General features: G+C 37.6%; 3 protein-coding genes and 1 pseudogene across 3 annotated transcripts; all 4 read right to left on the reverse strand.

Annotated features, from left to right (window-relative positions):
* Nucleotides 1-16350: 16350 nt before the first annotated feature.
* Nucleotides 16351-20512, reverse strand: LOC115918371 (glycogen-binding subunit 76A-like). The gene has a single exon (XM_030975554.1). The coding sequence runs from the start codon at nt 20152-20154 to the stop codon at nt 19078-19080; it is 1077 nt and encodes a 358-aa protein (XP_030831414.1). The 5' UTR covers nt 20155-20512; the 3' UTR covers nt 16351-19077.
* An 18641-nt stretch (nt 20513-39153) lies between these two features.
* LOC115920318 (glycogen-binding subunit 76A-like) lies at nt 39154-41122 on the reverse strand. Its single transcript, XM_030975878.1, has 2 exons — nt 41006-41122; nt 39154-40871 (listed from the first exon to the last, which is right to left on the reverse strand). Exon 2 carries the CDS (start codon nt 40712-40714, stop codon nt 39407-39409), a length of 1308 nt encoding a protein of 435 aa, XP_030831738.1. The 5' UTR covers nt 40715-40871; nt 41006-41122; the 3' UTR covers nt 39154-39406.
* A 6800-nt stretch (nt 41123-47922) lies between these two features.
* LOC115918361 (neurotrypsin-like) lies at nt 47923-50683 on the reverse strand. Its single transcript, XM_030975126.1, has 3 exons — nt 50492-50683; nt 49407-49781; nt 47923-48355 (listed from the first exon to the last, which is right to left on the reverse strand). The coding sequence occupies exons 1-3, from the start codon at nt 50676-50678 to the stop codon at nt 48081-48083; spliced, it is 837 nt and encodes a 278-aa protein (XP_030830986.1). The 5' UTR covers nt 50679-50683; the 3' UTR covers nt 47923-48080.
* Nucleotides 50684-54029: 3346 nt separating this feature from the next.
* LOC115920399 lies at nt 54030-56620 on the reverse strand (annotated as a pseudogene).
* Between the last annotated feature and the right edge of the window lie 15469 nt (nt 56621-72089).

Here is a 72089-nt window from a genome sequence, read left to right on the forward strand (position 1 = left end):
AACATCCTTGCCCTTCTCTGTTTGAGGATGTGTCCATACCAAGTTATATTACTCGATAAGATTTGGGGGTTGAAAGACTTGTACTCAAGCTGCTTTTGCTCACTGCCCTTGCCCTTGTTTGTATAAGGAGGTCTCCATGGCAAAATTTACCCGATTATTTTTATTTCAATACTTGATAAGATTAATAATTATATTTTTTGATCAGATTTGAAAGTACGACAGTTTATTGAGTATATTTTGCTCGGCGGACAGATGGAACTCGCCCTTCGAATATCCCATATTTTTTAATGTAACATTTTGGTTTAGATTTCCTTTATGTTTAATTTCTTACCCATAATCATTTGAATATAGATTCATAACGGTTTCATCAAAATCCCTTCATTCTTTTTTCCCCTTTCTTTCTTACTTTCTTTCTTTCTTTCTTTCTTTCTTTCTTCCCTCCTTACTGGTAGTTCTGTCTGTTCCTTGTTTTTTTTGTCTTGACCATGTTTTGCATAATATGTTCCACTTGTGGCAGCAGGGGCGTATATCAATGTCGCCGTTATGCCGCTGGCGTTGCACTGGTAATCTGTTATTCTGTCTGATTTGTTGTTATTCTTTGTCATGAACGGAAATTTCGGCTTAAAACAAAACAATGAATATAATTAACGTTGACGTCACGAATTGAATTGCGATGCTACGTTGTGCCTCTGAGGATACATGCTTCTTTGCTCTGGATACATGCATCCAGCTTTTGCTTTTTTAAAATTCGAAAAAAAAACTGAATTTGACAAAATGGAAAATAAATAAAACTTGAAAAATGAAACTTGGCTCAATGGATTTTGAATCAAAATTTGAGGAGCACCTTTCTGCCCCTCTAGCAAATGTCAATGACTTTTGTCAAATGATTCTCTATACGTCTTTCATTATGACGTCAGTGACTCTCCCGAAAGCCCGAATGTTATTTACGATAAATGAATGATCACATGCCGTGACAGAGCGTAATAAAAAGGAATTACTGACATGTTTTTTACATTTATCTTGCATCTTGTGATTTATTTATTGCTTTTTTTTCATGGACGTCTATTGTTAGTTCCAAATAATTCGTGTAAGGTGGGCAGGGGCATGCTTCTTTAAAAAAAAAGGTCTAGTCTCTGTCTGTATAATTTTTTTTCTTTGTGTGTTTTATTAAAGCAAACCATGAGAATCACATATTTACAAGATTTGATAAAGTGAAGAAAAAAAATTAAAAAATACAAATACGAAAATAAATATAAAAATAGCGAAATCTTTCTTTGATAGGTAAAGTTTGTGTGATTAGTACTGCCCAATTGATATACTTTTTCTCTTGTCTGTATTTGTATATGGGTGCGCGCGTGTGCGGAGTGTCATTTAATCTGCTTTCAATTCTTACTTAACATTTTTTATTTGAGAAAAAAATGGAAATCACCGAAATATGATCATATCGGTGATTAATTTCCAGTGTCTAAAAAATTATGCTCGTCATAAATATTTTCAAGTGCAAGGTTTTTTCGTTTACCTTCGACAAACTGAAATTTTCAAGAGCATTTTTGAAAACGAGTTAAGATAATAAGGGTTTCTGTTTTCAAATATCTAACAAAGAAAGAACACTTTCACAATCCAATTGTTTATACAGTGCACGATTAGGTCTATTCAATTCAAATAGGAAATGAAAAATGGAAAATATTGGACCTTGGTCACTCGGACGAGCCCAACACCAGACTGAAAACAAAGTAAACAAACCTTTAGTTAATAAATTATTACTCCGAAAGAGCAAATTTTGTCTTTTTTGGTAAGTTTGAAGTCGGTTCGGCGGAGCCCTCCATCTATAAGGTATAACGGAAGCACTGAAACGCTATAGGGTGACACAAATCTGACGACTATTGACTAGCTACATGGTGTATCTGGCAAGAAATAAACGATTTACGTTGAACCAACCAAAACCCTTCTTTGTTCGATGGGTACCTGACTATATAAGTGTGTTTCGTCTCGTGTCAATATTGTCGAATGAGGAAAGGACATCTTGAGGTTCAGCGAAAGGAAGACTGTTTACCTATTCTCCGCTCCTCGGTTTGTTATTGGTACTTACTGCAGAGTATTTGGTTTGGACTATTGACTTCTTTACAGAGTAGTCTCATTTTCTTAAAGAAAACATCTGTTATTTCCAGGTGATTTCCCCCTTCTTCATATACGTCTTTTTTCCACCCTTTTTTAATGTTTTACATTCTCCGTTTTTTCTATTCCTCTCTGACAATTTTTTTAAGACAGTGAAGAAGATCAATTTGCACCGAATTTAGACGTCTGTTATGGACTCTATACTTAAAAATGAGACGTACAGTTGTGCTGAAGGTCTTTAATTATTACGGTTTCATTTATATTTTTCTCACTTAAAACTTTTGAAAATGGAAAAGGCATCTTCCTTGAAATATTACAACCTCTCTTACCTGATTTCGTTGTTATATAAACGTGTTACTTTATCATTGTCATGATTGTTTTACCTAATTGGGAAACAGCAGAACAGAGATACTTGCTCTACAATCAACTTTTTTGTTCTTGTTCTACATTCATTTGTCTTCTTTCTCTCAGCTAATGCAAAACAAAGATTTATGCCGTGATTGGAGAATAGTTCTTGGGTAAGTGATTTGGTAGGAAATGTGATTGAATAGGTTTCAGCACCTCCTGTGAAGTATATTAGATCAAAAGTAAAGACGTGACATGAGCATTAAATGTCGATTATTTGTCGATTATCTGGAAGGTGATATTTGCACAGCGTCTCTGTTTACTTACACAAGTGTCTTAAAAATAAAATGTGTAGCTTTACGAGTCATTTTGTTATCATTAAGAGTACGTGCTGTCTGAAAGCCTATTATAGTATTACTTAGCTTTTGAAGTTCTTAAATCATGTTACTAAAGTCGATGAAACATACAGCGACATTTCATGTGTTATGGTGTAGTGGCGTAGGCAAAGAAGGCACGTGCCCCCCCCCCCCCTCCCCCCCCCCCATCGTTCCAGTGCCGCCTAAAAGGGTGTACTCATTTCGAGCGACGCATCATGATGAGAAACTAACAAACTAAGTTCTGTGTTCAAGTTTCAACAATGATCTCAAGTATTAGGTGGCACTTAGTTCGAACTTGCTTAATAATTGACATCGTGTATACCCGATATGTCTGTTATTGTTTGGTATATCAGGTGTGACGAGCCAGCCAAGAACATATACGTTTTTAGGTGACTCATCATAATGGTGCACATTTGAAGCTTTATCCAAGCCACTGGTTTAAAGGTAATACAAAGTTTTGGGAAATTTTGAAAATTGGGTGGATAGTAAATCTTTACAATTTTTATATATTTGGATGCCCCTGTGGATGTATTATAAGCACTAAAAAAATTAGTCCCTAAAACACTTCTGTTTTCGAGAAAAACTGAATATAAAAATTCTTAAATTTTGATAAATTTCAAAAGCGCCTACGGCAGTACAATGGTAGCTGCGACCATGAAAATCTCAGAATATGTAGTTGTGATATATAATTTCCAAATGGGAATAGCTAATCGGTCGATTTTAGTCAAGAACCATTGTTTCATAACTAAATTAATATCTTGACCTTGAGAGGGAGCTATACAACATAAAGAGTTTATTATTTATAATTTCATAACTTTAGACTCAATTTCAACCGGGACAACGATCAATTAATATTGAAGGAACGCATATGCTTCCAATATGTTAATTTGAACAAAATTCATGACCCCATACCAAAACTTTGTAATACCTTTAACTAACGTGTATACAGAAGAGAATAACACTTAAGTGGGACATCGCTGGTGAAATGTGAAAGTGAGTTAAAACATTGTCACATGTCACAACTAATAAATCATTGTAGCAGAAATACGTATTACAAACACCTGTGTGGCGTTACGTAGTTCTGTACAGTGTATGCCTGTTTTTCCTTCTTCTTCTTCTTCTTTGACTACTCGAGTGTCGAATGTGACTACTCGCACTACAGTGTGACAAAGAGAGAGAGAGAGAGAGAGAGAGAGAGAAAAGAACAAAATAACGTAAAGAGAAGAAAAGAGGGAGATAGAGGGACGTATAACGGTAGACAACCCTTGAAGACATGTAGCATTCGATGAGGATGGCTTAGGTAGGCTGGGTATACAGTCACGTCATGATATTACCGGATCAAAATTCACGAATAACATCAATGGCGTCATAAGCATGACAACTGGGACTCGTTGCTAAGTTCTGCCGGGAGGCCAACAATTCTGAAGCAATTTGTGATTCAAACCTAGGGTGGGAATTCTTGCTCCAAATTCCACTTAAGATTCAGAGTTGAGCAACAAATCAATTCTACGAGGGCTAAGGATCTCGTTAACGCACAGAACCCCCTCGATGCCCGTTTATTTTATTTGTATAATCAGGAAACTATAAACGTAAATCATTGTAATTCTTCTGCATAGATTATGACTTTTGTTTTGTTAACGGAGTAAAGTGACTTTGGTAAAGATATGGGGGAAAACTGTTGGAGATAATAGCCAACATGCACGCATTTAGATGGTCGGCCTATGGCTTATAATGTGATAATGTTAGTTTGCCTGCTGATTGTACATGTATTAAGTTAAAGTGTCATGTTGTTTTGTACATAAATATAATCATAAAAATAAAACCCTATCTTTCATTAATAATTGTGGATCAAAATTTGACTTACAGGATTAATTAGAAATGGCTCTTCATCATCCTTTTCGCCCCTTTACACCGCAAATTGTATGGTTATGTTGTATAATTTGCGCCATCAGCGGCAGAGAATGTCTCACTATTGCTTTGATCAGCTATCTAGGCCATTTCCTGATTTAAATGTCCATGCCGGTGTTCATGCAGCTTGTAAGTTCATGGCAAGCAGTGAGTGTCCTATATAATCCTAGAAAGAAGACTATAAACGCGAAACGTGGCCTACGTGACTAAAATGGATACTCTTTTCTTTGTTGTTTACTCATTATAACGCTTTCACAAAAGAAACCGTTCAAATCTTTGTCCAGCACAATCAAAAAGTCATAATAGAAAATCGGTGTTCGATCTCCCACAGGCCTTTAATTGACCTATATTGACCTAGATTATATGAATGAATCTCGTATAAGTATACAAGTCTTTGAATGCACATTATTATGACTAGACGCATTTCTCCAACCATATACTGACAAACGCTGCTGAAAGTTAACGCCATTGAAGAACAGTGAAGAACAGTAGCGCAGCTATAGGGGGCACGGGGGCACATAACCCCCTCGCTTTCCCAATCGGATTGGTGAGTGGCTTTTAAGAAAAGAAGTTTAAAAAACTAGAAAAAAGAGAAAGGAAAGAGAGGGATAGGAGGATAACAGGAAAGGAGGATGCCCCTCTCCCTACCCCAACCCCTTAAAGACAATCCTTGATCCCCTCTACTACCCTCCTCAGTATTCAAGTGAAATCGAAAGCATGAATATCCTTCACTGGAGAGAAATATTTTTAATATCAACCAGGAGAAGTTATGAGGTATGGGTCCCCAAATTATATGAGTGCTTGGCAAACTGCCAAGTTTTTTTGGCCAAGTGCTAGACATGATACATGCACTTGTAAACATAGACAGACGACCGGCACGTTACGTCACGTGACGAGACGAGCTATAAGCATACCTCCCGGATTGGAGGAGATATAACTGGGTCTGACCTGATTCATGTGAACCCATTAAAATGAATGCAATAAAAGAATGCATTAAAATAATGTATTCTTTTTAGAAAGAGATGGATTTTAAAAACTAATCTTAGTTACTGTAAGAATAGTGTAGTGGGCTAAATCTATTTCCTGGTTGTAATTAGGCCTTTAAAACAAATGTTGTATTGCCCTTTAGGTGCCAAAACATGAGTCGGTCGGTCGGAAATAATTTTATAATTTTTTAAAACTTATTTTTCTTCTCCTCTAAAGCTTTAATTTATATTTTATTATTCATTTAAAAAAAAAATCTTAAAAAAACGGTTTAAATTTTGTGTTGTGTGTAAAAGCCGACCGTAGATTCTAAGTATTTTGGGTCGGTTGCAAAGGGCAATACAGCATTTTTTTTTTGGCCTTAGGGAGTGGTTGGGTGAAGCCAAATTAGAATGACCAAGGACCATTTACATTTTTGTTTTCAAATAGAAATCATTCTTTCCATGCATTTAAAGATGAAAACATGTAATGGCTAAGAAACATTGTGGAATGGAGGGATCTCCTGAACATTTCTTTCATTTTTTTTTTGTTCCGATCGTGTAATTAAGCTCTTTAGAATTATCCAATTCAAATGATATGTACTGCATATAGAAATTTATGCCGGAAAGAAACAAGAATGACGGGCTCTCATAGCAGACAAATAGTTGAAGCCATAGCTACCATGTATAGCCATGAAGTAGTTATTCTCATTGACGTTTGGCTACCCTAATGGTTCAGAAAGCGTTTTAAACCTAAATGCTCTTGACAAGAATGAGTAAGTTTGAAGCATTAGCAATGACAAGCGAATGTTTTCATTTAGATAGAGAATTTCGTATTCCCTAATGCTGTTATAGAATACGTTTTTTTGGCTAATATTTTATTGAATACGGGCCAAGGTTTCTAGGATATCATAAAAAATAAGAAGAGGGCATGAAATTGTCTACAATATTATATAATGTTGATCCCAGACATGTGCCCACAACACGGGAGGCACGGGGCACATGCCCCCCTCCCCAACCAAGAAGAGAAAAACAAAAAGAAAGAAAATATCGAGAAGGGGAGGAGAAGTGAAAGGGAGAAGGGGTAAAGGATGAGAAAATAAGACAACTGGGACCCGTTTTACAAAGCCTTTTCAAATGACAAATGACAAAAATCAGTAACAAATCTGGATTTCACTAGCTTACAAAAAAAACTGTCATTTGACACTGATGACAAGTTTTGTGAAATGGGGCCCTGGGTCACCTCTCGCATCCTTCCCCTAATCAGTAAAATTGCAGTTAATTTTAAGAGTATGACAGATTCCACCCCCCCCCCCCTCATCGTACAACTACCCTCTCAATGGGTCGACTCACGCTATGCCACTGAACCCGGATCTAGTTCTATCCACTTGGAATACGATCTATGTAGTCGGGCCTATATGATCAAGTTTTGACTAAGCATACGTGTGTTATCCTTCCCCTTCCATGTCGGGTGTTAATGAGCTTGAGTAAGCGAGGCATTTAAGATTGACATTTAGAATGCAACCAAGGCGAAAACAGGTTAATCAATGTGGCTTTCGTTTCTGTCTGAGAATGCGATTGGCACAGCATGGTAGTGCACGATGGTGTGACGACTTATTATATCTTGAAAGTCATTAGCCGCCCCCCCCCCCCCCCCCAAAAAAAAAAAAAAAAAAAAAAAAAATCTCCATGGGCATTTTTTTTCTTCTTCTCAACACTTTAAATAATCCCTTGGATTTCCCAACAAATAAGACGGTGCCATTTTACACTTGCCAGAAGAGCAGAAATACCCAATCAATAAATTAAAAATAATCCTCTTTTCATCCTCATCCCATTCCCAATCTCTCATTTTTCTCTTTCTTTCGTGAAGTTTACGAATCTTTTCTCTCTTTATTCATTTATTGTTGTCTTATTCCCGGTTAACCCAGCGCAACTTTTTCCCCTCTCAACCCCCTCTTCCTTGTCAATTGTCCTCATACTCCCTCTTCTCCTTGTCGCCTAGCTCCTCTTACATCCTTTCTCTTTCCACTACTTTCTCTTTCTGTCTACCCACTATATAATTGCCCCGCACCGAGGACTATGCATTAAAATGGCGAGGCAATATGTTATATCAACACAGATTGCGATAAGGCACGTTTGACTTTTATTTACCGAAATGTAACGACTTTTGGAAAGGTGAATTGCCTCCTCAAGCTGAGATGCATTTCATTGACCATGGCAGTGACGTCTGGTCTTCACAGCACCAAACGAATAATAAAGGAATCAGGATGAAAAAGAATCAAAGGTGCATTAAAAAAAATCAGAATACAAGACGATTGCAAAGAATCATGCAATCAAGATTGTAAATAAAAAGTAATACCAGCTGATTGGGTGATATTTAGCCATGCAAGTTCTGCTATGATCTTATATTTGATGGATCGATTAAAAAAAATAGCTATAAACTCCCGGGGGGGGGGGGGGTTATTTTTTATTTTTAGTGACTTTAAATCATAAGTTGCAACCGTGCTGACCCAACAACGAATTTCGAGATCGCGTTATCTCCGTAATTCTTTGACGATACATTTTCTAGTAGCACCAATTTGAAGTAAAAATACTTTGCCGTTCAATTGTTCATAATTGAACTAAATTAGTATGTGAAGTATATGAGAAATCATGGATCGAATATCACATTTCATTTTTTTAATTTTCGCGAACGTTGGCCACCCCATCATTCACATAAGGATATTGACATTTCCGTTCAGTTGATTTTTCGAAAGACTTTACGATCATAGTAAACAGTATACTGCATCAGTGTTGATACAGCCTTCGAGAGGCACTGGTGTCTGGTGTCATGGGAAGGGTGGGGAGAGGGGCGTACCAGACTTACACGTTGGAAGACATACGAGAATGACAAGGATATCAAGTGTTTAGGGCTTGAAAGGCCATTTTTCACGCTGCCCCCATCTCACTTTTGTCTGTCTTTACCATTCTCCCTCCTCCTTTTTTTTCTTTATTTTTCGCCATTATGACTTGCGGGCCACGAATCAACTCCCTCTTTGTAGCCACGCCAAATACCCTATACAGGATCCTACACAGATTCTAATTCGACAACTAAACAATAAGCAGCTGTAATCAGGGCCTATAATATTTCAGCAAACGACGCAACCAACTTTCATCTCTTCACCATTCGCAGCTCTAAAAACGTAATGTCATCTCAGTTTGTAAAAAACGTTTATAATATTGAGATAAAAACATGTATATATAAATGTGTATCTTTACCCATTTAATCTTCTACATTTGTTATTCCTTTGGCATGTTAGGTCCATGGGCCAGACAGTTTCCCAAACTGGTGTCTACTTGATTATTGCAGATAGAAAGACTATATCGAGGGGTCAGTGACACAAAGACGTAACTCCATTTTGGCCATTTTGAGAAAAAGTGGTTTATGTGTCACTGAGCACTTGGGCCTTGAGGAGTTAAGTCTATGTTTTCATTGACTTCAATGTGGTGTTGGGTGGAGTTAAGTCTTTGTGTTTCCTGGAAAGCCCACATTTTTCTAAACATTTTGATACCAAATACTCATTATGGAGTTACGCCTTTGTGTCACTGAACCCTCGATATGTTACATGATAGTTGTCTGTCTGGTCACGTACTGCGTGGGGTACATTTTCATCAAGTCAAAGGCCGAACTGGTGGGGGTCGGTTGAGGTATTTCAGTTGGTCATAAGAGCTTGCTGTGATTTAAGGCGTGTTTTTCTGACGGTTGGTGGAGTTATTGTGCAATAAATGGCTAGCAAACTTTAACATGTGTTAGTAATTATTAAGCTGATTCAGATATGGCGCGGTAAACCAATAAAAAAAACTTGTAAATGAATATAAGCGTATTCACTTAGCTTTTTGTTATAAGATATAGAGATGTGACGCGTATTACACTTGCAACATAATTTTATTTTAATTCACCGCCGCAGCTTAAAGGTACTATTCCCTTTTGCAGCCAACCTCTAATGCTGTAGAACTTTGCAGGAATTATGAATATGTCATGTATGTCCTATCTGTGAAATTTAAACGTTAGCAGTGTCCTCATATTCAAATTATGCAAGGAAAACCGTTTACTTGCTAGACTTCACTGTCAGACACTATTGAGCGACTGACTGGCTTTTTTCCTTCTTTGGTAATAACATACATGAAAAGAGTTGTAAAGGGTACATGAGTATTTGTCTACATCAATAACCCACTTCTTGTGATGGCCAAGATTAAACTGGTTGAATCTTTGCGCAGCATAAAACGTATGACCATTCGGTACAATTGTCTGAAAATCAAGACTATTACTTTTGGGCTCTATAGCCCTAAAGTCGATTTGACAACTAATAGTCATTATTTTCCCACTTGAAGACCCCACCTTTTTTACGGAAGTTCTAAATTAGTATTATCTTTCAAATGCAGTTGGAATTTAACTTTTTCATTTTTTTGGCCTGCAAATGGGACATAGTCCCTTTAAGAAAATGAGAATAATTGTAACTCATTGAGACTCTGGAATCCCAACGGATCCTCGGCCCTTTCAAGGCTGTTTTTGTGGGGGGGGGGGGATCTAAAGCAAAATTGATTTCACGACTCGCCCTGAGGCGTTTAAATGGTCTTTAAGCGCACTTTTTAAATGGTTATTTTCTTTTAAATATAGGGAATGCCGTGGTTATTTCGCCCCCCCCCCTGCCTCATGCTCTTACCGGATGCAGAGAAATATAACCATAATATCAGAGGCAAATCAAGGGATACACAACCGGTCCGTGCCCCCGAAATCAACTAGGCATATACTTTTATTAACACAATTGCCCCATAACTGAATGTTTTTTTTTTGGTTTTCTACCCCCCCCCCCCCCTCCACTCCCCACTTTAACAAAATCTTGGACCCGTCCTTCCGTCGTACAATCATATATTGGGAGGTACCGCTGGCATGTGAATGCATTGTCGCCTTACATCACACCAAGAGCCATCTCGTTCACATCATCTCCTATTATATATAGAGGATTAAAATTCAAATGCAGAGATGGTTAGTATACACTACTGGCTGGCTGTCATATATTCTAAAGGCGAAAATGTTTTCACCATTTCTAAATAATGTAACTAACTGATATATTTTGTTGTGGCTAATCTAATACATAAACTCTATTTCATATTGGGTCTTTGTAATAGATAAGAAAACAAAATTAAGAAAATCACCATTTAAAAAAAAAAGAGCATAATGTAAAGAACAATGAACCCAGGGGTCTGTACTCTATTAAAGACAATTTTGTGTAATGTAACCACATCTAACGCACACGTATTTGTGAAGTGCCTCGAAACGAAATATTTCATTCATCTGTTACCGATTGTATTTCAATAGTCAGAATGCGAATTGCATATACATTAGTTATTGCCGGGTAGGAAAAACATTATGGCTTGCCCTACCTAACAACACGAAATATATATGCATTTTGCACTTAACAAAGACTTGGGCATTAGATTTTTTTATGGCCTATTTGTAGTAAAACCCAGCCCTAGGACCTAGGTCTAAAATCACGTTCAACAAATCGAAGATCGTTTAACAATGTTAAATCTGAGATGCGCGGCCCTACGTGATATCAGTGTCTGTGAAATGGTGTAATATTGAGGCCCTAAAAAATTGCGCCTCAAAATGATCAAGAAGTGCCTCAAAAAGTAAAAATCTGTGAGTGACCGGTTTTACCATACTCGTTTTCCCCTATAGACTGTTGGTATGAAAACCGTTTGGCAAACGGTTTTCAAAATTTGTAATTCCAATCATAAATATCTTGATAACCAGACAGGCGACCGGCCTGAGATTCATGGGGTTCCTTACTGACCTAAAGGTTTATAATTATCATTGCAGCATGAGCTAAATCCGGGATTATGTTTCAGAATCTGAGACAAAGTTACCGGATCCCTTTTTTAAACCTCTGACCAACATTCTTTGTTAAACCCGATGTTGGTCAAAAGCCTAATCCCAGCGTCGGGTTTAAATCTTAGCAGCTTACATGCTTTAGAATATTAGTACTTATACATTCCAGAGTTCAATACAGTTCGTTATACGTCTTATAAGTATTTGTAAAGGCAATAAGGGAAAGTCCACACATTTTCTATTGTGCAAAATATGACCACTATTTACTTTCGTTCTCGTGAATTCAGTATAATTGCGCAGTCATCTTTATACAATGTTTATTAGCAAGTTTTACACAGGAAATATTCCTAATGTCAGTGACTTCGCAGTTTCACTTCACTGCTATGCAACTATTGGATTTAGTTACATATATGACATAAACAACTATGAAGAAAAAAAAAAATCGTCTTAAAGTCATTTTTAGATATGTATTGTGCGATATGTGTAAATGAGGTAGTGGAAAGCATCCAACATTATACAAATGGACACAATCGCGACAAAAAGTACTGGACACAGATTTTGATTTATGGGACTACACAATTATAATTATGGCATGAATATTTGGTCCAAAGCTTTTAGTCATTTTATAAGTAATATTTGTAATATGAGCAATTTGATCAAGAGTAGATATTTCCATTTAATATTGCTGTTATATTCTTCTACATAGGAATGTTTTTAAAAAAATAAGAAAATTCACCACTATCTCTTAACCTTTAGCCTATTGAGTATCTTTAAAATTAGCTGATATGGAGCAGGCTATTTAAAGACGTAAGAACGTTAATGCTCAATAATAATATACCCTCGGGCCTCCACCTTTCATAACAGGCGCCATTTTCCCGTAGCGCACACGCCTGGCAAAGAACAACTCGTGTACACATAACGAATTATGATATATCGTACGGCAGACCAAAGACCACCTATACAGTATACACGTATACGTGAATATGAGGAAATATAATATATTCAAATTGCATTGGAAAAGAAGAGAGTCGTTTCTATATATAAACATGACTGACTTTGAAAGTGACCAGAGGAGATCAAGCAGTTATTAAATTGGCCTTCTTCAAAATGAAAGATTAATCAAAACGCCATTTAAAAGAAAAAATGTGTATTTGGATTGATAACCGAAATGCTATAATCAGCTAACTAAACCAGTATTTGCTCAGTCATAAGTCCACTTTTTTCGTAATGGAAAGGGTTCCATCTTTTGGTTGATGCGGTTTTATGTATACTTACTCTCGCACACCAAGGGACGTATCGTTACAGGGGAAATCCACCCTGACAATACACATGGTTTGTAACAATACAAAAATTGAAGCATAATAAAAAAAAATAAAAAAAAAAGTGAAAGTTTATAAACAAAAATCCCATGACAAGGTTGATTCTAAGAGTCATGAATGGTTCAAGTTGTGATTCATCCAGCGCAATCTGGGAAGTTATTTTGAATATTTCATGGTTATTGTTTGCACTTACGTATAGTACAACTGAACAGGAAATTATTTAAAAAAAATATTTAAAAAAAAAAAATAATAATACAAACAATAAAACAAGCGAATTGGATATTTACTCCTCACAAATTAAGATATGTTAGTGTAATAGTAACTAATTAATATCAAGACAATCCATTGTATGTTTACCACACCTACCAATCTTCAATGCATTTTGCAACCAGTATGCAAACTATAGATAGATAGATAGATAGATAATGGTTTTATTGAGAATAAAAGAACAACAATGCATCGCGGCCTACAAGGCCGAATTGGGCAATGTTTTACAAATGTAAAATACAGTATATAAAAACATTCATATCAAATAACCTCAAATTAATGAACTAAACTTGAATGAGTAGATTGTTAAAAAAAATAAAAATAACTTTAAAAAGCTTATTTCTCATTATTTGATCTCCCTAACTCATTTTATATATAAAGGAGATAAAGAGAAGTGAAGAAGAACATGATGGTGGTGTAGGGTAAAGAAAGCAAAGAAAAGAGGATGATAACTTCTAAACGGCACGCTACTTTAAAGTTATTCAATCACAACTTCACAAGTATGTTTTTTGTGGTAACACCAAGTACAAAACAGTCATTGAACCGGTAAGTTACATTGATTTCTCTTTTCACTTTTATTCATAGAAAATAACGCCACATTGTCAAAATATTTCGCCGAGTCATGAAGACAAAAGTTTTTTTCCCCCACTTAAAGGGAAAGTCCACCCCCAAAATAAGTTTGTTTCGATAGAGGCAGAATAATAAGAAAATCAGGTGAGTGAAAGTTTGAGCAAATTCTGAATGAAAATAAGCAAGTTATGAATTATTGAAGTTGTGATCAATCAAATACAAATTGGCAACTCCGTGACTTATTATACGAGCTCTCCTTCATTTGCTTTGTGCATAATATTCCATAAAATCATGTTTTCTTCGTTATTGATGACGGAATATATATTTGTTCCTTGCAGGGGGAGTATAGAAACATATTTGCAATTATTATATTTAGGGTGCATGTATGGTTGAAATTTTTCTTGAGGGAAAATGAAAATTTTAGATTTTTTTAGTACTGAGCAAATGGAAGTTTAGCTCGCATGATACGTCATAGAGTTGCCAATTTGTGTTTGATTGATCACAACTTCAAAAATCCTAACTTCCTTATTTTTAATCGGAATTTGCTCAAACTTTCACTGACTTGTTTCTCTCATTTTTCTACTCCTATTAAAACTAATTTAATTTCAGGGTGGACTTCCCCTTTAATAGTCGAATGATGTCAGCATTTTTAGGAAGAAATTTTATTACAGCTACCATTGTTTACATTGTATTGTATTGCATTATGTCGGCAGGCGGACTTGCGTTATTTCAAGGTTATTGTCACATTTTAGGAAAATCAGCTACCCCTACAATGTTCATTATCATATATTTGTCTTTGAAAGTACTTCATATTACAATATAATGCTGAACAGACTTCATATAAGTATACAATCATGCTATTTACTATAATCCATGAGATTAAAGTGAATATCATCATTCAGGATGAAAAACTAGACTTTTCAGTTTTCACTGCATTATTTTACATTGTGAGATGGCTGTGAATGACGTGTGGAAACTTCCCTGAAAACCGAACAACGTTTAGTATTGAAAATGTGAAAATATTTAACTAACGCGGTAATACGATAAATTTGAAAGAACTAAAGTTATCTTCCAATTTCAACGAAATCTAAACAGTGCCCATATGTTCTTGCTTTCCATGACATTTTTGGGGGGAAGATTTAAAACAGTAACTTGTTAGCAAGTCAACTATAGTACCTTTAACGAGCTGATAAAAGTTCTTTACTTATTTTGTTTTCTTCAATTAAGGACATAGCTTAATCCGGTTTTACAGTAACACACACACACACACACAATACCACAAGACATGGTTCAAAACAAAATCTTAGTTGGTGCATTTCCTTCTATTCGACTGAAGTGCAATATTAGTAACACTTCAGTAACAACGATAAATCTCCCAGATACTTCACATCATGCATGTAACCCTTCATGCATTCACCTACAAGAGAATTGCTTTTTTCTGGTTAATAAGTAACAATAACATCATCACAACAAAGATTGATTGCCTGGTAACCATAATCTCTAAAAGCACAGGATTTGAAAATCCACTCTTACACTAAAGGGGAGCCATAGTAATGAGGGATCACGTCATTATGGAGTGGAAATCCACACATAAAACGAGTGGAATCCACTCTCATTCGAGCATTTTAAACCACTTCTTAAGAGTGGATTTCACTGTAATTTGGAGGAGGGGAGATCGCACAGTAGTAGAGCAATGGGCACGTAACCGGCAGGTTCCGGGTTTGAAACCAAGTCGATGCGCTAGTATAGTGGCTTTTTAGTAAGGAACGAATTTATCCCATGACTCCAGGAAGAGTGCACTTCACTCCTCTGCATAGAGTACATCGTGAGTATACAAAAGGAATCTACACATAACACATGTATATTCAAGCCCATTATCATCTTTGATACCAAGTTATCTTGCTGAAATGGTTTGAGCATGAATGCTGCCTTTTTTAATTATAAGCTGCTCACCATAATACTTTCATGTGTGGGTGAGCATTGACCATTCAAACAAATGCATATTACATGTATACATTATAAACATGTAAATACCAAACACGTCCAAATCGCCTTTACCCAAGTTTGAGAAAAGTGGTGTTCAGGAGAAAGGTACTTTCACTAATTTAAGTTTGGATGAATTCATGCAAATTGAGAACTACTCAGATAAATTAATGTTGACCATTCATTTCATTCAAAACTTAGGAAGATGCAAATATGAATCAGTCAAATATATGCCTCTTCAAAAGTGTCTATGGCCAGATTTTATTGACCAAGCTGTCAAAATAAGAATATGGGTGCATGTGTATCTTTTTGTTTGGCTTAATACCTATGAAGCTAAAACGGATTATAAAGATATCTAGGGTTGAACATGGGTTTCCTTTTTGCGATTCACACTTTACAATAATTATACTTTTTTATTCTATACACGAAATGCATGGAATAGACACCAACACGAGTGGCACCAAATTAGCACAACTTGAAAAACAAAAGGTGTAATATCATTGTATGCATGAAGGTTAGAGCTCATTCGAATAAGTACAGTTTAAAAATATCAATAAATACACTCACACAAATTCTCATTTAGAATTAGGATATCAAAATAGTCATTTCGTAGACAGGTCCGTACAAAGAAATTGATTCTTATCGTTTTGTTTTCTTTATTCGAAATACATTCCTTTTCATATCAATTCAAACTCTTCAAATTGAAATAATATAATAAAATATTCATAGTTTCTACAACTTCTATATTTGAGTAGGTTGCTTTCCTATGTTATCATCAACATTGGTTATAAATTACATTATTTCAAATGTTGTGTCATACTGTACAGTGCACGCGAAAAACTATGAGGTCATTAGAAAGTGCCAATGACCGATTACGTGCGATACAAATTAGATGCCTGGTCACATGTCCCCTCTCAACCAATCGTTTTATTAGAATCTACTTCATCATTGTATGTAGAAAAATAGCACTTTCACTATAATTATATCTACAAATATTCTGCCGAGTTTAGACACTATTTTGCGTTTTTTATAACTCCAAAATCTCAGTGTCATAAATATATATGTTTTTATATGGATTTGAGCATGTATGATTCATATCAAAACTAACTTTGAGTGAATAGAAACAACTTCAATACATATTTGCCAATCTTCAAGTCAATTACCTCATAAATCTCTATAAAATATTACAATAAATAAAATCTGTTAGTACTATGAAGCGGGCAAAGGTGATTGAAATGTGAAATTGGAATAATAAATTCTCTCAGTGCACTGGATATATTGACTAGAACACAGCAGCAATAACTTCTACAAACAATAATATTAAGTGAGTATCTAGTCATCTTTAAAAATATTAGAACGCAAAATAATGCTACTCAAAGTTATAAATAAATTTGAAATGTATAGAACAAAATATATATATAAATCACTTTAATCTCTATTTCAACTGATACATGGTTTAACAATATACTGAATGATCAACTAACAATATCTTGCACTGGGAAAATGAAAGCATGTGCATGTAGGCCTAATGTTAATACATCTAATTAGGGTGCAACGTATACATCGAAACAAGGGTACGTTTTTATAGAAATGAAAATATAATAATGAAATAGCTATGGCCAGCGAAAATATAATAATGAAATAGCTATGGCCAGCGAAAATATCGGGCTTTAAAATCACACTAAAGCTGCAGCTTTCTCAACAATATCTAATATTTTGTTTTAGCGATTTAACAAGACAGTAACTTGTCTTCAAACCAAACTAATTATGGAATACATGACAGGCATAAATGTGTCTTTTGGGGGATGGGCAAAAGTAAACAAAATTACAAAACGTTCTCTAAACATCTTTGGATTTTTTTTTTACCGGTATATAATAATACCCAACATACACGTATCCTCATCCTGACTTGCAACTATGAATTATTTCAGAAAGACGGAATAAATATTTCTAAGAAGATGCAAGGCATATACTACTCAAATATGCATAGCTCATTCTATACACGAACATGGCGTCATTGTCACAATTGTAAAACTACCTCAGAGGGCTATCATATCAAGTTCTTTACAAATGTTTGCATCAAAACTCATTGGTTCTCCTCCACATAATGGTAGGTCTTATTCATCACAGAATTCTTTGAAAGAGTTTAGGGAACAAATCGCCCTAAGCCACAACGTGTTTTTGTTATAATTTTTCTTTTTTTTAATTTTTTTTTTCAAGCTGATAGTTTCAGCTGTCCTTTGCTACTTCTTAACATGCTACACACATGACATTACGAGGAAAATTCCTGCTGCCATGTGTTTTGAGATGCTAATAGAGCGACTTCAAATACTAGTACTTAGTACTTATCAATGATTTGTTATCTAGGATTATTCAATTGAGTAGATATAGAAAATCGGCCGATATTTTGACTTCGCACTCTTGCCCCTAGATAAGTAAGATAATGTTGAGTACATGTATATGTAAAACACACCGAATACAACACTGATCATCGATAAACACCTTTACACTAACTGCTGTATATAAATGGTATGCAGCTATGAAAAAAAGATCTGACATGTAGTATGATAATATTGCAGGCTATCATTTACAATTCCATTTTCCAATATTCATCACAGCAAAATATTAAATAGCACCCTCAGTATTTCATAACATTTCTTATAACTCTAGTAAACGTGTATTGTATGCAAGTTTGACAAGAAAGAGAAAACTTTAGAAAGGAGCTAAATCACGAAGTTCGCATAGCAAAAAACAGTACAGATAGCTTAATGCTCAATTGCCACAATCATGAGCAAAGATGTTTAGTTTTGCATAGCAGATATGAAGTTAATATAATACATGATGTACACATTATGTTAGTTAGCCACTTTCACCAGCAAACGCCAAAATAGACCCCACGTTTTATCTATTCTGAATACATACGACAATTAAGTGTAAATTCAGATGTTCTACACAAGTCAAGCCACTTAATTTGAATTTCTTAATAATCTAAACTATGATCTGTAGAGTTATGCTTTGTAGACTAAGATTTAGAGCAATCGTCATGCAAAAGACCAGCTAGCTGGCATAGTTACAGTTCTCGTTTACTGATATGTAGAGGAAGAACTCACTCTGAATGCAATACTTGAGCATTATTTCACTTTATAAACAAAATCAAAACCTACATGTACGTTGAAAAGCAGTTTATTCATTTTCGGAATTGGGGTCTTTGTACGAGTACGACTCCCTAATAATATGAGCTCTGACCGTTTCACCCAAGTCCATCTAAATGACCTGTACCTGCTCGACCAATGCCATTACCATGGCTTGATTGGCATAAGGATGAAGCCTTCTATCAGTGATAGTATCACCCGCAAATATCATAGTTTCTTGACTTCCTCACACACAAGAGAGTAGTTCTGTCCGCCATTGCTATCCCAAAATATTTGTCCCGCTACCTTGTAATAGATAGCGAAACTGAGTATTGCTCCTGGGGCCATACTCCTAGGTCCAGAAAGTCCAAAAGAGAACCGATCCGTAGGCCCATCAAAAGAACCCTGGACGTACATGGCCATAGTGTCAATGTAAGAACTCCAATTGTCTGACGATTGGCGAATTCGCACTTCTTTGTTGAAGCCTAAGTTTTTCACCTTGATGGTACCGATGAGGGTGAATTCGTGGACAACCACGTTTTCAAGGCAAACATTCAAGGAATTGAGGCGAGTCATGAAATCTGGCTTCCCACCGGGTTGTTGGAAGCACAACGACAGAACCTTGGCACATATTGTTTGTTTCTCCTCGTCCACATGGACATGCAGGTCAGGTGGTGACTCTGTTCGCAGTATGGTCTTGACAGTCTCCAAGTCCAACCCTAGCGCGTCCGCAAAGTGAACCGACTTCCGGGAAGGCGTACCTGGGGGCGTTCGAGGTCGTTTAGGGTCACGCATTGAGGATTTCAGCGGTGACCGTACTCCGTCGGGATCAGGACTGGTGGGCGACGTCGGTGACGCTGGTGATAAAAATCCATCTGGGGTAACAGTCACATTGAAAGCACTGAAAGCGGCATCATCAAGATCAACGCTATCGGCGCCGAGTTTGAAGTTGCCATGGCCATGGGGAACAGTATCAGTATGATTTGTTAATACTGCGTCTACATCCTCATCAACGTATTTCGAGTCTACTGTATCAGAACACGCAGCCCCTTCATTTCCGTCTGCTTGAGAATTCCCTCTGTGATTTGAAGTAGGTGATTGTTCTGTAACTGCACTTTTTAAATCTTGTTCCTCGAGGCCTTCACTACTAGTACTACATGTAAATGTACTGCAATACGTTTGCCTGCATTCACTGGGGCAGCTACCGGCATTACTACTCACTGTTTCCGACACGTTGATTGGGTCCAAATGCTGTCCCTTCTCTGCGAGCGTTTTGCTGGATTTCTTTGGAGATCCTGTCGACATTTTGTTGCGTATGTATTCCAAAATCAAAGCTAATCATATCCCAGTGTACACATCACGTAGCCTGCAAAGCAATAGTAATCCGGGTATAATACGAACTTTCACAGTGCAGTGAACGACGATATCGGCAGACATAATAAACAGAGCGGCATCAGTTCCCATGCAATGTGCACTGCACTATACAGCTCAATGTATTTAGATTCTGGCCGGTGTACGTGCGGCGCCGGTAATTTTAATATACACACATCGTACGTAGTGCGCGTGTGTGCTGTACACGGTGACAGTTCTTCTTGTCGTCTCTCGTGAGCTCGGGAAGGTTCTTGTAATATAATGCACAATGACGTAGAACATTGTTCGCATAACTGTGTCGATTTGCATAGTATCGGGGTGAGTGCCCAGAACAGACTACTACGTCACAGGGGAATCCTCAGATAGACAACTGATGTTATTAACTTCTACGACTTTTTCCTTTTTTTCTTCCTTTATCTGTTTTACTATTTTTGTTTTAAGACGGGGACAGTGCTTGGTGGTTGATATAGCAGGGATTGCACCTACCCCCACTTTTAGCAAAATGAGTATCGCATTCGCAGTTACTTTTCTTTAGATCTAAGTTCGAATTTATGATATCTTCTTCCTAAGAATTGAATCTGTTTAAGTAATTGTATGTATGAATGAAAGTTATCCACGGAAACGATGCAAAGTTGGGTACAGTTTTCTTTAAACTAGGAAATCTTTGTGCAAGCCAGAAAAATGCTATTCAGCTCATCAACGGCAGTGTTTTGTTACAAATATGAATTGAGGTTCAATAGGCTTATATTTAGTTTCAGTTTCAGTTTGTTTCATATTTCACATATATTTAGGATTTCACAAAGTGAATGGTACAGATAAACATGGATTGTATTAACAGAGACAAAACAGAAAGTGAGTCCCTCATATCAACAATGTTCGAATTCTGTTATTTTAAATAAAAGACTGAACTAACAAAAAAGAGGAAGAGTAAATACAGAGGGGCCTACGGTAAAAGCTATGCTTGTGAGTAGGGTAGTTCATTTTATAATAGTCTTTAATTAATAAAAAGAGAAAACGAGCAATTAATGTCAATTAATCACAGGAATATATTTCGTATTCAGAAAAGGGCAATGTTAGAGCATGGACCTACGAAGTAGTAGGTCCATGGTTAGAGTAACTTTCATTATGATAATGTAACAAATGTTTTACATCATTTGAATAACTTGCATTTACACCTGTAAAGATGACTGTGCATTACTTGAACGCTTCGACAAAGACTACACAACAATACAAAACAAACTTCATGGTCAAATCCCATAAAAAGATATTACAAGGCAATTTTCATTGTCCTATTTGTTGTTGATAGGCTACGGTTGATCGGCCTGTATTTCAGCCAGTCATTAGTTATGACAGTTGTCCCAAGTAGTGTTAAAATAAAAAACCGCTGAGTCACAGCTCATCGCACCCCCCCCCCACCTCCCTACAACTGAAACTTAAAAAAAAAAAGATCATGACGACATCCGTCCATTAAAATGTTTATCCCGATAATATTAATTGCGATTTTTCAGCATATCCCTTACTTTAGGGTTCAATGTGTCAGTCACGTAGCCAAGGGGGGCAAAAAATTTCCAAGATCGGTTGAACTTTTTTAGACCCCCCTTTTTTTTTTTTTACCTCGATCGATACATGTATGTGCCCCCCCCCCCCCAAACATCAAACTCTGGCAATGTGTCCAGAGTGAAATTGTACATGTATGAATGAATCCTACTATCCACACATCTAAATAACGACTGAAAGGTAAAGACTATCTTTGCTCATCCGTGTCTGCCCATCAGCGGGTGGAAAAAAAGCATGACATTGAGCGTGTCTTTCAGGGAGTGCGGAGGTACCTCAGTGTAACTGTATTGCATGGTCCAGTTATAGGCCCACTGCACTACTTATAGCAACTTCCGCCCTCTATATAGCAAACAATGTCTAATCGGTGACCATTGGTCCACCATGATCCTCTTTTTCTTATGTTAATTGAGAGCTTATTTGATCAGTAAGATAACCACCTGTCAGTGACCATGCAGGGAGGTCTAATCCCTCCTGGCCAAACTAGTGCGATGGGGCTTTAATAGAGGTAAACAAGAACATAGCTCTTCTACAACCATGGACTTACCTCTGATGAAGGGAATTACTGGGAAAATAAGGAGAAAGGAAGAGAGAATGAGATGAAAATAAATAGGAAGATATACAAAATTTAAAAAATTAAACAAATGATTCAACATCAAAGTATAGGAATCTGTATCCCCAAATGCCCAGGCATCATGGTAGTTATGGTTGATGGGTTCTGTACTTCTGGTCAGTAATGTTGCCCACCATCGACAGGTGAAAAGGGGGAGAGTGAAAAATAAAGGGGTGTGTTGGAAAGACAGCATAATCAAAGAACATGATACCTCTGTTGTAATTGTCCATATTTTGAGCCATTTAAATGTTTATAAATGTTTATGTCCAATGTTATGTTTGTTTGAAATGACCACCACCTCTTTTCATATGTCTTGTTTATTCTGTTGTTAATTTTGTTATTAACCTAATTATGACCCAATCACCCCTTTTATTTTTGAATGTTTATATGTGCAAAAATATATTTTGTAAAAAAGTTAAGAAGAGCATCCAAACTTTGTTTTACCCATTGTTGTTTTGTTGTACTTCTCTAATTGTTACCCAAATTTTGACCCAACGACATTCTTGAACGTTTTGTTATGCTTATATTAGTTTGTGAAAATTGTTTTTTATATGTCAGTGTCATTTTTTATTTATGAAGTGTATTTCACGGTCTTGCTGGAAATCAGCAAAATATAGACACACCTTATGACAAATTACCAGAAGTCACTCACATTCACTGAAAATTCGCAACATACATTATGCATACCTGGGACCATATGTTAATGTGCTCGGGACCTCCGGCTTAAATTTTGTTTTCTCATTTGGCTGTCCTGTTCCATTGGAAGACGCTATTCATGCAAAGATACAAGTTCGTAGTTAGCAGTACGACACGAAATGACGGCATGATTCCACATATATTTAAACTCAAACATAAGGAGGTGCCATTGTGTGCTTGGTTTTGGAAACTCACGCCCAAAGTGCCCCAAAGTGATGGAAATGCCTTCATGAATAATTTCCCCCCTTTTGAGAATAACACACCAGTGTATCATGTAATGCATGCTGGTGTATACCTTTCATAAAAACGTTTTACAAATTAAGTACGAATGAAATTTGTCTGCTCATGCGTAGACTGCATATATGAACTAGCTTATTCGTATCCTGGAGCACATTTCATTTTTGATTCTTTTTAATTTTTGCCCCGTCATCGACATATTTAACTAAAATGGGGTTTAATCCAATTTTTGTTGCAATCATAATATAAACGCCACATCCCAAACAGACTACAAATCGATGAGAAGTATACAGTGTCAGTTTCAAAATACTTTAATAGAGATCTGTTCAATCTACATGTATAGCAGGATTCATAGCTTTAAACACATATTACTCGAGAATATAGAACATTGAAATTCCAGTTATATAAATAATTATATATCACTTCAAATGTAAACATTGATTCATATTTCATTTCTCATAAATTATTATGATAATGAAATAACAGCCTAAGCCTGTCATTTTGATAAATACTTTTTGGCATAATATATGAAAGTACTTTTTACGATAATGTATTATACATAAATATAGCGACAGTCTATTTGTATTTCTACTGAGTGTTGTATCTATGTCATTGAGGTTTTGTCGGTTGCAGGATATCCAGGGAAGTGTCAGTTAACTGGGATATCTTAGCAGAATATTTTACCAACAGACGCAATCTCACACACACAAATCATTTCTCGATGTAAAATTTATTCACAGCTGATCCTTTTCACCGTGAGCACTTTTATATAACTCAAGCACTTACACAATTACCTTATTACACTAATTTTCATTATCAAAATTTATCATAATATTGACTACAATTACACAAATAATCGACTATAATTCACTTCCCGATCACTTTTACACACAACACTTGTTCCAAGCAGTGTACAACAGAATATATTCCATTGACAGGATACACAAAGTCACGAAACACTTTTCCAAAGGGCACGATATTTCACACAAATAAGTTTTATATTATTATCACGTTTGATGTTCGAGCGATTACACAAAGAACATTCACATGTTACCATACTCGATAGAATAGAGAAAGTTGCTTGGAAAGAAGCAGGAAAGTTGTCTAGATCAAAGTACGGCAGAAATTGGAAGAGAAGCCATCAATTTACAGAAACAACACAATATTTCTTATCAAATATATAAGTTTTACAGCACACCATGCGCTATTAAATATCTGTCATATTGCTCAATTTTTAACACTTTATACGGCACAGTTGGCAGTGTGGTCAACGTTTTTTTTTCTTTGCTTGGTATTATTCGCCATTTATCATTCAGTATGCGCCTTTTTTAAAAATACAGTATTAATAATAATAATAATAATAATAATAATAATAATAATAATAATAATAGTAGTAGTGGGTTCTTGTATAGCGCTCATGTCAGTCAGATTTGACCCTCCTGGCGCTCCCGATTATTACCCTGGCTATAGCATGGCTGCCATACGGCGCTCTAGCATTTCAAGGAATAAATTCCTACCAGGTACCCATTTACTTCACCTGCCTTGGGTGGAGTGTGGCAAATGTAGATCAATGTCTTGCCAAAGGACATTAGTGAGGCAGCGGGACTCGAACCGCGGACCTTGTGATCGACAGTCCGGCGACGTATCCACTCGACCACAACACCTCTACACCTCTACATTATACACCTTTATCAACCATGTGCATAAAATATTCACCGCCCCATTTTCTTCCCCCACAAGTACAATTGTTTTCAGATTAACAACTCAATAATTGTAACTTCTTTTATTTGGGGGATAACAATCCATACGGACACATTTCGAAAGGTGGTCTGACGCCTCTTCCCCAGAATCAAATTTTCCGTTTCTAATTTTTTTTGAACAAACGGAAGATTTCATCAAAACTAAACAAACAAATCTAAACTTACTTGGTATTAAATTTGGAAAATAATTTTTCAGAGGCGAAATTCAAAATACCATAAATTTGTAACGCGCCAAATCTCCCCTTGATACTGCATGGAATATATTGATACATTTGAACCCAATATGTTTTAAAAGTATGACAAAACTATGACGACATAATAAAACAAGATGTATTAATGTTTATTCTGCACAATTCAGCATCATGAAAATAACACAATATCAGAAGATCTACGTTTGTAACGAGATCAATCAGATTTGTTTTCAAGAAAAATGGTGTACACATAATTATAAACAAATTACTTACATTCAAAATGTAAAATTTAACATGGAAAACATACTTTACCCTGTTAATTTTAGTGTAATATGCACAGGCTATTGCCATTTCTAAAACCACGAATACAATTTGCTGATAGCTTCTGTCACAGTACAGGCTTACGACCTTGTGTATGAACTTGATTAATGAAATAGAAAACCCAATCGCGACAGCCATGAGGGTAGAATAGATTGAAACCGAAAAGGCGTATGGCTGATTCTAATTTACCATTTCCGTAATGTAACCAAATTTAATGCATACGTCTTTGTGAAGTGCCTCGATACAAGTATTTCATTCACCTGTAATGAATAATTTGCAATAATCAGAATTCAAAATGCATATGTTATGTGTTGTTAGGTAAGGCAAGCCATACTGTTTGTCCTACCTGGCAACAACATGCAGTTCGCGTTCCGACAATCGAAATACAATTATCCGTAACAGATGAATGAATTGTTGCGTATCGAGACACTTCATGAAGAAGTATGCATAAGATTTGGTTATATTACGAAAATGGTATTTCATTATCGTGCTTTCTTTATCCTCCTCTAGAAATTAAACACAGTTGTTTATGTATATGCCTTATTACCACGCACTGCTGTTGATATGTTTAATCTTTCCTATTAGTATATATAATATGAACAACAATATGTGAATCCTAAAACAATACTATAAAAGCATATGTACATGTACAGATATCCTTTTTTTCTTTTAAAGAGGCAGAAAATATTAAATATCAAAACAGTATCAATCTTGCTTAAAAGCAGCGGGAACAGACCATTTGATGATCAAACATGTATACTTTTGCATTGATACATACATGTAATATTACGCCACACTGACGAACTTAACTCAACGAAAGTTGAAATACAAAATTAATACAAGATAAACCAGCAAAACAATCACAAGTATTCACAACAACAATGATAATCCTGATAATAATATCAATAATAATAATTCTAACAATGATAATAATATGGAAAATAACGATGATAAAAATAACTAGAATTTAAATCGTCACGAGGACGATTAAGGTGGTCTGTCTTCAAGTCTTATGATAGATTATAATACTTACTATATTGAGAAAGGGAGAAGTTATATAGACATGTAAACAATGATGATCATCATGATGATCATGATGATGATGATCCTGATAGTAATGGTGATGACGATGTTGATGATGATGATGATCATCATGATGATGTTGATGATGATCATCAACAGACCATGATGACATCTGATTGAAAAAAATGAGGGAACATTTAGATAGCATATAGTCTCAGCTACAACATACTCCAAAATCAACAAAAACCAAACGGAAATAACGGCGATATTGCTCGCAAAAGACAGGAATGTAGAATCCAGATTTGAGAAAAAGTCATCTCCCATAGGGACTACACTCAAAAAGTAATGGATCAAGTGATAATAGGGGAATAATAAAGTAAACATGGTTGTTTATAACATTATTTGTGATTCTACGTGTTTTAATAAGCAAAGGAAAAGGTACAGTGAAAGGTCAAAAAGAAAAAAAAAGTGAAGAAAAAAATTGTTGGAGACGCCCGGACTCGAACCAGGGACTTCGAGGTCGGAAGTCAAGTGCGTTACCGATGTACCAAAATATTTCCCATAGAGATTACACGTAAACGGAAAATGGAATTATCAAATCCCACTTTGTAAGTGAAATATGAGCATGATCCCGGCATCTGATCGAAAATTAAAGGGCACACTTACGATAGCATATTGACTCAGCTACAACATACTCAAAGCTCAGCGTAAACGAAGATAAAACGACGGAGATATTGCTCGCGAAAGACAAGAATGTAGAAACCAGTTTTGAGAAAAAGTCATGTCCCATAGAGAATACACGCAAAATGTGAAAAATTGACATGCCTCCTTTAATCGCAAAAATACGCCATGATGCCATTGTTCAAATGAAATATCGTGTGAAATACATTCGTAGAAAATATTCTCAGCTAAAACATATCAAAATTTGAAAGAAAATTGATCAACATTTACAGAGATACAATCAATTTTCCAAAAATCTGCTAACGTCATAATATGCAAATTGAAATTTTAAGTTCGGAGGCCATTATGATGACGTCATGAGTTAATTGAGGGTCAAATGAGACATGAAATCATATCTCCGACTCATGATCTATCTAAATATGAAAAAATTGGGGTATCTATCCATTCTGAAGAGTTAAAATGAATTTTGTATAGGCTTGTTTTTGCACATGTAATGTGGATAGGGATAATGCAGATCCGCGTGTGCTGTAAACTTTGACGGACGCTCATTGCGTTATCACTGGTCAGAAAAAGGTGAACAAGGTATCAAAATGCTTGGAAAAATGTGGTTGATATGATAGAGAAAATTTGGCGTTTCCATGTTGTAAAATGTCAGTACGCGCACTTACGCGCGGAAACGCGCGCAAAAAAGTGCTCTCGCGCAAAATCTTGAAAATGCTTACAATTGCCTGAAACGTGTGCAAAAAAAATTTGGAACGAATTTGAGCATTTTAAAATTTTAATGCGCGCGTACGTGCGCGTCGAGGTGCGCGCGCAAATTTTGTTGACATTTTTAGTTGAACTTTGACCTGAAGTTGATGTATACCAAATATGGTTTATTTTTGAAGACTCGTTATCGAGATATGATAATGACTTGATTTTTACAAAATGGCGCCTGGATGACGTCACGATGACCCCATGAACTTGAAAAAGGTTTCGGGAACTTGATATTATAGGGCCTAATGACTATCAGAAATTTGAAGGAATTTGACCAAGTCGATTTCGAGTAAACGTATACACAAAAAAAGTGTACGGAAGAAATAAAAATAAACTAGAATTTAAATCGTCACGAGGACGATTAAGGTGGTCTGTCTTCAAGTCTTATGATAGATTATAATACTTACTATATTGAGAAAGGGAGAAGTTATATAGACATGTAAACAATGATGATCATCATGATGATCATGATGATGATGATCCTGATAGTAATGGTGATGACGATGTTGATGATGATGATGATCATCATGATGATGTTGATGATGATCATCAACAGACCATGATGACATCTGATTGAAAAAAATGAGGGAACATTTAGATAGCATATAGTCTCAGCTACAACATACTCCAAAATCAACAAAAACCAAACGGAAATAACGGCGATATTGCTCGCAAAAGACAGGAATGTAGAATCCAGATTTGAGAAAAAGTCATCTCCCATAGGGACTACACTCAAAAAGTAATGGATCAAGTGATAATAGGGGAATAATAAAGTAAACATGGTTGTTTATAACATTATTTGTGATTCTACGTGTTTTAATAAGCAAAGGAAAAGGTACAGTGAAAGGTCAAAAAGAAAAAAAAAGTGAAGAAAAAAATTGTTGGAGACGCCCGGACTCGAACCAGGGACTTCGAGGTCGGAAGTCAAGTGCGTTACCGATGTACCAAAATATTTCCCATAGAGATTACACGTAAACGGAAAATGGAATTATCAAATCCCACTTTGTAAGTGAAATATGAGCATGATCCCGGCATCTGATCGAAAATTAAAGGGCACACTTACGATAGCATATTGACTCAGCTACAACATACTCAAAGCTCAGCGTAAACGAAGATAAAACGACGGAGATATTGCTCGCGAAAGACAAGAATGTAGAAACCAGTTTTGAGAAAAAGTCATGTCCCATAGAGAATACACGCAAAATGTGAAAAATTGACATGCCTCCTTTAATCGCAAAAATACGCCATGATGCCATTGTTCAAATGAAATATCGTGTGAAATACATTCGTAGAAAATATTCTCAGCTAAAACATATCAAAATTTGAAAGAAAATTGATCAACATTTACAGAGATACAATCAATTTTCCAAAAATCTGCTAACGTCATAATATGCAAATTGAAATTTTAAGTTCGGAGGCCATTATGATGACGTCATGAGTTAATTGAGGGTCAAATGAGACATGAAATCATATCTCCGACTCATGATCTATCTAAATATGAAAAAAATTGGGGGTATCTATCCATTCTGAAGAGTTAAAATGAATTTTGTATAGGCTTGTTTTTGCACATGTAATGTGGATAGGGATAATGCAGATCCGCGTGTGCTGTAAACTTTGACGGACGCTCATTGCGTTATCACTGGTCAGAAAAAGGTGAACAAGGTATCAAAATGCTTGGAAAAATGTGGTTGATATGATAGAGAAAATTTGGCGTTTCCATGTTGTAAAATGTCAGTACGCGCACTTACGCGCGGAAACGCGCGCAAAAAAGTGCTCTCGCGCAAAATCTTGAAAATGCTTACAATGGCCTGAAACGTGTGCAAAAAAAATTTGGAACGAATTTGAGCATTTTAAAATTTTAATGCGCGCGTACGTGCGCGTCGAGGTGCGCGCGCAAATTTTGTTGACATTTTTAGTTGAACTTTGACCTGAAGTTGATGTATACCAAATATGGTTTATTTTTGAAGACTCGTTATCGAGATATGATAATGACTTGATTTTTACAAAATGGCGCCTGGATGACGTCACGATGACCCCATGAACTTGAAAAAGGTTTCGGGAACTTCATATCATAGGGCCTGATGACTAGCAGAAATTTGAAGGAAATTGACCAGGTCGAGTTCGAGTAAACGTATACACAAAAAAAGTGTACGGAAGAAATAAAAATAAACTAGAATTTAAATCGTCACGAGGACGATTAAGGTGGTCTGTCTTCAAGTCTTATGATAGATTATAATACTTACTATATTGAGAAAGGGAGAAGTTATATAGACATGTAAACAATGATGATCATCATGATGATCATGATGATGATGATCTTGATAGTAATGGTGATGACGATGTTGATGATGATGATGATGATCATGATGATGTTGATGATGATCATCAACAGACCATGATGACATCTGATTGAAAAAAAATGAGGGAACATTTAGATAGCATATAGTCTCAGCTACAACATACTCCAAAATCAACAAAAACCAAACGGAAATAACGGCGATATTGCTCGCAAAAGACAGGAATGTAGAATCCAGATTTGAGAAAAAGTCATCTCCCATAGGGACTACACTCAAAAAGTAATGGATCAAGTGATAATAGGGGAATAATAAAGTAAACATGGTTGTTTATAACATTATTTGTGATTCTACGTGTTTTAATAAGCAAAGGAAAAGGTACAGTGAAAGGTCAAAAAGAAAAAAAAAGTGTAGAAAAAAATTGTTGGAGACGCCCGGACTCGAACCAGGGACCTCGAGGTCGGAAGTCAAGTGCGTTACCGATGTACCAAAATATTTCCCATAGAGATTACACGTAAACGGAAAATGGAATTATCAAATCCCACTTTGTAAGTGAAATATGAGCATGATCCCGGCATCTGATCGAAAATTAAAGGGCACACTAACGATAGCATATTGACTCAGCTACAACATACTCAAAGCTCAGCGTAAACGAAGATAAAACGACGGAGATATTGCTCGCGAAAGACAAGAATGTAGAAACCAGTTTTGAGAAAAAGTCATGTCCCATAGAGAATACACGCAAAATGTGAAAAATTGACATGCCTCCTTTAATCGCAAAAATACGCCATGATGCCATTGTTCAAATGAAATATCGTGGCAAATACATTCGTAGAGAATATTCTCAGCTAAAACATATCAAAATTTGAAAGAAAATTGATCAATATTTACAGAGATACAATCAATTTTCCAAAAATCTGCTAACGTCATAATATGCAAATTGAAATTTTAAGTTCGGAGGCCATTATGATGACGTCATGAGTTAATTGAAGGTCAAATGAGACATGAAATCATATCTCCGACTCATGATCTATCTAAATATGAAAAAAATTGGGGGTATCTATCCATTCTGAAGAGTTAAAATGAATTTTGTATAGGCTTGTTTTTGCACATGTAATGTGGATAGGGATAATGCAGATCCGCGTGTGCTGTAAACTTTGACGGACGCTCATTGCGTTATCACTGGTCAGAAAAAGGTGAACAAGGTATCAAAATGCTTGGAAAAATGTGGTTGATATGATAGAGAAAATTTGGCGTTTCCATGTTGTAAAATGTCAGTACGCGCACTTACGCGCGGAAACGCGCGCAAAAAAGTGCTCTCGCGCAAAATCTTGAAAATGCTTACAATGGCCTGAAACGTGTGCAAAAAAAATTTGGAACGAATTTGAGCATTTTAAAATTTTAATGCGCGCGTACGTGCGCGTCGAGGTGCGCGCGCAAATTTTGTTGACATTTTTAGTTGAACTTTGACCTGAAGTTGATGTATACCAAATATGGTTTATTTTTGAAGACTCGTTATCGAGATATGATAATGACTTGATTTTTACAAAATGGCGCCTGGATGACGTCACGATGACCCCATGAACTTGAAAAAGGTTTCGGGAACTTGATATTATAGGGCCTAATGACTATCAGAAATTTGAAGGAAATTGACCAAGTCGATTTCGAGTAAACGTATACACAAAAAAAGTGTACGGAAGAAATAAAAATAAATAAAGAATAAAGAATAAAGAATAAAGAATAAAGAATAAAGAAAGAAAATTCTAACGAAATCAATAGGTGATCTGTCATCGACAGACCACCTAACTAGAAATTTAATTCGTCATGGGGACGAATTAGGTGGTCTGTCTTCAAGTCTTATGATGTATTATAATATTTACTATATTGAGAAAGGGAGAAGTTATATAGACATGTAAACAATGATGATGATGATGATGATGATCTTGATAGTAATGGGGATGACGATGATGATGATGATGATGATCATGATGATGTTGATGATTATCATCAACAGACCACGATGACATCAGACTGAAAAAATTGAGAGAACATTTAGATAGTATATAGTCTCAGCTACAACATACTCAAAAATCAACAAAAATCAAGCCGAAATAACGGCGATATTGCTCGCAAAAGACAAGAATGTAGAATCCAGATTTGAGAAAAAGTCATCTCCCATAAGGATTACACGCAAAAAGTAATGGATCTAGTGATAATAGGGTAATAATAAAATAAATATGGTTGTTTATTACATTATTTGCGATTGTACGTGTTTTAATATTCAAAGGAGATGGTAGAGTGAAACGGTCAAAAAGAAAAAAAAGTGAAGAAAAAAAAATTGTTGGAGACGCCCGGACTCGAACCAGGGACCTCGAGGTCGGAAGTCAAGTGCGTTACCGATATACCAAAACATTTCCCATAGAGATTACACGTAAACGAAAATGGAATGCACAAATCCCACTTTGTAATTGAAATATGAGCATGATCCCGGCATCTGATCGAAAAATAAAGGGCACACTTGTGATAGCTTATTGTCTCAGCTACAACATACTCAAAGTTCAGCGTAAACAAAGCTAAAACGACGGAGGTATTGCTCGCAAAAGACAGGATGTAGAATCCAGTTTTGAGAAAAAGTCATGTCCCATAGAGAATACACGCAAAATGTGAAAAATTGACATGCCTCCTTTAATCGCAAAAATACGCCATGATGCCTTGGTCAAAATGAAATATCGTGGTGACTGCATTTGTAGAGAATTGTCTCAGCTAGATCATATCAAAATTTGAAAGAAAATTGATCAATATTTACAGAGATACAATCAATTTTTCAAAAATCTGCTGACGTCATAATATGCAAATTGAAATTTTGAGTTCGGAGGCCATTATGATGACGTCATGAGTTAATTGAGGATCAAATGAGACATGAATTCATATCTCCAACTCATGCTTTTTCCAACCATGATATAAAAATTGGGGGTCAATGGACTATCTGAAGAGCTATTTTGATTTTTAAAATGGCATGTTTTTGATCAAATTTGCATTATATTGCCCGTAGCAGCACGCGCGGATTTTGAACTTTGACGCGCGCTCACGGCCTTATGAAAGGTCAAGAGTGACTGAAATTAATGTAAATTGTCATTTACGGTAAGAGGAATCTAAATCATGTAAAAAAAATTAAATTTGACTTTTTACGCGCGCTGTGAGCGCGCGCAACGCGCGCGGGGCCACTTACGGACGGAAAATTTTGAAATGCTTAAAATGACCTGAAACGTGTGCAAACAAAATTTGGGACGAATTGGAGCATTTTAAAAATTTTAAGCGGGCGTACGTGCGCGTCGAGGTGCGCGCACGGATTTTGTTGACATTTTTAGTTGACCTTTGACCGGAAGTTGATGTATACTAAATATGGTTTATTTTTGATTACTCGTTATTGAGATATGATAATGACCTGATTTTTACAAAATGGCGCCTGGATGACGTCACGATGACCCCATGAACTTGAAAAAGGTTTCGGGAACTTCATATCATAGGGCCTGATGACTAGCAGAAATTTGAAGGAAATTGACCAGGTCGAGTTCGAGTAAACGTATACACAAAAAAAGTGTACGGAATAAATAAAAATAAATAAAGAAAGAATAAAGAATAAAGAAAGAAAATTCTAACGAAATCAATAGGTGATCTGTCATCGACAGACCACCTAACTAGAATTTAAATCGTCACGAGGACGATTAAGGTGGTCTGAAATATGAGCATGATCCCGGCATCTGATCGAGAAATAAATGTCACATTTGTGATAGCTTATTGTCTCAGCTACAACATACTCGATGCTCAGCGAAAACTAAGCTGAGACGACGGAGATATTGCTCGTGAAAGACGGAAATGTAGAATCCAGTTTTCAGAAAAAGTCATGTCCCATAGAGAATACACGCAAAATGTAAAAAATTGACATGCCTCCTTTAATCGCAAAAAAAAGCCATGATGTTTTCATCAAAATGAAAATTTGTGGATACTGCATCTGTAGAGAATTGTCTCAGCTAAAACGTATCAAAATTTGGATGAAAATCGATCAATATTTACAGAGATACAATCAATTTTCCCAAAATATGATGACGTCATAATATGCAAATTGAAATGTTGAATTCGGAGGCCATTATGATGACGTCATGAGTTAATTGAGGGTCAAATGAGACATGAAATCATATTTCCGACTCATACTTTATCAAGATATGAAAAAAAAAAATGGGCTCATCTTGCATCCTAAAGAGCTACAATGGATTTTGTATAGGCATGTTTTTGCCCATATATGCTATGTATTACAAGAGCTCGCACGCACGGACATTTACCTTGAACGGAGGCCATCATAAATACGTCATGAGTTAATTGAATGTTCGAACGGAATTTACCTTGAACGGACGCTCATTTCGTTATTAATGGTCATAAAGAGATAAACATGGTATCAAATTGTTCGGAATAAAATGGGCAATACTATGATAGACAAAAAAAAGGAGATTCTAGGTTGCGTACGACCATTACGAACACAAACGTGCGCATAAACGGAAAATGGAATTCTGAAATCCCACTTTGTAAGTGAAATATGAGCATGATCCCGGCATCTGATCGAAAAATAAAGGGCACACTTGTGATAGCTTATTGTCTCAGCTAAAACATACTCAAAGCTCAGCGTAAACGAAGATAACAATACGGAGATATTGCTCGCAAAATACGAGAATGTAGAATACAGTTTTGAGAAAAAATCATGTCCCATAGAGAATACACGCAAAATGTGAAAAATTGACATGCCTCCTTTAATCGCAAAAATACGCCATGATACCATTGTCAAAATGAAATATTGTGTCAACTGCCTTTGTAGAGAATATTCTCAGGTAGAACATATCAAAATTTGAAAGAAAATTGATCAATATTTACAGAGATACAATCAATTTTTCAAAAATCTGCTGACGTCATAATATGCAAATTGAAATTTTGAGTTCGGAGGCCATTATGATGACGTCATGAGTTAATTGAGGATCAAATGAGACATGAATTCATATCTCCAACTCATGCTTTTTCCAACCATGATATAAAAATTGGGGGTCAATGGACTATCTGAAGAGCTATTTTGATTTTTAAAATGGCATGTTTTTGATCAAATCTGCATTATATTGCCCATAGCAGCACGCGCGGATTTTGAACTTTGACGCGCGCTCACGGCCTTATGAAAGGTCAAGAGTGACTGAAATTAATGTAAATTGTCATTTACGGTAAGAGGAATCTAAATCATGTAAAAAAAATTAAATTTGACTTTTTACGCGCGCTGTGAGCGCGCGCAACGCGCGCGGGGACACTTACGGACGGAAAATTTTGAAATGCTTAAAATGACCTGAAACGTGTGCAAACAAAATTTGGGATGAATTGGAGCATTTTAAAAATTTTAAGCGGGCGTACGTGCGCGTCGAGGTGCGCGCACGGATTTTGTTGACATTTTTAGTTGACCTTTGACCGGAAGTTGATGTATACTAAATATGGTTTATTTTTGATTACTCGTTATTGAGATATGATAATGACCTGATTTTTACAAAATGGCGCCTGGATGACGTCACGATGACCCCATGAACTTGAAAAAGGTTTCGGGAACTTCATATCATAGGGCCTGATGACTAGCAGAAATTTGAAGGAAATTGACCAGGTCGAGTTCGAGTAAACGTATACACAAAAAAAGTGTACGGAATAAATAAAAATAAATAAAGAAAGAATAAAGAATAAAGAATAAAGAATAAAGAAAGAAAATTCTAACGAAATCAATAGGTGATCTGTCATCGACAGACCACCTAATAAAGAAAGAATAAAGAATAAAGAATAAAGAATAAAGAAAGAAAATTCTAACGAAATCAATAGGTGATCTGTCATCGACAGACCACCTAATAATCTGAGAAGGGATAAGTTAAAGAAAACTAGTATATAAAAAGAATGCGAAACCAATTGTGATAAGAAAAATAATTTAAGTACATTACATAAATCTAGAAAACACTAACGACTTCATATACATAGATCTACAAATGCAGCTTTACATGGTTTGTGCCTACATGTATGTACTATAAAACAGAAAGCATAACTGCGCAAGTCGATACATATTATTCTAACAGATGCATATGAGGTAAATGTTCCTAAATCCGATGGGTTAGAGCCGTGATTAATCATGTTTGTTTAAAAAAGAGCGAGGTATATTCATATGGATTTTAGTTAACTTGAAACTCACCGAATAAACACATGTATACAAATCGCACATATTTTGATGACCTGGATTACCACAAACAATAGATAAACTAACCACTAATTTAACCACTAATTTACGACTTATACAATAGTACGATGTTTGTGTTATGAAACAATTTAGTATACATGTACACAGACATGTTTTGAATTAAAAAAAAACAATACCTGCATGTATTGAGATACTATTCTCTATTTATGTGACCCGTTTCAATATCAATGACTGTGACTCAAATGTAGATCTTTACGAACAATAAGACGATCAGTATTTCATGGCTATCATTTCAAGGATACATGTACATGTATGTTGTTCATCCTTAAAATATTGTGAAGACATTGATAAATCTGCCAAACATTTATTTCTTGCGCACTTTGTGCCCAAAAATACTTGTACTGGCTGGCTGAGTCGTTGCGATTTTTTAGGGACCAATAATATATATCTTACCCCCCCCCCCCCCCCCCCCCCCCCCCCACCCGCTTATTCAGCGGCTGGCCGAGTCGTTTCGATTTTTTAGGGACCAAAAAAAATATTTCAAAAATATGTCCTCTATATATTTAGACGTTTGAATAACTAAATATGAGTTGTATGCGGCCCTGCACATCGACAGGAATCAACTTATATTTGGATATCACCCGACCTTTAACAGAACATTAGTCTAGCTTCCAGATTACTTGACGAGTAATCACCTTCTCAATGAAGATAATATAGTTCACCGTTTGAATTATGGAGGCCATGTAGACCAATATATGTATTTCTAACTACCTATACTCTACTAATGCTAATACAACTCGTGCATGTCTCAAGAGATTCACACGAAAGGACAGATTTTCACGAAAGGACAGATTCCCTGGTTTCAGAACGATTCTTACTGAAAGAGCGGGAACCGAACATTTTCTGATAGTGATATACAATCTGTTTCTTATCTCTGTCAATAATATGCTACTTAATATATTAATGTAAATATTGAAAGGTCACTGACCGTTTGCTTTACAGATAAGGACATTAATTTCCATCAGTCAAATATGACTCACAACTTATAAAGTTAAGATTCTGTTTTATGGCTGGGTGTAAAAGAATGATAAATAAAGAATCATACTTTTGACTCAAAGGTTTCAAATATCCTCAGACTGAACTTTGCACAATGTGAAGAAGACAAGTGTAGACTTTATTTGCAATAAACTTCAAGTTATTTCTTGAAGAACATTTGAAGAAAAAAACATTTTCAATTTTAGGGGGACATGGGGGAGTCTCAGTCACTAAGAGAATGTAGGAAATAAAACACAGAGATCTTGTAAACTTTTAGTTGCACAAAAATAGAAATATCTTTCACTAGAGTGGTTTGTTTAGCTTTCAAAGCATTATGTACGAGTTGTCCTAAGTGGAAGTGCAAGAAGACACCTCTCGATCTAACATTATCAAAGGGTCCAACTCGATAAAAATAGTATGGCATTGACCGAGAAACTGCCATTGTCCAAATTCATTCTGAGATAAAAGAAGAACTAGAGCGACCAACAGGACAATGGTAAGCACCTCCATATCTCTCTCTCTCTCTCTCTTATCGTTTTGTTGTTGTAAGTGTCCTAGCTTTCCAGTATGCAGTCATAACAGTGTTCCTTGTGTATACTGCAAGCATACCTTCTAACTTTGTTCAAAGAGTTTCTCGTCTTCAGAAACACACAAGAAGGGGCTTTGACATAAATGCGCTCAAGTTGAATAACAAATTCATTCAGACTGGTAGCCCCAATAATCATATAAAATGGCAAGGGTAAGCAATATGGCTATTACAAATCAAAAATGTTCACTAGTATGCAACCATGTTTTCCCCCAAAGGCAATAAACTATATTGTTTTGGGGTTTTCTGTGATTCTATACTGAATTATGAAATGTTCCTCTTTAAACGATGAAAATATGGTTGTAACTTATTAACTACATCTGGATATACTGTAGTGACTAGTGAGAATAAAAGCCCTTTTTTCCTGAAAAGATTGCTTTTGTTTATGTACAACAGTACAATATAATCTTTGTTTTTTTAATGATGTTATAGTGAATATGTCGCCATTCATACAATAAAATGTCAACATTAAAGGTACTATGTCCCTTTTGCAGCCAACCTCAAATTCTGTAGAACTTTGCAGGAATTATGAATATGTCATGTTTGTCCTATCTGTGAAATTTAAACGTTAGCAGTGTCCTAATATTCAAATTATGCAAGGAAACCCGTTTACTTGCAAGACAGCACTGTCAGACACAATTGAGTGACTGACTGGCTTTTTTCTTCTTTGGTAATAACATAAATAAAATGAGCTGTAAAGGGTACATGAGCATTCGTCTACATCAATAACCCACTTCTTGTGATGGTCAAAATTAAACTGATTGATCCTTTGCGCAGCATAAAACGTATGACCATTAGGTACAATGGTCTGAAAATCAAGACTATTACTTATGGGCTCTATAGCTCCTAAGTCGATTTGACAACTAATAGTCGTAATTTTCCCACTCGAAGACATTTTCAAGCCCCACCTTCTTTAGGGAAGTTCTAAATTAGTATTATCTTTCAAATGCCGTTGGAATTTAACCTTTCCATTTTTTTGGCCTGCAAATGGGACATAGTACTTTTAATGCATGAAATTGTGATAAACTTTCTCAAAGATTGCACCGTTACATTTCAATTTCAAGTGGTCATGACGTGATCTATTTCAGTGCAATAATATAATATATAATCCTCTTATAATATTAACAACTTTCATATCTATTAATAATCTATCAAAATATTTACTTACGACACATACCCTTCACCTGCTTTTTGCTTTTGTTTTGACCTTTTCTTCGATGAGAAGCATATAGTCCAGTCCATTGTTGTTATCCCAGTATTCTCGGCCGGCAACCTTGTAGAACACTGCAAAGAATACTTTGTCACCGACTCCAACATATCTCCGTGGTATGGTGAAACCAAAGCTAAACCGATCAGTTGGTCCATCACAGGAACCTGCAACATATCTTGCCATGATGTTCGCATGTGTTGTCCAGTTGTCCCAGGAGTAACGGACACGGACTTCCTTACAGAAGTCCAGGTTGCGTACCTTGATGGTTCCAATAACTGTCATTTCAGATATCATCGCATTCTCTAGGCAGATGTTCTGCTGGCAGAGTCTCTGAAGGAAGTCTGGATGACCTCCAGGCTGCTCGAAGCACATGTGGACGGACTTGGAGATGGTTTGGCATGGTGATTCAAAGGCTAAAACTGTCATTGGAGGTGACGGACACGGGTCCATTTCAAGGATATGGCGAACGGTCTCAAGATCTAGTCCAAGAGCATCAGCGAACCTGACCGACTTTCTTGACGGATTTCCTGGTGGGGTCCTAGGCCTCTTTCGCATACTCGATTTCCTAGGTCTTGAACTGGATGCATCACTGTCCGTTTCACTGATCGTCGACTCCGAGTCAACACTTGATAACCTTTCTTCACTTTCATCACTTGCACTGTAAGCTGCTGGGTTTACAAACACGTCAAACACATCGTTACAAGAACTGCCCACGCTTTCACATTTGGGGGGCGATGTCAAACTTCTGGGGTTTGGCAAAAGAGAAACACAATTGTTATTATTATTACCGAGGTATGGATTTTTGTTTGCAACTCCCATGTAATCCGTCAGAGCGAACAGTTCATCCCAATCCAGACCTGGGTGTGCTTGAGGACACATCATGTGCCCATTGTCCGAGGATGAACATGCCCCAGCCTCGTCTGGCTCAGATACAATAGGACTTATAGGTGTAAAATACTTCATGGAGGAACCATTGGTTGGGGTTCCAGAGTTTATCCAATCCTCAATACCTTCCTTTGAGCCGATATCCGCATCAAGAGGCGAAGATGATGGAGGCGAACAGCTAGGGGTAGATACATGCTCGTAATCGTATAAATCTCCATCAAGCTTCTGCAAGGGTAAGCAATCCGGTTTCATGTAGTGCTGGTCTGCAATGCCATTTCCTTTAATATCAACAGCATTTGAGCTGTCGAAACCATTCTTTTTATCCAAGCCGTCATTGTCGAATTCATTCCCTGCTTTAGCCATCGCTTCAGATGGTATCAAAACGCCCGGCATTACGAAACAATTAAGGCCTCTCTACATCAAAGTGGCAGAAAAACAAGCGTCTTGAATGGCGCTAGCGTGGCGGCCTCGAACAGCTGATCGCTTTATTGTTACAGCTCACAGCAGAACGTACACGGTGAACGTACAGTGGACCACTGCAGTAGGCAATCTGTGCATAGTAAAGAAGGAAAAAAAACAGATAAGATTTCCTGAAAAACGCTCGTCGTGATTATGCTCACACATTCCATGGTAGAATAATTCCAGGTGATTACAGTTACAAATGATTTCAAAACATTCACTTACCTCCAATTTCCATGTTTCCCTCGCCAAAGCTTCGCTTCAAATGCTTTCACAAAAACGGTCTGCCAACAACACGTCTAGCCAAATCCAGACACCGGGCCAGAATAATTTTCTAGGTACTTCTCGAATGCGGATCGGAGCGCGCGTGTGTTTGCGTGTGCGTTAATTTATGTTTGGGTATCGAGTGCAAAGCATGGGCAAGTCACGTTGATCACCATGCTGGTAGCTCGTGAAACAAAAACAAGCAAGGTCAGGGACGTGAACCAGGGTCGTTCAGAATGAAATAAAACATTTATTACTTGACAGAAATAAACAGATGTCGGAAATTTTCATTTATAAATATGTAAATCTTTCCAACACTTGCCCATAATTGTTACTAATGTGATGACAATAATATCGTTTTTCATGGTGAAGTTTTTTAAAGTTAATTTAGTTAATTTTTCTTTTAAGCTATGTTGAGTGATTGTCGCATATGTAGGCTTACATAATGCCTCTACGACGTTGCAAAAGACAAATTTGCCTAGCTTAAACGGAAATACGTGCTGATTAATAGACGACGTTATCGGCTGCTAATATCCATATACATTGGGTCCCTTTAACTACTTAAAGACAAAATGATAGGTATATAGGCCTACAAGAGTAACAGGCAGTCACTTGAGGTCAATCAACAAGACCAAGACTAGAAGGTCACATTGTATTCCATTCTTTGAGCAGCAGGTCATGTACATGACTAAAACATCAAAACAAAGGGCGAAACGGGGTATGGCCTTGCCATTAGTTGTGTAGCGGCCGATCGTAATTATCTCATGATTTTCGAATACATTGTAGTTACTGTAAGAGTTAAAATTAGACTCATTCCCTACTTTTATTTGTCACAATTACTATTGGTTTCTCTAGTCTCTTCTACTCCATTCATATTCATTTCACATCATTTGCATATTCATTCCATCCATTCATCTCCACCATTCTTCTCCACATACCAACGCTTCAAGTAAGAACAGGTGGTATGTTCTCTTCTCATTTGCATATTTCCACTTCTTACTTATCATAGGTTCTCTTCTCCTTTTCCTTATGAATATTCAGTTTTATTATTAAATCCCATTTTGCTATTGGTTGATGATATGTATTTGATTTGAATATACTTTGCATGAAGCACATGAACAGCATGCTAGATACTTTGTAATAAAACACAGGCAGACTGGCACTGGACTTACTCTGAGTGAGGTGTGTTGATTTAGGTCTCGGTTAATATATTTTTGGAGACTTTAGGAGAGAGGATCTGAGTGAGTTTTAGCAGTGGTTTGCATGATTGGTGTAATTCGGTGATTGATTGGCAAGAGGTTATTTTATTAGTTTACATTACCTTTCCAGCATGTTATTAAAATTCTTGATCAACATGATATGCATATATAGGCCTACACATGTTGTATTAAAGCCCAAAAAAATAATTAGCATAGCCTACGGTAGGTATATATATTGTAGACTATCTGCAAGCTTACCAGGGGCCAGTTTCTCGAAATCCAACATCGGTGTATGTTCGTGGACATCCCATTTTCGTAATTTAACAAAATTTATGCATATGCCTTTGCGAATTATTTTCTTCACCTGTGCAAATTGCGTAGTGAGGTAGGGATCGATAGGCCTACCGTAGCAACAACTATTTGAATTCTGATACTTTTTCGTATCGAGACACTGCACAAAGGCATATGCATACAATATGTGCTTACATTACGAAAATGGCCATTAAAATTTATGCACGTTTCTACAGAAACTTCCCCCGGGAGGGCAATCACGTCTCAACAATTTTGTTTTGTTTGTGTTTTGCCAGCAATTCAAGAATGTTCCATTCAAATTTCAAATCATTTCAATAATTCCACAACCATTCATTATCGAAATTGAGTATTGTACCACCCACCACGGGTGCATGCACCGAGTTGAAGAGTGACCATAACAACACAGGACGCTTATTTCCGAAGAAAACACGGATCACGTGATGTGATCACATTTTGTGAAGTTTTGCACGTAGGCCAGAAAAGTCATCTGAGGACACGTTGTCGCTGATCGAAGATAGTCTGTGTTTCCAGACTGCTTTGACGTACCCAAATATTGGACGTGATTTTGATATCGTTACTTTCGACCAAAACTCTTCATAATTTCATATGATACAATTTAATAATATTTGTAGATATTAGCAGACAGTGCGATGTATCTAAACATTCCTTTTATGAACGAACAACGTGATATTTGTATTACAATGCTATATAACGTCTGGGTCATGAGAATATTAACTTATCATAAAATACAGCGGGGGCAAGGACGTTTTAGTCTACTTTTTTAGACACACTTACTTGTTGAAGAGGGAAAGATGGGGGAATACTTCCTGTACCTTCAACGTTGTTATCTCAGTGTGTTCAAATAGAGCTCAAAACCATTTAAATGCTCAGATGTAACAGAAATTACAGAATATGTCAGTATAATTTCCTCTTTTTGTGTGTGGGGTTGGGGTGTTTTTGTCTATATCCAAATATCTTTGTGATGCTATTGCATGACAGCAAATGTCTAAATATTCATCTTCGCACAGAGTATGTCTTTATCTTTATCAAGTGATATAATGAGGTTTTTAGCCAATGGTGAGGGGATCAATCAGTTTTGTTTTATGTTTTTAATTAAGCTCTATCAAAAAGAGTGCAGAGAACACTCTGGGAATAAATCACATCCGATATCATACAGGTAGTCCAGGTTATAGAACTACTTCTGGCTTTTTAATCAACACAAAAGTACTTGTTATGCCAATAACCGCACAACCTGTGTTTGTGTATCTCGGAAGCAATAGCAGATCACGTGGTCGAATGACGTCCTTATGTTGTCTGCACGTAGACCAAATGTAAATGCAGTAGTATACGTTGAAACCTCAGTCACACTGCCAAGCCGACTTCACATCGACTCCTAACCGACCGATTCGTTACCATCAAAGGGCAATGTAAATTTTGTTCGATCTGTTGTCGGTCCTGTGGTGTGACTGGGTTATAAGTGAGTGCACGAAATATAGGTCAAATATTCTGGATGAAGCCTTGGATTTTTGATCAGCAAACTTGCATACATCTAGCGCTTATTTTGTCTGATTGGGTTCGGTTGAAGTGTCATGTCATGTCATTGCTTTATTTATTAATTTCTGAATACATAATAACATCGGTGTACATTAAAACACATTATGAATGAATTAAACGTTTATTTAAAAAAGAAATTACGATTAAGTACTGTAAAAACAAAAAATGATATCAATGAGGGGGTTCCTGTTGAAGTAGAAGTAAAGAAAAGAGAAGCGAAGAATAATACATGTAGGCCTATAGGTTGAGACTATAGAGAGTGATTGGAAGAGAGAAAAGGAGAGAGAGAGAAAAAAAAAGAGAAAGGGAGTGAAGTGAGATCGAGCTTTAGATGATTACACATATCGTTGCTATGCAAACATAAACATTAGTGCTCAAAGACAAAGTTGAGTTCTGATCATGTGATTGCATTAAAAAGAAACGGTGTTGAATCGATCAGAAAAGGTTGACCATGTAACAAATTAAGTATTGGTGTGTACTGCAAGTTTCTGGAGTCATCATAATGATAAAAAATTTTGCCCAATCTTGGTAAAGTAACAAGCACTGTACACTGAAAAATATATATGGGACTACACAAATTAATGTGGCATAAATATCGGCTCTAATTTTTAAGCTGTTACTTGTCATATTTAGAATATGGAGGCATTTGAATGCTTTCCAGGGAACTTTTTTTTCCTCCACACTTGCATAATAACAATGATTTGATTTTGATTTAATTTGTTTTATTGTCAACATTAAGTGGTAATTCTTCTTTCACATGGTTACAACTATATACAGTACATAAAGCATAGGTCAATTGAACACATTTTAAGTTACACATTGCTCATTAATCAGTGAGTGGGTCATATTAATAATTTAAGCTTAACCTTTATAAACTCAACACAAAATTTTTTAGAACAATAAATCATACTTTTAAATTTTAACTATATGATCATATGGTCTCATTGACAACTTTATATTCAATTTAAATATTCATGTATGAATAATATTAATCATTTTGAATGTTAAAGTATACTTTGTACCAAAATACATTAACGGTATCGCCCCCCCCCCCCCCCCTCTCCCATTACCTTCAGGAATCATCTCATCTTATTACTTTACTATTGAACATGTGGATGGAATCAGGGACAAACGAGTTTCTAAAGCGGGCCCGCTTGGTACGCTCACCGCCATTATTTTTCACCTCTCCCCAGAACTCAACCTTCTCTTTAAAGATAAACTTTAGTACTGGTAATGCGATTGCATTGTGAAAGAAAAGGTGTGGAAAGGATCAGAAACAGTTGATCATGTAGCATATAAGTATTGGTGTGCACTGCAAGGTTCTGGAGTCATCAAAATCATAATAAATTTGACCGAGTCTTGGTAAAGTAACAAGCACTGTACACAGAAAGCTATATATGGGACAACACACATGGTGTCGGGGCTAGTACTACCTTGATTTCCTTGTCTTTCTATGCTCATTACTCAGCCAGTATACATTCTCTTCCAACATTGTTTGGCACATGTCATTTATTTGTAATCTTGAACATTCAGTGTAAGTTTCGTTTGATTCTGTAAGAATTAATTTTCTTTTTTTTACCAGAACTCAAGTTTATCTTTAAGCAGTATATTGGGCAAGCATTATTCTTTTCACTGCTGCTTTAATGCAAACTAGGAGTGAATATTCAGTTGATCCAAACGCAGGCATTTCAAATCCTCTGGACGGCCATGCATTATGGCTCAAGGCATGGGCACACATAGGATTTGTTTATGTTGGGAACCGGGGTAAAATGCAATAAATTATTGAAAATTTCATTGCATTTTCTGTTTTTTTTTAATTTATGGAAACTTCCCTCTACCCTAGCCCCCACTGCATACAGTCATCGTTCAGTGACAAAGCAATGGCCTCGTGACTGTGAGGCCCCAGGATCAAAACCGTGTCGATGTGCTTTATTAGTGCCCTTTTGTGGGGAATTAATCCTCATTACTGTCATTTATGGCTTAAGGTCGTAGGTCCCCCAGTTGATAAGCATTATAGCATACACATGCTTTAGCAGTCACGCAAAACACACATTGTCAAACTATTATTAAATAAAATCTGAGAATGTATACTATTATCTAGATCTATTATTCTTAAATTATTTTTTAAATAATTATATAAATTGGGGTAAAACAAAAATATTCCAACTTTATGAGCGACAGTGTATTTGATGAAACAATTTCTAAAATCAAAAGTTATGCTTGAGGTACACGTAAGAGCATCGTGTTTGTATGGAGGTATATTCTTTCAACCGTTCTGGAATTCGATTGAACGTCCCACGCACAAACCGAGCACGCTTCCGCCAATCCTTCGTACCAAACTCTATCCACATGTTCAACCAATTCGTTAAGAGATAATAATAATAATAATAATAATAAAAATAATAATAATAATAATAATAATAATAACAATAGCAATAATGATCATAATTAATTGAATTTATAAACTGTTATCATAAAGCTATTTCAAAGATATTTTTAATCATCTAATCAAGTTTAACAATTTTGGATGGCTTAAACAATTTTGTATTATTTATGTGAAATGACGAGATCTTTTCTGTTCTGAAATTGTTTGATTAATTGTTCATATGTTCATTTTATTGTACTCTGTTTCTCGTATTATTGTAATGCTGGTGGAAAGCATATTTCCACATTGTGGATGAATAAACTCAAATCATCAATCATATTTATGTGTGCCCGTTTGTTGGCGCGCGTCGTTTGTATGTATGCGTGTACAGACCGACTGTGTGAGCGCACGCGCGTGTGGGTGTGTGTGTGTGTGTGTGTGATTAGATTATGGGAATTTTTGTATTGAGTGAGATATCGTTATGGATGCCTCATGTACAGGCCTTCTCAACATAATGCATGACTCAGACTTTGTGCTCAGAAACTTTCTCAAGTAACCGCTTAAATGGAATACAAAACGACCTTTATTATAGAGTTCAATGAAAGCAGAAAAATCAGAAGAAATCTTCATTTATTTTGTATCAAACATTCATCTTCTCAAGAGCTGATCATAAGGATTTATTTGAGTAGTATGTACATACACAATATGCGTGATATATCTAGAGGTTTATAATATTTTAAGCACTGCGAATCAAAATGTTTAACCCAAAATCGGGCCAGTCGGAATCAATGAGTGGGTTTTGACATGCAAATTCCGTATAAAAATGTGCGTTGATATCAGAACATATAATTTCATTGAAATGATGTACCACTTGGTCATTTTGGCCATTTCGACCCAAATTGACCATTTACGCGATTTCTGTAACAAACTATGAATTTTAGTGAGCAGGGAGGACTTGGCCGAACTGGTCTGGCTGCAATGCTTTCCCATTATTGTCGCCTAAAACTTAGCGATTTTAAAGATCAAATTAATGTATGAAGAACAAAATCGTATCTCAAGGATATTTATTATTCAAGTTTGAAACTGCCCCCTTTTTCTTCTCTTTTACCACACCTCGACAATAGTCAAAACATGTATTGTAGGCACGCACAATGTCGGCTGCTATGCATCGCGAGTCTCTTGTTTGACCAACCCTCCGATTACGTAAGGCGATTTAAAGGTCTGTGAATACATTACGAAACTGGCCTATTGCACCGCCAATACGATGTCCGACAGTAGATGGCGACCTTCCTCCTACAATGTTTTAAAGATTGAAAGCATCATTGAATGCTTGAGCGCCTTATCATTGCAGCTCAGCTACAGCTAGGTTGATAATGTGATACTTCAGAGTACTTGAGGGGACATGGATTAACGTGCCCTTCCCTCTGACCACATGCCCCACCCCCCCCCCCCCTTCATCAAAGATGAGGAGAAAGGAGGGGAGATAGGTAAAATTTGACCCCGGTCTAATGATTAAAAATGAATTAAAGTCATTACTTCGCAATCATCCATGATTTTGTAATGTTCTCCACATTCCTATTTATCTCATTTCCCACCTAAAGAAAAATCACTCCTTTTGTTTTAATTCATCTAAGGGATCCTTTTCTGCAGGGAAACTGGATGCAACCGCGTTGGTGTATGATGGTGGGAGCTCCATTGGCGGCTGCCCTGGAGAGAAGGTGGCAGCGGTGGGATACCCTTGGCCTTGGGATGAAGTGACGTTTGAAGATCCTTGCTTGGCGAAATACAGAACAGCACCAAAGACGACGATCATTCCGCAGATACCAAGACAGGAAATCACGATGATCGCAATCAACCAGCCAGCTAAGGCTGTAGTATGTTCTGTATGATAATAAAAAATGTCAAAGAGAAGGTTGAGAGTGGTGTAAGACTGAAAAGTCTTTGAGCTCTCCAATTCTTCTCAAAATATTTTATGTCAATTTGGAAGAATAGAGTACCCTGATTAGGATTGCTCTTTCAAGGCTCCCATTTTACAAATCTGACCAAAAACAAATGTGTGAACTTTATGACAGTTTCAGCAAACTTGGGTAAATTGTTTATGAGTCATTTGGAATATTCCAAAAGTTCACACTATTCTTATGCACTTTCTTTTCAACCATTTTCACTGTTTTGCTTTCAGTTTCCTTCTCTATGTAATCGCATGACCAGTACTCAGCTTTATCTCAAAGGAAATCAAATATGAAAGGAAATTATAACACTACGGGGGTTTTATGAACTAGAACGAATTTTTCAGAAGATTGATATAACATATTGCTTGTTGGTTTGTGTTGTTTCGGTTTGCTAGTTGCCGTTTGACGACTTAACCGCGTGACCAAACGTTATACTCGTTAATCTGTCGTTTCCTAGGGAGTGGTATTGGCCTACTTGAAGGGGTTGTTCGACACTTGCTCCTGCGACAGTTGCTCTGCTTTGATTTCCTATACTAACCAGAGGCGGCCCTTCCGGGGGAGGAGGCAGGCAGGGGTGCACAATGCTCCTCCCTTTTACATAGGAAAAGTGCCCCTTTAACTTTGTAAGAAGTGCCCCTTCCGCTTTTCATCTCTGATAAGTGCCCCTTTTATTTTTACACGTGCCCCTTTTCCTTTCTAATAAATGCTTTTTTCCTTCTTATAAGTGTCCATTCCCCTTTTCATAATTACCCCTTTTCATTTTTGGATAAGTGCCCCGTTTACTTTAACATGTGCACCCCTTTTTTCATAAGACCCACGTCCCATTCTCATAAAGCCCCCTTTCACCTCCGATAAATGAAGAACCTTGCAGCAATGTAGATCAATCCCAACAGAACACACACTCTCTCTCTCTCGCTCTCTCTCTCTCTCTATCTCTCTCTCTCTCTCTCTCTCTCATAAACAAACACTGAGTTCGTCGTTACCGGCTATGGGCGCGGGGAATGTTGTCGGGCCGTACTGGAAGTCGGAACACTCAACACCAACAACATCAGCATGACTACAGTTGTTCTTGCCCCAGTGAAGTTGTAGACAGAACGGTAAATATATTTCAGTTCCAGTGCATGCCACGTTTGTCAGATGGATCGGTCCACTGCCTGGTCCAAAGTAAGGGATCCGGAAGGGTAATGCAACATAGGGGAAGCCCAGCTGGTTGCAAACAACTCGGGCTTCGTCGTACCCCCATCCGTCTTTGCAAATCGACCCCCACACGCCGTTATGGGATTCGTTGTAGTGAAAGATCTCCACCCTTCCGTAGTTATCATCCTTTCCGTCCATCAAACGCAGCTCACCTTCATCTTCTAAACATTTGGGAATAAAAATAAAATAAAAAACAAAACATACTTATGGTAATCATGTTGTATATACCGAAAGCACGATCGCAAAGCCTTATAAATATCCACTTACGATAGCAATATCATGATTGTGCATCACCTCCTGAAATGCGCAAACATGACAATGACATATTACGTAATCTAAACATTATGTTTCTTACAGGCAAATGCATCACGCTTTTGACATTGCAATTCAGGTGACTTCTGGAAAGTCTAAGCGACCGCGTTCGAAACTCAGGAAGGTGCGTTAATATGGTATTTTTTAAAACCTTCAGATGATCTCACTACGCTGAAGGAAAATCATATCATAAATTATATAGTTACGCCCATTTTCGGACGAATCCGAAACCGTGCACTATTGGCCAGCGGCCCCTACTCCAGCTCCAAGGGTTGGGTATGTGGCTAGATATAGATTGCGCCTGGATCGGTTCTGTATATTTATATATGCCTGACTAAATCCTTTGAATGGTACGAATTTAAATAACAGGCACCAGGCCTTAGTGTTAACATTTTTGAAAATGAAGAGCTTAATTCCAAAAGGAGCTAAATCCCCTCTTGATGAAAATTGAGTTAGTGATATCAGAACATTGTTCACTTAAGTACATAGATGCCTGTACAAAAGCTGGTAAATCCTTTTGGAAATAAACTCTTCAAATACAAAAACAAATAGAAAATACCTGACAAATTAGTACAAATAACTGATGCATCCTCTCGGTGAGAGCATTGGTTGTCTCCCCAGTCACTGCTGGCACACGCAGATAATTCCACTTCCTCCCCCGTGCAATTGACGTTACTCATCCAGATCGGCTGAAAGTTGTGACCAGGGCCATAGAAGGCTGCTGATTTGGCCTTGCTGGCTCGCATGTAGCCTAACCATCTACAGACCACAGTTGCGTCCGCGACGTCCCAAAAGTCGTCACAGATTGTTCCCCACTCGCCGTCATGGTAGATTTCAACTCGTCCCTCGTCATTTGACATTCCATCTCTGAGACGAACGAAGCCCTCTTCAGCTGTTCCACATTTGAGAAATTGTGAAATATATCGAAAATTCAACAAAGTAGGTGAAGTACAGCTCATAACTACCAATCCGTATTGTCCATTCTTCAACCCTAACCCCCCATACACACACACATACGCACACACACACGCACACACACACGCACACACACGCACACACCCACACACACACACACAACACAATAAAGTACGTTTAGATGCTATGCTGTCCATGAAGTAGGAATACATATTTCTTACTTCTTTTCATGAAATGATTGTCATGATTGTGACATGATTTATTCTTGAAATAAATAAAGTGTTATTGACCAATCTAAGGAGTCATAGAAGTTGATCTATAAAGCTATGAGAACCTATTGCTTGTTGGTTTGTGTTGATTCGGTTTGCTAGTTGCCAATTGACGACTTAACCGCGTTACCAAACGTTATACTCGTTATTCTGTCGTTTCCTAGGGAGTGGTATTGGCCTACTTGAAGGGGTTGTTCGACACTTGCTCCTGCGACAGTTGCTATGCGTCAGGCGCGGATCCAGGGGGGGGGGGCGAGCGTGCCTTGCCCCCCCCCCCCCCCGCAAAAAAAAAAAAAAAAGGAGAGAGAGAGAGAGAAGGAAAAGAAGGGAAAGAGGAGAGAAAGGGAAAAAAAGAAGAGGAAGAAGAAAAGAAAAAAGGGAAGAAGGAGATCGGGGGGGAGGACTTGCCTCCCCCCTCCCCCCCCCCCCCCCCCAATTAAAAAAAATAAAAGAGAAGGAAGGAAAGGGAAAGAAAAAAGATAAAGAGGAGATAAAGGGAAGGACAAAATAGGAAGAAGAAAAGAAAAGAAGGGGGATATCAGTTGCAATTTTCCCGCCAACAAGTTGTGGATCGAGGGGGGGGCAAAAGACCCTAGCCTCCCCCCCCCCCTCCCCCCCCCCCGTCCCCGCTTAAAAAAGAGAAAAGGAAGGGAAAGGAAAAGAGGAGAGCTAAAAGGGAACAAAAAGAGGAAGAAAAAAGAAGAGGGAGAAAAGAAGCGGAGATCAGTTGCGGTTAATCCTGCCACCAATGTGTGGAGCGGGTTGGGGACCAAAAAGACCGTACCCCTCCCCCTCCCCCCCCCCCCCCCCCCCCAGCAAACCTAAAAGAGAGATAGGGAAGGGAAAGTGAAAGAGGAGAGAAAGGGAAAGGGAAAAAAGGAGAATGAAGAAAGGTAAGGGATATCAGTTGCAATTTTCCCGCCAACAAGGTGTAGATCGGAGCGGGGGGGGGGGGGGGGCACTGGCATACTGATAGGGGAGGGGGGGGGGGGTTGGAGAAATAAAATTCAAACGTGGTTTATTTATAATTCCATAACGGTGGTTAACAAATAATGCTGAAATGAGATAATTTTCCTCACTTCATGCGTTTGTTGGAAAATGACAAATTCCTAAATTTACAGCCAGGCAAGAAAATGCTTCTTGAGATGCCTACATATCAGGGCCCGCGGAACGTCGGGGATCGGGATCCTCTAGCCCCTCCCCTTACACTTTCTTTGAAAAAGTATATTAAAGAGAAATAGAAAGAAAGAGAGCGAGAAAGAAAAAATAGTTAACTGCCAGTGTCACATTATAATGGGGTATCAAAATATGCCCCTCTGACCATGATTAAAATTAATGCCTAAAATCCTAAGGGCTCTGCCCCCTGGATTTCACCTAGGGCCCTAAGGCGGGCCCTTAGATGCTCATATGACGGTCATTTAATGCCTAAAACCCCTGTTTTCTTTGGGCTCTGCCCCCTGGACCCCACGCCAAATAGTTTCCTGCTAGTGTCACAAATAATAAGGTATCAAAAATGCTCATCTGACCGTAATTAAACGCCTAAAATCCCTGAGCTTCCGGGGCGGACAAGGTATCAACATATGTTCATCTGACAGCAGGCGCGTAGCCAGGGGGGCGGTGGGGTTGTTCCCCAATAAACGCCGGCCAAAAAAGAGAGGAGTGTAAAGGAAGAGGACGTAGGAAGAAAAGGGAATAGACAAAGAACATATTTGAAATTCAGACAAGGATTAAGAGTCGAGAACGGTACAACGAATCGTCTTCTTTCTTTAATGATTTAATGAAACGTAAAAGCTTCCGCGCTTCGCGTGGGAGTGGGAAAACTGAATTTAGACAAGGATTTAAAGTCATAACGGTACAACGAATCGTCTTATTTCGCTAATGATTTAATTAAACGTAAAAGCTGTATTCAGACGAGGATTATTTTCGAGAACGGTACAACGAATCGTCTGATTTAATGAAACATACAAGCTGAATTCAGATGAGGATTAAGAGTCGAGAACGGTACAACGAATCGTCTTCTTTCTCTAATGATTTCATGAAACGTAAAAGCTTCCGAGCTTTGCGCGGGAGAGGGGGATGAATTAAGACGAGGATTAAGAGTAAAAAAACTGTACAACGAATCGTCTTCATTTTCTAATGATTTAATGAAACGTAAAAGCTTCCGCGCTTTGCGCGGGAGGGGAAAAACTATTTTCAGACGAGTAGGCACGTACGGAAGGGGGGGAGGGGGTTAGGGGGTTGACCCTACCCCCTTCGGTTTTTTTTATGTGTGTATTTTGGAGCAACCCCCCCCCCCTTTTCTGTGATTTTTTTTTTTTTTAATTTAAAAAAAAATAAAAAAATATGCCAATGGCTGACCTAAAAAAGGTGACCTCACCCCCCCCCCCCCAACAGAACAAAATGTCAAATTTTCAAATTTCGAGACAAAAAAAAAGTGTCCTCTTCCCCCACCCCCCCCCCCCCCCCCCCCGCTTATTTAGCGGCTGGCTAAGTCGTTACGATTTTTTTCGGACCAAAAAAAAAAAAGTGGGCCCCCCCCCCTAAGAAATCCTGGATCCGCGCCTGCTATGCGTTGATTTCCTATACTAACCAGAGGCGGCCCTTCCGGGGGAGGGGGCAGGCGGGAGAGCACAGTGCCCCTTCCTATTACATAAGAAAAGTGCCCCTTTTATTTTTACACGTACCCCTTTTTCTTTCTGATAAATGCTCTTTTCCCTTCTTATAAGCGTCTCTTCCCCTTTTCATAGTTACCCCTTTTCGTCCTTGATAAGAGCCCGTTTATTTTAACATGTGCCTCTTTTTATTTGTAATAAGAGCCATTTCCCCATTCTCATAAAAGCCCCCTTTTCACCTCCGATAAATGAAGAACCTTGCATTAATGTGAAACGATCCCATTAGAACTGTCATTCTCACTCATAAACACACACACTCACACGCATTGAGTTCGTCCTTACCTTCGGGCGCGACGAGTGTTGGCTGGGGGTATGAACACTCAACACCAACAACATCAGCATGACTGCAGTTGTTCTTGCCCCAGTGAAGTTGTGGACAGAACGGTAAAAATGTTTCAATTCCAGTGCATGCCACGTTTGTCAGATGGATCGGTCCATTGCCTGGTCCAAAGTAAGGGATCCGGAAGGGTGATGCAACATAAGGGAAGCCCAGCTGGGTGCAAACAACTCTGGCTTCGTCGTACCCCCAGCCGTCCTTGCAAATCGACCCCCACACGCCGTTATGGGATTCGTTGTAGTGAAAGATCTCCACCCTGCCGTAGTTATCACTCTGTCCGTCCATCAAACGCAACTCACCTTCATATTCTATTTTTTTAGAATAACAATAAAATAAATCCTGTTGTACCAAAATCACGATCGCAAAGACTTTGAAATACCATACTTTAAATATCATACGCCGTTATAGGATTCGTCATAGTGAAAGATCTCCACCCTGCCGCAGTTATCATCCTGTCCGTCCTTTAAAAGCAACTCACCTTCATCTTCTAAACATTTAGAATGAAAATTAAATTAAAAACAAAACATACTTATGGTAATCCTGTTGTACCGAAAGCACGATCGCAAAGGCTTTCAAATATCTACTTACAATATTTATATGATTGTGCATCACCTCCTGAAATACGCAAACTTGACAATGATATATTACGTAATCTAAACATATGTTTCTTACAGGCAAATGCATCACGGTTTTGACATTGCAATTCAGGTGACTTCTGGAAAGTCTTTGCGACCTGGGGGTGTTTCATAAAGAGTTCGTAAAGTTACGCATGACTTTACGAACGACTTGTATATGATGTGCCAGGTAGGATGCCCAAAGTTTTTTCTGATATTTCCAATAACCTCAAATAAATTATGGCAAAAAATATACTTTGCATTAAAAATGGTTGTTATAATAAAAATGTTAATCTACATCTGCACAGTTCAACTTAATAAATAATAATCAATAATGATTGAGCGTCCCATTTGGCTTTTCATATACAAGTCGTTTGTAAAGTCATGCGTACCTTTACGAACAGCTTTATAAAACACCCCCCCCCCCCCCCCCCCCCGGGTTCGAAACTCGGGAAGGTGCGTTCATATGGTATTTAAAAAAAACCTTCAGATGATCTCACTACGCTGAAGGAAAATCATATCATAAATTATAGTTACGCCCATTTTCGATGTTTGGATTTTCGGACGAATCCGAAACCGTGCACTATTGGCCATCGGCCCCTACTCCAAGGGTTGGGTATGTGGCTAGATATAGATTGCGCCTGGATCGGTTCTGTGTATTTATATAGGCCTATGCCTAACTAAATCCTTTGAATGGTGCCAATTTAAATAACGCCTCTTGAGCACCGGGCCTTAAGGGGCTTTCACACCGGGCCTTGTGTAGAGTTGCGTAGTGTTGCGTACCGACTACGCCGAGCGTACGCAACCCTACGCCGGCCTACGTAACGCTGAGGGGTGCAATTGGGTACGCGAGATGGACGCTTTCGCGTACCTTCGGCGTAGACACTATACGCAGAAAGTACACAGGTCTACGCAACACTACGCTACTGTACGCCATGCCTACGCAATAGTATGCTACCATACGCCATTCCGACCACATCACACAGGACGATGTTGATGGTGAATGTTTATATGGGTTTAAATGTAGAGGGCAGTACAGTATTTTCTATATTTTATATACCTGGATGTAAACTTGGCAGGTATTTATAATTATTTTGAACGCCGTATAGTGTCTACGCCGAAGGTACGCGAAAAAAATTCAACATGTTTAATTTGTTGCGTCCATCTCGCGTACCCATTTGCGTCCCTCCGCGTACAGTTACGTAGGCCGGCGTAGGGTTGCGTACAATCGGCGTAGGGTTGCGTACGATCGGCGTAGTCGGTACGCAACACTACGCAACTCTACGCAGCCCCTTAAGCTTTCGTAACTCTATGCCAATTGCATACGCCGTAGGTACGCGGTGCCTACACACAGGGTACGTAACCATACGCCACCGTTCGCCAGCCTACGCATAATCTACGCAGGGACTACGCCGAAGCATCTTTTTTTTCATGAATACGCAGCCTAACTTCGGCGTAGTCGGTACGCGACACTACGCAACTATACCCAGATCCGTTGTGAAAGGGGCTTTAGTGTTAACATTTTTGAAAAGACAAAAACAAATAGAAAGTACCTGAAAGATTAGTACATAAGACTGATGCATCCTCTTGGTGAGAGCATTGGGTGTCTCCCCAATCACTGCTGGCACACGCAGATAATTCCTCTTCCTCCCCCGTGCAATTGACGTTACTCAACCAGATTGGCTCAGAGCTTTGACCAGGGCCAAAGAAGGCTGCTGATTTGGCCTTGCTGGCTCGCACGTAGCCTAACCATCTGCAGACCACAGTTGCGTCCGCGACGTCCCAAAAGTCGTCACAGATTGTTCCCCACTCGCCGTCATGGTAGATTTCAACTCGTCCCTCGGCATTTGACATTCCATCTAGGAGACGAACGAAGCCCTCTTCAGCTGTTCCACATTTGAGAAATTTTGAAATATATCGAAAATTCAACATAGTAGGCGAAGTAAACCTCATATAAACCAATCCGCTTCAACCCCCTCCCCCCCCCCCCACACACACACACACTCATACACAACACACCAACGCATATTTAAACACACTGCTGTCCCTAAAGTTGGAATAAATATTTCTTACTTCTGTTCATGAAATTATCATCATGCTTGTGACATGATTTATTTTTGATATAAATAAAGTGTATAATTATCTTCTCTGAACTTTATTGATCAATCTAAGGAGTCATAGAAATTGATCTATAAAGCTCTGAGAAAATATAAACTTGAACTATCAAGAATAAATCATATTGTCACTAAGATTTCATGTAAATAGGTAAGAAAAATAATTTAATCCAAGTTTACGGACAACAGTGTCTTTCAAACATACTTAACACCAAGGCACCTGTGTTTGTTCGTCCTTCTAAAATCATGAATACGGTCAGAAAGGTGGAATTAGCCGTCGTTACCACTATGCTCCCCTCTCCCCTCCCCTCACCCTCCATGTAAAGAAAGAGGAAAAGAGAGACAGGGAATAGAAACAAGGGAGGGGAGGAATATTAGAATAACATTATACGACCCCGGCCCCCACGACCCCTTCTCCTTCCTCCCTGAGTCATTAACCCAGTTCGTTCGCAATTTTTCCATCTGATAAAGCAGGTTCCACTCATTAACTCCAGTATCCCCCCAATGGCTGTAAGCTTACCTTCGCTACATCGCTAGGAGGAAGAAAAAAACTGTTCATCAAATGGAGTAAATTTGGTCCGAGGGATTTATTAATTGTTGTATTTCAAAATAAATTTTCTATGCATTTGAGAACCAAAATAGTGTCAGTTAGTGAACTACGACAAAGTACCTTTCAGCCAATCAAATGCCACGATTTCAGTAGCTTATAACAATTACTGTAACTAGTTAGTGATAAGAAGTTTCATGAAACGGGGCCCTGGGACTACAAACATGACAATACATGAAATAAACAAATAATTTCAACTGCATCTCGCATATAGAAAGAACTAAGAATATTGAGTTTCCTAATTTCAATTGACCATTTTCTAAAGACCTTCCTTTGATCATATCGTTATCAATTTATACTAATTTCGAGCTAAAGGTAATGTTTACTATTGATACTAGTAAATAAATATTGACTGATTTGAGGGGCACGGTTGAAACTATTACGTGATTTCGAGGGGCATAGTGATATACCGCATCCCGATTTTCAATACTAAAAAACAGAATAGAATAACAATATTGGCCTGTTAAAGTATTTGATGCGTTAACCTTATACTGGACACTGGACGTTATTTCTTCGTACCACAGAAAAGCTTTTTCAATGAAACGTCTTGAAAAATTGGTGACATACACATAAAATACCAATGAATGAAGTCCACTAACTTTCAAGATGTAAATCTGCGGCATTCAGCAAGGATCGTCAAACAATGGAATCATTCGAATTTTGTACAAGCTAAAAAAGCATGCTCTTGATAAAGGGCTCTTATTTATATTGATTGCACTTCCACATGACCGACAAGATCATGATTACATAATTTGTACTGATTTGGAACTTTAAAAACAAAATCATCTAAAACATTGCCTCATTAAAACGTTTTTAAAGCCCCCCTGTCCTACTTGTAGCTACTTGCTCCCTCTATATAGAAAACATCCCCATCGGTGCCTGTTGATACCCCATGATCCTCTTTTTCTTATGTTAGTTGAGAGCTGAGTTAATGAGATAGCCACCTGTCAGTGACCTCCCTGTGTGGTCTAATCCCTTATGGCAGAGTAGTATTGACGGTCTTTAAAGGGTTCAAGTCTTACTCTTGATGCATTGCTGCCTCGCATATCAATTTCACCATGATTCGGTTCAATTGTTGAGAAAAAGTAAAGGATAAAATGCTAGCATTTAAAAGGTTCAATATACAAACGAAATTCTGACTTCTATTGCATTGCTAAATTTCTCGAATACAATTCGTGGATTTCATTAATTTTTCTCCCCGATAATTATAATTATAATATATGGATAAATTCCAGATACGCCACTATGTAATAAGCTGAACGAAACTATTCAAGTAAAGATTGAGTTTTGATACAGTCGGAAAAATCATGAACATTCTCACACTGTTTATTTTATTTTGGAAGAATATCATAGTAGAAATTCCCTTTGAAAGGGAAATGCTCTTTAACTGGCCTCACATCCGGGATATGACGAGAAAGAGCTAAGAATTTGGACCAAATTTCCAAGTAAAACGTTTATGTGTACCAATAATAAACCCATATGTACATGAATTTTTTAGTACGACCGAGACAATTCATTTTCATTTTGATAATTCCAAAACGTGACATTATTCAATTCAATTCAATTCAAATGAACATTTATTTTCTTCCATTCAATTCGACAACATATTTAACATCTTGTCAAACAATACAATTTATACGTAGGAACAGTAATATAATTAAGGAACTTGAAGAAGGCGCGAAACCCGATAAGCAGGGCTTGTAATGGGTACGCCCGAATACACACATACATAATATACATTATAAATAGAAGAAAGCAAGAAAGGGATAGGCAATCAATTTGTATGGACAACACCGTCTACGTTTCCCAACTGCTCATTTTTATCTTCAATAGAAGTCTAGAAATATGTGACAATATCTTTGATATATAAACAAAACAATCTAGAGTTAATGTTAATGAATCTTAGATATTCAAACGAGTGAAATGACTTACCAGACTGAACATCTGCTACATAAAGGATGACTAAAATACAGCAAAGCAATAGTGAACTTGCCATTGACGCCATTGTGCCCTTCCGTGGCATTTATATCAACTGAAAGCACCCTGGTTGTCGAAGTGTTTAAGTATTCACCAACACAGCTTCCCTGATTCTATCAAGCCTATCAATGATTGACAGCAATTTATATTATCGCTACCAAGATGTTTATGAGTCGTTATTCATGATTTTTAAAAGATGTATGTCATTCCTGATAAGTTTATGACCAAAGTACAACAAACTATTGCGATAAAGATTGAGTTAACATGAATGTGTAATGGCGATGTATATTGAATTGCTGATCTCTAAGATAATAGTCTTTTAATAATCGTTTTTGTTGAATGCTATATTTAGTCTTGACTCTTCGTTGTACGTCAACACATATTTATCATTGTGATAAGAAATATTTTCCTTGATATCTTTCTTGATATTTTCCTTCGCATTATTCCAATTTGTCATCATTTAGTGACGTGATGAATTTTACAGGAAACTTATGAAGGAATTATTATTAATGTTATTCTTCAGCAAAGATTCAAAGTATCAGGTGAAATGATGAAGTGAAATGAAGCATGTCTAATATGTTATAGTATAGTACTCAGTGAAACCTGTATATAAAGACCTGCATAAGTGAGACAAGAAAAGTGGCCTTTATACGAAGATGGTCCTTTAAGTACAAGTTTCTTTAGAACATGTGTCAAAGAGAAAAGATTGTCTTTGTATCTAAGTGATCGTTCAATACGGGTGTTCGCTAAAGCAGGCTTTACTACAAATCATGTGAATGAAATTTGCGCCATTGCTATCATCCTGGCAGCGTTAAAAATACCATAGGTTTAGCTGATGTCTCGAATGAAGGTTATATATTTTTTGAAATGCATCACCCGAGAAAATATGGAGTAATGACTCAGTAAAGTTAATTAATCTTCAAAGCATTTTTGCATTTTATGCGCATAGCCAGTTTGGTCCAGTTGGTAGGCCGTCCGATGTCCGAAATACGCGTCGAAACATAAGGATCCTGCAAAGATCCCGCAAAGATTTGTATTGATAGCATAAAACTAATCTTCAGAAAAGATAATAAATATAAGTAAACTAAATAAGTATATAAATCAAAAAGCCTATGTTTGAAATACATATCTTTAAAAAAAACGATCGCAAAAGGTGATTTCACTATCGTAATGCCGATCGATATCTTGTTCGGATTTATATTTTTAAAAATGATGTCACTGTCATGTTCTCACATTTCAGGATGCGAAGTTCAGGACCGTTTAATAAGACGTTCTTAAAACGGTGGCGTCGCGCAGGCTCAGTCATGGGGGGGGGGCACCGGTCTTTAGTGTACTACACTGTAAAAAAATAATAGTCGAAATAACTCAATAAAATTGAGGAAAAGAATTGCCTTATTTTTATTAAGTAAATATTACCTACGGCATCTTAAGTAGAATTTACTTATTTTGCTGAATAAATTTTTACTCAGTTAAATCAAGTTACATTAACGTAAATAATTTAAGTATTGTAATCCTTTTAGATAATTAAAAAAAAAGCTATGATAGGATTACATATTGCACGATTTGGTACCCATCTAATCTAACAAGTAACATCCACTAATCATTCACTACTTCTATTTAAGATTAATCACTAATCACTAACACTACTTCTATTTAAGATTTAACCGTATATATATATCTACCACCATCACAAACTATTACATACGCTTCAATTCGACACATATTGAAAGGCTCCAAATTTGACAATTTCCTGAAATATCAAGTTTTGATTTGTTTTGAACTGGGTAACAATTAAAAATTGTCTTGTCTTTGCTTAGCCATGTTAAATGAATTAGTAAATGTTTTAAAGTCCTTAAATTTTCATTCAACCACAAAAAAGAATTGTTTTATTTCAAAAAGAGTTTAATTTTGGTCTTAATGAATATTCATAAATTATGTAAATATTTCTATTACGCACTGCATCGGTCCTTACTTTAAAAAGATAAGAATAATCAACATAAAATGGTTGAGTAATACGTATAATTTCTGATTTTGAGTTAAAATTACTAAATTAATACAAGCTGAAATTACTTAAAGTTCTTATGTATTTTATTTTACTTAAATATTCCACGTATGTTCTACTAAATTGAAAGTTTGATTTAGCAAGACTTAAATTTAATGCGTAAGTGGCAAAACTAATGTTTTCAAGTAAATTCTACATGGAAAAAATACGTAAAAATTACCAATGAACAAATTCTTTTTTACAGTGTAGATCGGCGTTTTACTTTTTTTCCTTTCTTTCTTGGTCACGGCACTCCTAAAGGAGTTAAACAGTTCCACATCACCCAAATCCAAAATTCATCAACGAGGAATTATTTTGCATCCTTCATACAAAAAGTTGTACGGGCAGTGAGGCATGAGGGCCTTTTGCCGGGAAAAAATATTATTCAGGTCCCAAATATTGCAAGTGAGCGAAGCAAGCGAGCACAAACAAATGTCTTCTATAAATTTTTTCTTTCTTCATAATGTCAAATATTTTTATTCATCTTTACTATATCTCTATACTGAGCAAAGAGATGAAATTCAACACGGTTATACGCCTACAGGTCGAACCACAATGGACATTATTTATGATTGCATTATTTATTACATTATGTCCAGCCCATTTCAATTTAGCTTCTCTTCAATCTTACTTTATCAACACACAGAATAGATACGTATGACTAATGACATCTGGAAATACTACATAATGTCTTCCTCAAACCTACCTGATATTGATCTGCATGAATAAAGCCGATATGCCGTATACAAGCGCTCATGACTGATACCATTAATTTCGTCATAACTAGGTACTTCTACATCTAGGTATAGAGAAAGAACTGTAGATAAAGTAAACTTGTCCAACGAATGAATCAACATACAGTTCTCCGAAACTGCTGATTGTCTATCACGAATCATCATTAATTTGCAGCTTCAAGATGGTTCCCCAGGTACGTATAATTAAATCCACCTCTTTTAATTTACCTACAACGGTTACAACCGAAGACACTTGCTCTGCCACAATTGCTCCGCGTCACATCCAATCACATACCGATCTCTGAACTTAGACCTACATGTAACAATATACCTAACACTGATCCTAACCCTAACCTAAAACAAAATTGCAATCTTAACCGATACCCTAAACCTTTAACGGAAATTCCTGGATCAATTGTCGGTTCACACCTGGAACATCGTCATTGTAAACCACCAATCATTATCCACAGAGGGCATTCCTTAAAGATATTAGGGACTTTTCGATTTGCGTGGACGTGGACGTGTGACTTCCTTTTAAGGAATTGTCAGTCATGTGTGACGTCCATTTAAGGCACTGGCAGTGCCTTCGAAGGATGTCACACGTTGCAGTCCACGTTCTCGTCGTGCACATCGAAAAGTCCCTAATATCTACTCTTCTGTCTCCGTGCATAGTTGGCGTACACGAAGCTTCTTTAAGTTGCCGGGACTTCTAGGCCTACTAGTTGTGTTGTGCATAAATCTCGCCTCACAGAGAGTCGGTGTCACATCGGGAAATTGCTGCGAGAGATTGGGAAAGCTTTCTTATGTCTTTTGGATTCGGAATTCATGATGATGGTTTTCCTTGTGGGTTGTTTCTGGACGGTGTGCACATTACGTAAGGCCTTCCAGTAAAGTGAAGTCCACTCTCGGGTATCGATAAAACCTGACATCGTTAAATGTAGACTGTCGAAGGCTGTCAAATTCCCCATGCCACGACCTATATTTTTTTAGAACATAAGTTTCTTCCTTTCAGTGGTTTAACCCCTCTTCCATGTGATTTTCATGACCAAATTGTTCATCATTTTAAATACCTCTTGTTTGTACTGTTTAATGACGGTAAAATAGACCACAGAGTTGGACCAAGTTGTACACACTAATATATATAAGATAGTTACTTGAGCTTGACGTGAAACTGGACGACCGAAAATCGGTTCCACGATTTCCGAAATCGTATAGGGAATCCAGCATATGAAATATGAACCGGTAATTGAAATGACAAAAGTTACCGATTTGAGAAATTTCTTTTTCCTTGCTGCTAATGCCCGCATTGCTATTTGGTAATCGGTTTTCATAACTTGATCTTGACACAAAATTGTAGGCAAAGACGGGTTGATACGATTGTAGAACTTTCGGATCCGGAATACAGATTCTTCCTGTCGAGCAATATCGTTGGTGTGTCTCCAGGCAGTTCGGATTACGATCAAGTAGAGTACTGTGATGATAACCGCTTGAGCCCAGATCGAGATGGTGTAATTTAAAATGGTTATTGGTAAGAAGTCTTTATCGGTTGAGTCCATGATGCATATCCCGAATTGTCGAAAACGGACGATGTCAAAAGAGCCTCCTGCGAATTCCATCTCGAGAAGGCCAACAATAACGAAACTGCAACACATCGATACAACGACTGCAACACAACGTCGTCGAGTTACAATGGACGGATATCGAAGGGGTCGGATTATTAGGATAAACCTGTCGATGTTGAGTAGTGTCACTGTTGCTGCCGAAAAGGACGGCACGATTCCCACAAGGGATCCAATCGCTTTACAAGCTACTTCGCCATAAAACCAGTACCCCGATAGAGAAGGTTTGATCATAAGGATTAGTATGAACGTGAAAATAAGATCAAAGATGGCGAGGGCGATATAAAAGACTTTCGAAGTGTCTGCCAAATCATTCAGCCTAGGTATAACGATAAGGTTGATGGTGTTGCAAGAAATAGAAAGTACCGTGCATACAACAAGAAACCAGGCTGCAGGGATCGGATGAATATGTTCCCAAGATTGGGTACCGGCTGCAGATTCTGTCGCAGACATGATTGATGGTTGATATAAGGCTTCTTTTTTGTCAAGATCTGCCAAAGTCTACATCAATCAGGATATCAGAGGGTCCACAGACAGACAGCACTTGGCTACGAGGAAACCTCACTTAAAGAACTAAATGGATTGACTTCCATGCATGGACTCACGTTGCTGGGTTTTATCTCTGTGCTTATTTTGCTCGAGATTGGTAAAGACCCGTTGCGTAGTTACTACAAGCCTTGATCTAGACCTGTGCACAATGTTTTGAATCCAGGCGTTGAAAACATCGGTATAACGGTTATGCTTTACATAGCTCAAGTTTGATAAGTCATTCGGGATTGATCAGTTTTGATGATTACTTTCTGCCTCATTAAGATCAGGCCGTGAATGAAATGGGATATTTTGGGGGAAATATATTTATAGTAAACTCACAAATGTGACAGGCTACTTTTGATTACCTGTCACTGTTAATTGCATTGCTGCTTGCCCTTTTATCGAAGGGAAAGTGTAAAAAGCAATATACTTTTTACCCTTTTCAACCATCCCTCCGATTGCAATCCACACGTAACTGCCAAGTGCAAATACAGTCAATACAAAAACTCTTTAAGCCAACCATGATGGTCTTTGTCACGCAATGTCATTCATCGAGTCACCTAAATTTGAAAACCTAATGAGCTTGTCAGAAATAGGTGTCGGGTAGAAGAAAAGAAGTCCTTGCTCACATATATTTTGATCACGACTTCAAATTCTAAAGACCACTCTGATTCTTGACAAGAAAAAATGTCCATCTTTCTATCCTAATGCTCGATGTAGTATTACACATGATTGTGACCTAAATAATTATCAATGGAAGAATCCAGATGTCACGTTTGTCATGACTTTTAAACAAAGCTAAATTTCGTATGTTTTTCCCCTTGAAGATTTGGTTTCATTTATTTTTTTATGTCACAGGAACAAATGTCGGGTCTTCCCTGGAACATCACCATTAATCGTCTGTTTCTATGTCATAAGTTCGCATACACGGGACTTCTTAGTCTTTTGGATTCGGAATTCATGATGAAGGTTTGTGTTACGGTTTCTTCTTGTGAAGTGGCTAGAGGGTACACACATTACGTAAAGCCTTCTAGTAAAGTGACGTCCACTCTCGGGTATCAAGAAACCTGACATCGTTGAATATAGACGGCCGAAGGCTGTGAAATTTCCCATGCCACGAATGATGTTTAAGAACATCAGGTTTCTTCCTTTCAGTGGTTTAACCCCTCTTTTATTTGAATTTCAAGACCAAATTTTTCAGCAGTTTAAAAACCTCTTGTCTGTACTGTTTAATGATGATAAAATAGACCACAGAGTTGGACCAAGTTGTACACACTAATATATATAAGAAAGTCACTTTAACTTGAAGTGAAACCGGATGACCAAACATCGGTTCTGCGATTTCCGAAATCGTATAGGGAATCCAGCATATGAAATATGAACCGGTAATTGCAATGACAAAAGTTATCGATTTGAGAATTTTCTTTTTCCTTGCTGCTATTGCCCGCATTGCTATTTGGTAATCGTTTTTCATAACTTGATCTTGACACGAAATTGTAGGCAAAGACGGGTTGATACGATTGGAGAACTTTCGGATCCGGAATACAGCTTCTTCACGTCGAGCCATATCCTTCGTGTGTCCCCAGGCAGTTCGGACTACGATCAAGTAGAGTACCGTGATGATAACCGCTTGAGCCCAGAACGAGATGGTATAATTAAAAATGGTTATTGGTAAGAAATCTTTATCAGTTGAGTCCATGAGGCACATCCCGAATTCTTGAAAGCGGACGATATCAAAGGAGTCTCCTGCGAATTCGAACTCGAAAAAACCAATGATGACGAAGCTGCAACACGTCGATACTAACACAGCAACACAACGTCGTCGAGTAACCATGGACGGGTATCGAAGGGGTCGGATTATTAGGATAAACCTGTCGATGTTGAGCAGTGTCACCGTTGCTGATGAAAAGGCTTGCGCCATTACCGCAAGGAATCCAATCGCTTTACAAGCTACTTCACCATAAAACCAGTACCCCGATAGAGAAGGTTCGATCATAAAGATTAGCATAAACGTGCCCATAAGATCAAAGATGGCGAGGGCGATATAAAAGACTTTCGAAGTGTCTGCCAAATCATTCAGCCTAGGTATAACGATAAGGTTGATGGTGTTGCAAGAAATAGAAAGTACCGTGCATACAACAAGAAACCAGGCTGCAGGGATTGGATGAATATGTTCCCAGGATTCGGTATCGGCTGCAGATTCTGTCGCAGACATGTCGATTTAAGGCTTCTTTTTGTCAAGATCTACCAAAGTATCAATATGGACATCAGACTGTCAGAGGGTCCACAAAAACCTTACTTAGAGAACTAAATGGATTTTTTTTGTTGACTCTGTCTTTGCTCAGTTTGCTCGACATTGGTTAAAACACATTGCGTACTGACTGCAAGCCTCCATCTAGACCCTGTGTCATATTGCTTTGAAGTCAGTAGCGTTGAAAATTTCGGTACAACCGGTATGATAAAAAAAGCTCAAATTTGATAGTCATTCTGGATCGATCAGTTTTAATGATTAATTTCTGCCTCATAAAGATCAGACTGCGTATAAAATGGGATACCTGTCACCAGGCGCGTACGCAGGATTTATTCGAAGGGGGGTGGTTAAAATGGGAGGGGGGTAAGGTCAACTTTTTGAGATCACCTATTACCACAATTGGGTTTTTGTTATGATTATTTTTTATTTAATTTTTTTAAAAATAGGGGAGGGTATTCTCCAAAAAAAAACCAACAAAATTGAGGGGGGTTTGACCCCCCCCCCCCCCCCCTGCGTACGCGCCTGTCTGTCACTGTTAATATCATTCTTGTCTGCCCTCATAACAAAGGGAAAGTGGAAAATGCAATATTCTTTTAACGTCTTTCAACCTTTCATCAGATTACAATCCACAATATTGCCAAGTGCATATATAGGCATCAACATAGAATCACTTTAAGCCAACCCTTATCATGCAATGTCACTCATCGAGTAATTAGCTTTTCATGAATAAGTGTCAGGTAGAAGAAAAGAAGTTCTCGCTCGCATTCATTACACTCATCCAAATTCTAAGGACCACTCTGACTCTTGACAAGGACAAAATGCTCATTTTGGTTCCCTACTCAGTGGCGGATCAACGGGCGTTAGGGGGTTACCCCCCCCCCCCCCCCCCTCTTGGGCTGTCAAGTGAAAATGTGAAACGCATAGAAAAACGCCATCCTGTGTCCAGACCCAAAAATCGGCAGACCACAAATAGATTAGCATAGTAGCATACACAAGCTTTAGCAGTCACGCAAAACAAACACTCAAACATTATTATTCAATCAAATCTGAGAATGTATACTATTATCTAGATCTAGTAGGAATAAATCATTGTTAAAATCTTTCCATAAATCGGGGTTAACAAAATTATTCCACCATTATGACCAACAGTGTCTATAATTATCAACGGAAGATTCCAGATGTAATATTTTATCATGTATTTCAAAAATATCTTAATTATCGTCTGTTATTTCCCTTAAAGATTTAATTTCATTCCTTATTTTATATATATCACACATCATAATAGTGCTGTCTGTCGCGAAGCGACAGTGACCACCTTCACTTTCTCTTTACAGCTGTTCTCCATTCAGCTCGCTGACATGCAGCAGTTGTCCAAGTCTTGATTTCGGTGTGCCTCAGCTTAAGGTACATCTTGGCCGTGTCTTTGTAGCGAAGCCGTGGTCGACCAATCCCTCTTAATTTGCCAGCGGGTAATTGCGAGAATAGTATATGCTTCATAATTTATAGTAACCTCTCAAAGAGCATCCTGATGACATGGCCCGTCCCCGTAGGTTCTTCCTCATCAGTAGGTCCGCAATACAAGGTAGGTTTACTCGCTCCAGTATCTCTTTGTTGTCCTTCCGTGTGATTCTAAGGATTGCTCAGAGGTGTCTCATCCTGAAAGCGTTAAGTTTGTTTACTTGACTTTTGTAGAGAGTCCAGCTTTCCGCACCGTATAAGAGAGTGGATAGGACGACAACCCTGTATAGTTTGCACTTCACTCTTGTTGAGACATGATGATTGGTCCATAGCCTGATTCGCAGTCTTCCAAAGGAACTACTGGCATTTGACATTCTTTTCACCAGCTGAGAGTCGATGCGTCCATCCTTGGATATAGTGCTGCTGAGGGAGGTGAAGCCATCTACCTGGTTTAGAGCTGTCCCATCCACAAGGATTCCCTCCTCTTCTCGGTGGTCTGCACCTGGTTGGAGTAGTACTACAGTCTTTTTGATGTGTATTTGTAGACCTAACTTCTTTGATGATGATGAAAATACATCTATACCATGTTATAACTGCGCATCTGCGTATGAGCAGCAAGAGCAATGTCATCTACATAGAGGAGTTCCCTCACGAGAATATGTGTAGACTTCGGCTTAGCTTTGAAGAGTGCGTCATTGAAGAGGTCGGCGCCTTGACGTGATGATACGCCCTCCTCATAGTGCGCAAAGGCCTCCTCCAGCATCGCTGAGAGGAAGATGGAGTACAGCGTAGGGGCCTATTACACACATCCTTGTCTTACACCGTTACTTACAGGGAAGCTATCAGATATTTCGCCTGCTTCCTTTACTTTATCCATCATACCCGGGTGTAGTTATACTATCATTCCGGTGAACTTCTCAAGGCATCCATACTTTCGGAGATGTTGCCATAGACCTTTTCTACCAACAGTATCAAATGTATTAGTGGAATCCACAAAGACCACATGGCGAGATTGGTTTTGCTCGATACACTTCTCAAGTAATTGGCTGAGGCAGAAGATCGTGCCTACTGTGCTGGTTGATCCTATCACGCGCTGCATGCTCGATATCTCCTGACTGGTTGTTATCATACTACTTTGAATGAAGGAATGAACGTGATATCCATGAAGCTTTAAGTGTTGTTCATAGGTTCCTTACAAGTTTAGATATCAAAGTTTTTATATCTTTCTGGGATGGCAATTACAAATTGCCTATTTTTTTTATTAATTAATAAATGCCACAGTTTATATTCGTGCAGAACCGTTTGCCAAATCACGGTTTGAAAATGTATTTACTTCCCTTTACTCAGGGATAAAATATATACACTTTTTTTCCGTAATCTTTAGTCGATTCCATTCAACATATACAATATATTCCACTTTGAAATGAAAATTATACACACACGCGCGTCCGCCCATCCACCCATAGAAATAGAATAACAACCAGCTATTCGACTAGTCATGTACTCAAAATGTCTTTTTCATTCTTCATTTGATTATATTTTTTTTGCATGAGTATTACAATTTTATATTAGCATTTATTCATGATGGAGCAATATTTTTCAGATGAAAAGATCGTCCTTTTCACAGTCTATTTTGTTGTTGTCATCTTCGTGCTAGCTTTTATTCTTCAATAGGCTACCAGTGTTAATACTGAAATATTTGCATACTGCAATCTGCCCGCTTATTTCAATTTTACCGCGCAAATATATGCCTTTAATATACGAGCCAGGCGACTATCACATTGCACTACAACATCAATGGAAAACGGGAAATTGCGAAATATTCTGGTATATGGAGTACACTTCGTCTCTCCATATAGCAATACTGTGGATTGATAAACTTAAGGGTATAGCTTAGATGCTGGAGCTTTCAAACCCAAATCGGAACGAAGAATTCAAATTCTCTCTATCTCTCTCATTCTCTCTCTTTCTCCCTCTCTCATTCTCTCTCTTTCTCCCCCTTTCTCCCTCTCTCTCTCTCTTCTATGCAGTCTATTATATGTTCCTTTGCTTTTAAACTTCGTTCTATTGGTTTATCACTTTGAACTGCCCTTACCTGTCTCATAATAAATGGTCGTATTTCGGGTCAATGGTAGTTTATAAGCACTTATTCAAAAATGTATAATTTACTAGTCAAATCATCTAATCAAAAGGCATATAGAGAAGAACCATGCATGACTTAAATCCCTTAAAAAGTTATTAAACTCATAACCCTAATCCTATTAAACCTTTGACGAAATTTTCCTTAGAATTGTCACAGGAATTAACGTCGGGTCGCACCTGGATCATCATCATTATCCACCAACCATTATCCACAGAAGGCGTTCCTTAAAGACAATTTATACTCGTTTGTTTCCATGTCATAGTTCACATAGTTCACAGGGCTTCTTTAAGTTGCTAGGGAGTGTTAGTTGGGTTTTGAGCATAAATCTCGCCTCAGAGAGAGTCGGTGTCCCATCAAGAAATTTCTGCAAGAGATTGGGAAAGCTTTCTCATGTCTTTTGGATTCAAAGTTCATGATGATGGTTGGGGTTGTTCTTGTGAAGTGGGTGGAGGGTACACACATTACGTTAGGCCTTCCAATAAAGTGAAGTCCACTCTTGGGTATTGATACAACCTGACATCGTGATATAGACTACCGAAGGCTGGCAAAATCTCCATGCTACGAATGGTGTTTTTAGAACATTGCGTTTCTTCCTTTCAGTGGTTTAATTCCTCTTCTATCTGAATTTCATGACCAAACTGTTCAGCATTTTAAAAACCTCTAGTCTGTACTGTTTAATGATGATAAAATAGACCACAGAGTTGGACCAGGTTGTACACGATAATATATATATAAAAGTCACTTGAGCTTGACGTGAAACTGGATGACCGAAAATCGGTTCCACGATTTCCGAAATCGTATAAGGAATCCAGCATATGAAATATGAACCGGTAATTGCAATTACAAAAGTTATCGATCTCAATTTCTTTTTCCTTGCTGCTAATGCACGCATAGCTATTTGGTTATTGTTTTTCATAACCCGATCTTTACACGAAATCGTTGATACTGACGGGTTGATACGATTGTAGAACTTTCGGATCCGGAATACAGATTCTTCCTGTCGAGCAATATCGTTGGTGTGTCTCCAGGCAGTTCGGATTACGATCAAGTAGAGTACTGTGATGATAACCGCCTGAGCCCAGATCGAGATGGTGTAATTTAAAATGGTTATTGGTAAGAAATCTTTATCGGTTGAGTCCATGAGGCACATCCCGAATTCTCGAAAGCGGACGATGTCAAAAGAGTCTCCTGCGAATTCCATCTCGAGAAGGCCAATGATAACGAAACTGCAACACGTCGATACTACAACTGCAACACAACGTCGTCGAGTTACAATGGACGGATATCGAAGGGGTCGAATTATTAGGATAAACCTGTCGATGTTGAGTAGTGTCACTGTTGCTGCCGAAAAGGACGGCACGATTCCCGCAAGGGATCCAATCGATTTACAAGCTACTTCGCCATAAAACCAGTACCCCGATAGAGAAGGTTTGATCATAAGGATGAATATAAACGTGAGCATAAGATCAAAGATGGCGAGAGCGATATAAAAGACTTTCGAAGTGTCTGCCAAATCATTCAGCCTAGGTATAACGATAAGGTTGATGGTGTTGCAAGAAATAGAAAGTACTGTGCATACAACAAGAAACCAGGCTGCAGGGATCGGATGAATATGTTCCCAGGATTCGATACCGGCTGCAGATTCTGTCGCAGACATGATTGATGTTTGATATAAGGCTTCTTTTTTGTCAAGATTTGCCAAAGTCTCCATCAACATGGACATCAGAGGGTCCACAGAAAAGACAGCTCTTGGGCTACGAAGAAACCTTACTTAACGATAGAATGGATTGACTCCCATGCATGGACTCACGTTGTTGGGCTCTATATCTATGCTCAGTTTGCTCGACATTGGTTAAAACAGAATGATTGAGTATT

This window comes from Strongylocentrotus purpuratus, unplaced genomic scaffold (assembly GCF_000002235.5).
Source record: "Strongylocentrotus purpuratus isolate Spur 01 unplaced genomic scaffold, Spur_5.0 spur5_scaffold_8, whole genome shotgun sequence".
In the NCBI taxonomy this organism is placed as follows: domain Eukaryota; kingdom Metazoa; phylum Echinodermata; class Echinoidea; order Camarodonta; family Strongylocentrotidae; genus Strongylocentrotus; species Strongylocentrotus purpuratus.

Bases quoted from the DNA above. Each gene is read 5' to 3' on its own strand.
- LOC115920318 (XM_030975878.1), bottom strand. From the start codon at position 40,714: ATGCCGGGCGTTTTGATACCATCTGAAGCGATGGCTAAAGCAGGGAAT.
- LOC115918371 (XM_030975554.1), bottom strand. From the start codon at position 20,154: ATGTCGACAGGATCTCCAAAGAAATCCAGCAAAACGCTCGCAGAGAAG.
- LOC115918361 (XM_030975126.1), bottom strand. From the start codon at position 50,678: ATGCGAGCCAGCAAGGCCAAATCAGCAGCCTTCTATGGCCCTGGTCAC. The intron at 49,782-50,491 runs GTATTTTCTATT...CCAAATGTTTAG, and splicing joins TATTTGTACTAATTTGTCAG to AAGATGAAGGTGAGCTGCGT. The intron at 48,356-49,406 runs GTAACGACGAAC...ATTATCATACAG, and splicing joins ATTCCCCGCGCCCATAGCCG to AACATACTACAGCCTTAGCT.